This window comes from Suncus etruscus, chromosome X, assembly GCF_024139225.1.
Source record: "Suncus etruscus isolate mSunEtr1 chromosome X, mSunEtr1.pri.cur, whole genome shotgun sequence".
Taxonomy (NCBI): Eukaryota; Metazoa; Chordata; class Mammalia; order Eulipotyphla; family Soricidae; genus Suncus; species Suncus etruscus.
The window spans coordinates 60,236,147-60,308,235 of NC_064868.1; the positions used below are offsets into that span (position 1 = coordinate 60,236,147).

Below are 72,089 nucleotides of genomic sequence, written 5' to 3' on the forward strand. Positions count from 1 at the left end.
GGTAAGGGCGTTTGGGGGAAGGGATACCTTACACTAGAGTACATTCAATAAAGGCTATTATTGTATTAATTTATTATTTGCTGGTAATGGTTGACTGAAAATTAAAATGCGGAAGCAGTTGGTTGTGGGAATGAGTGAAGAAAGTAAACAGCCCAACCAGTCTGAGACTGGGTGGCACAAAGTGACGTTTTTATACATCTAAATTCCTAGTGCCATGTGACTCTGAGGGCCCCAAGTACTTGGTTTCACCCAGGCGGTGCAGCTTCCCCAACTGTCGCTCAGTTCTTTCCAGCTGCCTGTAGGTGGGGGCCGAGAGGCAGGGACCTAGAAGAAGCTGCTGAAAGGCTTGCAAAGGGCAGATTTGATTCCCCATCACTTCTACCCATCAAAGCTCAGTGTTTTGCCCTCCTCCACGTCTCTCACCGAGTTCTATAGTTCCCCCCCCGGCTAAAGCGGGGGATGTCCTTCAGTAATAAAGCCACAGCAGGACAGCAAGGGCTACCGCGGGAGTTGGGAGCAAGGAGCTGATCCCCTCCGCAGCGGGCACCATCGTCGCCGCGTCACGGGGACAGAGACGACCTAGGGAGGCAGTGAGACGCTAAGTAAGCCGCCTTCTGCCCCCAAGAATCACCCTCAGAAGTCCCTGAGCCCAAAGGCAGAGTGAGTGCTGACCCTGGTGAGGAAGGACTCCCGGCTTGGCAGGGGGTGGAGAGGGCCGGGATCTGGGGCTGAGAGCCTTGGGTGTGCACTCGGGGAGTTGGCGGATGCACAGAGGCGCTGACTTGAACGGAACTGGGGGTGGACTGGAAAGAGCCCCAAACACCCCAAGCTTCAAGCTTCGGCCCGCCGGGCTGAAGGGGTGGGGGAGTCCTGAAGCGCAGGCGCAGTTGGAGCCCCGAACCCGCTCCCTCCTCCTCTTCGTGCCTTTTTCTCCGCCCTGCTCTCCCCCGAACACTCGCTCACGGGTTTTCAAGGTGTTCTCCGCACAGCGGAAGATGGCGACAGACTGAGGGGTCACGGCCAGCTGGAGCCACTGGCTATGCCCCTCGGCCAGCGCCACTGTGATGCCAAGCCGCGGCGGAAGTGAGAGGCTGGATAACTAAGTGGCGGGCGACTGTGGCGCTGCCAGGAGCGAGGTGGCCCTCCTTAGCCGGAACTCCGAGAGCAGCAGGCGCAGAGCCGAAACGGAGCCCGCCCGAAACTGGCTCTGGCGACGGGGGAAAGCGCGTGAGCAGCCCGAAGGGCCCGGCGCCGAGTTGGCCGGCGGACGTAGGACAGTGCGAGCGAGGTCGAGAGCGGTGAGGTGCGGGCAGCGGACTGGCGGGAGCAGCTCCAAGAGGCGACGCCGGGCGAGGGAGCGGAGCCGAGCGCGGCGGCCGCCCCTCGCGGCAGCGCTGAGGGGCGCTTAGGGGCGCAGTGCAGCGCCGAGCCGAGATGGCCCGAACGGAGTGCTAGCCGGGCAGCCGCTGGCGCGGAGTAGTGGCGCGGAAGCCCAGCGAAGCCGAGGGGCCCGACACTATGAGGAGTGCCGCGCCGCCGCCGCAGCCGCCACCGCCCCAGTGCCCTGCACCGCTCCCCGCAGGGACGCTGGGCTGCGCCTAGAGGGCCAGTGGCCTCTCCCGGGTTGCAAGCGAGGGGCTTCGGGGCTCGGGGACGGCAAGAGAGGGCCAGCCACTCCAGACTGAGCGGGGTCCCCGGCCGACCGACTTCATTATGCACCCCCCAAGGTAGAGCCCAGAGGGCGCCAAGAGCGAGGAGCGACGGGCAGCCTGCTCGTCTGGCCTCTAGCCCTCCTGCTCGCTCCAGCCCGGACCCCCTGAAATATGTTCAGGGGCGCTTGGATGTGGCCCGGGAAAGACGCTGCTGCGCTGACTCTCTGCTGCTGCTGCTGCTGCTGGGCACCCAGGCCAAGCGACAAACCTTGCGCCGACTCCGAGAGGGCGCAGCGATGGCGACTGTCCCTAGCATCCTTGCTCTTCTTCACCGTGCTGCTAGCTGACCATCTGTGGCTGTGCGCTGGAGCCCGGCCTCGGGCCAGGGAACTAAGTGGCGCCCTGCGGCCTCCCTGGGGAGCCGGCCGGGACCGGCGGCCGGCGCCTCCCCGTGCGGTGCTGCCGCTGCCGCCGCCGCCGCCGCCGCTGCTGCCCAGCGAGTCCGGCGCGCGCCCAGGCACTTGCGGCCCTCGTTACAGCAACCTGACCAAAGCCGCCTCCACCGCTGGTCCTGGGCTGGACTGCGGCGGCGCTCCAGAACCCAAGGGACTGGACGCAGCTTGCACCAAATTGCAATCCTTGCAGAGACTTTTCGAACCCACCACACCAGTCCCCCCTTTGTGGCCCCCTGACTTCCCTCCCCGGATCCCGGCCACATTCCCCTCTGCCAAAAAAAACTTGCTCAAAGGCCACTTTCGGAACTTCACTCTTTCCTTTTGTGACACCTACACGGTCTGGGACTTACTGCTGGGCATGGACCGCCCGGACAGCCTGGACTGCAGCCTAGACACCATGCTGGGGGAGCTGCTGGCCTTGGTGGCCAGCCCAGGATCTGGAGCCTGGGAGGTGTGTAGCAACTGTATCGAGGCTTACCAGCGGCTTGACCGACATGCTCAGGAAAAATATGATGAGTTCGACCTCGTGCTGCATAAATACCTACAGGCAGAAGAGTACTCAATCCGGTCCTGCACTAAAGGCTGTAAGGTAGGGACTGGCTGCCAGCTGACTGACCATGACTAGGGCTGAACAGGCTACCTTGGGACTAGTGGAAGGAGACTTAGAGCACTCCTCATTCCCCTTCCAAACACCCCCACCATTGGCAGCTGAGTCCTCCCCTGCTGTTGCCTCAGAACTCTCCCTAAGAAGGTGCCTGAGGACCTCCAGACTGGGAAACCCTGTTCAACTTCTGTTCTGGGTTGGCACACCCATGTCTGTCCCAAGCAGTCTCCCTGGGTTCCCATCACCACTTGAGTTCAAAAGGGTCTCAGGATCCCACGCTGAGAGAACCTTGAAAAGAGGGAGTCAGCTTCCTCAGCCTTCATCATGTTCAGCCTGGGACCTGCTGGTACAGGAGAAATGCCCAATGTTGGGACAACTAATCCTTATCCTTAGGCCTCTGCCAGTAGGTAAAAGGAGGAGCACAATGGGTGGCAAGGAACACCACATTATTGACCTTATGTGAATGATCAGAGCCTAGCCCAGTGGAGTTCAAGAATGTTTTGCTCTCCCGAGTAGGAAACCCTCCAACCATATCTTAACCACACAAGGGGCTGGGAACAGAGCACAGTGGATTGTGGAGGTCAATGTACTACCCAAGTCCCATTGCATTCCCACTGCCCCAAGGAACAGTGGAGGGAAAGCCAGTTTTCTGGCTAACTGCTAGAGACAGGCAACAAGAGGCATGAGAAAACCATTGTAGAAATAGTTTGTCTAAGTAAAGGCTGAGTGCTGAACAACTTCTTGACCCTCACTAGGGTCATTCTGAGCAAGAAGTTTCTGAGAACTGTAAATATTTGAGATGTGCTACTTCCATTCTGATCCTTCAGCCAGGATTTTCTGCAAAGAAATGGGAGGGAATGGCAAGGTCAAAGGGTCAAGTGAAAAGGAGATCAAGTTGAGTGGTGGCTTCAGATATGGTCTGAATGCTAGAGACAATTGCCTCCTAGCCTAGCTCAACTACCTCCAAGACTTTGGAGATTGGCAGAAAGTGTTCCTCTCTAACTGATTTCACCTCTGGGGGGGTTGCAAGTTTATATGTTATGGTCTGGCTTCTTAGGGATTTGGGCAGGCGTTAAGGAGGAAATGGGCAGGTTCTTGCTCCTGTCTTCACTTTCTCAATCTCCTTTTTCCTGTTCTCGTAACCTAGCTGTCTCCCTCCTGCCTTCCTCAGCCTCAGCTGACTCACTGCCTCACTCACACTACCAAATGAGGTATTCCACTTCTTAAAGGTATACAGACACATACACACAACCATACCCCACATTTACCCATGGCAAAGCTACACAGAGATAGAGATGGCACTCACACATGAAGTGTCACAGCAACAAACACTGTCTCTTATATACTGCTATCCAAGAATTATTTTACTCATCACATGCCTGAATCTAAACATTTAAACACCCTGGTAGTGCTATTACCCCCAAACAGGATCTCTAGTATTTGATGTCTTGTTCTTAGGGCTTCTTCTGGGTAAAGAGACCTCTGAACCAAGCCAAGAATAAGCACACTTTCTCTTCTTCTGGAAACTCAGCCTGAAACCTCTTTTCCATATACATACAGACACATGGGCATACACATTTCTCCACTATATCAGGGACACACTGGCAGAAGTGCTGTCACACAAAGGAGGAAATATTTGTCACAAAGCAATAGAGACATCATCTGTGATAGCCACATTCATTTGGAAGCTCAGAAACTTAGTCCAATAGTAGATAAGTAAAGGTATCTAGCTCTTGTTACTCTCCATCCAATCCCTTAGTTCTGCCTTTCCAGTCATTAAGATGAACACAAGAACATAAGCAACTTCTCCATAGGCTTTTCTCCATCTTGGAGTTGACATCAAGCGCTGATCTTGTTCTGATTAAATATAGCCCCTAAGTGGACTGTTTTCACCAAGCAGTTTGATTTAAAACAGAGATAACAATGTCTCAGATTCAAAGGCCTTACCACTTCAAACCCTTGTTAAGCAACGTGACCTTGGGCACAGCACATTGCCTCACTAAATCTAGATCTATTTATTTTTTAATAAAAAAGTAGCCTTGGGGCCAGAGATATATTACAGTGGGTGGGGCACTTGCCTTGCAGGAGCCATTCCGATTCCATGCCTATGCTCCTCCAAGTACTGCCAGAAGTGATTCCTGAGTGCAGATCCAGGAGTAATCCCTGAGCATTGTCAAGTGTGACCACCCGAAAAAGCTATACAAAAAATAAATGATAGTCTTGACTTTCCTATTTTATTCCATCTTGATTTTCTATTCTGAGCCTTAAATGAAATTTAAGAAAGATGAGCTAGATTATATTTTATAATTCAAGTTTACATGAGTTTGGAGGCTTAAAAATACTATTACCATTGATTTACATGGGAATTATTTTTGATGATTTTGTTACCCCATACATATTAAATGATATGATATCCCAAACATGCTAAATGATATCAATTAGGAATATTGTGCTTTTAGATGGAAGGAGAACTGTAATGATATGACACCTGCATCAGAGTAATACATAAGATTTTCAACCTTCTAATGTGATAGATAACAACTGCAGTGTTATCCTCATCTTACAGATAAGGAAACTAAGGTATAAGGGGATGAAGGAGTTTGTTCTACTGCCACCCAGGTAATGAGCAGGTATGCCAGATTTCCAACCCACCTTGAAAGCATGTTAAGTCCATGCTATTACTTCCCATCAAGTTCCTTATGTCCAAATCTAGGGCCTTCCTCATTGTCTTCTTAACACTGTGAATCTCAGTTTGCCAATGAACTCTGTTTGCTCTCCTTGATTGTTAGGGCTAGAGAAAGGCAGTGCTAGCTCCACCCTGTCTTTCCCATTTAATTTCCAGTGTACTCTTCTCATCTGAGACCTATATTCACAGAGCTCACCATCACAACTATATAAAGGGCAATCCAGGAACAGACAGCCTTTCTCTTCCTTCCTTCAGCTTCCTCCTAACCCATCACCCACCACTATCCTAGATTTCTTTTACTTATCACTAAGCCTGTACCTAAGGATTTAAACCTTCTGGTAGTTTCTTCACCCTAAACAGGATATATTGAATGTGATGCGTCACCCTTAGAGCTTATCCTGAGTGGAGAGCTCTCCTCCCCAAGCCAGAATACTCTTACCTACTTCTAAAATTCAAGTCTGAAACCTTTGTTCCAACACAAGAGGACTCCATTACTAGATCCCTGTCCTGAGTGTCTCAATCAGATTCTTCCTGGGTGTTCCCAGCCCCATTTTCTCAATTTGCAATGTTTGCCTATTTCAGGGCATATAGGGCTCCACAAATCATACCTGTCTTCACTCTTGACTATGACACCTCCCAATTTAGTGCAGCTGTGACATATCCTTAATGTGCTACTGATTTTCTCTACACAGCAGGGCAGTGTTAACTTATGCAGGCAGATTCCCTTCCCCATCCTGGCTTCTACCACCTGTTGGGGTCATGCTGAATGTGGACACACACAAAGCCTTTACCTACCTCTCCTATTAACTTTCCAGGCGCTAGTTTGGACAACCTCCTCGTCTCCCCATCCCCCAGGCTTCTCTCCATTCTTCCCAGTCTGTCATTGCCCTAGTCTGGATCTAAGTGCCTCTTTCCCTAAACTTGTTCTTCCTGTTTCTAAATTCAGGGCATCTTTACTGAGAGGAGAAGTAAAGATGGAAGCAGAATCCTGGCCTCTTCTCTTTTATTTGTGATTCAAGAGAGAATGGAGGCCCAAGATCAGTTCTCAGCTTTTACCAGTCATAGGGCTACATCATAAAGGTCAGAGCTAAGGTTGGATCTGATAGTTCTTCTCCATTCTGGAATAACACCAATTCACCTGATAGATTCTGTCTCTAGACCAATGCACTAATCAGTCTGTGAGGAGGCTGAATCCTAAGTTTTCCTGGAAAATAAAAGGCTCAGGAGATTGTGCTTCCTGACTTCAGACTTCAGAAGTGTTGTTATGGTGCAAATGAAGAGACATATCCTGTTTATAACCAGAGTAATTTCAGAGTGAGAAAACTCTAGATTGAAACCTCCCAAGATTTTAATTGATTTTGTGCACTTGACCACTTGAAATCTCTAGCATGATTCAGTCAGATCCCTGGAGAGAAAACTTCAGAATAGAGGGAAATTGGACCAGGTCTAAGGTCTCTTTCAGCACAGCATTTAGTCCGGTAAACAGAGTTTGTTGCCTGTAAAGCAGCACTGGCTATAAAGGGCTGGGAAGGCATAACACATACAAAGGTCTAAAGATAGACATATGCACACATGAGAGAGGACTATCAAAGCTTGCATCTTCACTTCTCCCTATACCCATTAGGATTCTTCTCTTCCTACACTTTGGCTGGTAGCTTTTCTGCCTCATAGTCCAGTCTTCTCTCACCTGTCACAGCTTTCCTCCAAGGCAGGGTTCTTTGGACTACCACTGATGCTGAGAGCACAACATCCAGGATATTGGACAAAGAGCAGGAATTTCAAATTGGCCACTGCTCCCTGTTCTTATCCCGTACATACAAGGACCCATACCTTACGGTCAGCCTCCTGTATTTAGAATAGTGACTTTGAGGCCAAGAGGTATTAAGTGATTAAGTGATTAAGTCCTTGCATACAGCAGATCCTATTCCATTATCTGTAATTGCCTATAGCCCCCTTCAAACCAACAGGAGTGACCCTGAGCACATTGCTAAGAGTAAGCCCTGAGCACTCTGGGAGTGGCCCAAATACCAAATAGGAAAAATAAAAGAAAGGCTGCCTTGCTCTCTGGTTAGGTGGAAGAAGAGGCAATCAAGAATCAACCTCCTTGAAACTATAGCAAAGCTTCTCAAGAATAGAACCTTCAAATTCACAGAAGGTTACTGCCCAGGAATGTGGCCTTAGACTGCTGGAAAGGGCCAGGAACCATGACTATTTAGGAAGAGGCAGAGAAGAGACAATGTTTATAAGTTGAAAAGGATAGCGGATTAAATACTGGAATGAAAAAGTGATTTTATCCTGCCCATACCTCTCTAGGTATCCTCACTCAGTCCTTACCCATTTCCACCATCTCTTCTACCCAATAGCTTCATCCGCATCTCATTGACCAACTAGCTTACCCAATCTTCCACTAGTAGATAATTCTGGACCTTTCTCAAAGCACACTCTACAACTCTAGTCATTTACCCTGCACTTATATTCCTCTAACCCCCACTTCTCTCAACAATCAGCTCCTCCTGACTGTCCCCTAATCCTCATTCCCCGTTCTAATAGCAGCCAACCTTTACCCTTACCTCATTTAGCTTCTAACTCAATCCTATTTCACATCCTATATTTTATTCTGGCCTCCTTCCTCTTCCCCCATGTATTGAAACTTGTTTTGCACACCTCCAATTATTCTCAACCCTGACTGCCCTCACATACCACACATACCTTATCTTCCTTATCCGTATTCTTCTTCTTGTTCTTCTTTCACATTATTTGTATTCTTTTGGGGGACACCTGACTGTGCATAGGGGTACCTCCTGGTTCTACACTCAGGAATAACTCCTGGGAGCCTTAGGGGACCATATGGGATGATGAGGATTGAAACCAGGTTGGCCATGTGTAAGGCAAATACTCTACCTGCTGTGCACTCTTGGTTCCTCCTCTTTCATCTTTTTGTTCCCTCTTTTCCTGTGGCTTCTTTCCTCCTTGTCTCCTTCCCACTTCTCTCTATTGAGAGTGGACCTGGAATACTTATGTATGCATACATCTCTTAGTTTTTTTCATGGCTACTTCCTTCCCACAGGCTGGTACTTGAATACTATAGTCGCCATGGCAACGGAAACCTTCAGGAATTATACACTGGTGTATCCTGAAGGTGGGGGAAGGGCATGCCTTGTTAGGGAGAAGTGAGCCCAGCATTGTTCCACCCGGTTAATGATCTGACTGGGAGAGTTTTGATTCAATGAAGGAAGGGGTTAAAAAAGAAGGCAGAGGATGGGACTAGGATAAAAAAGAATTTCAGGGATCTTTGAACACATCACAAATATGAGAGGGTCCTTCTAAGCCTTGTGGGTGCATGCTAGTCTCTTCTCAGGTGTTGGTACCTCTTAGTAAAACATGGCCACCTTTCTGTGTGCAGTTAGGTATATAGGATGGCATCTTAGGCTCAAGGATAGTTTGCCCTAGAAAAATTTCTCCCTGACATAATATTGTAAATGTAGGATAAATCAAATTGGCACTTTAAAAAATAACACTTCTCCCTGGGCCCACATCTTTGATATTCCCACCCTCTAAGACTGTTTATTTTCTGTGTGCCTATGCCTGCCCCTTCCCATCTCTCATCCCTCTGCAGAATCTAGCTGCAGCTGTTTATAGGAAAACCAGGAATAACTCCTGGAAAGCTATAAAAAGTAGGCCTGGAGAAACAACTTTCTCTATATTGACCTGGGAGAACCTAGGTAAAGGATATAGTTATAAGTATATATACAGACTAGAGAGTAGGCGGGTGGGGGGACTATTGAAACAGTCCTTTCTTTTTTGGCATGAGAGCATTTAGAGGTTCACTTTAATTTATTCCTCCAGAAAGGTAAGTGATTAGAGAGGAGAGCAAGATCACCCATGAGGTGCTCCTGCATTAGGGAAGAAAGGAACTACTATGGATTAGCAAGATTGCCAAGGCCAGAACTCCTGCTTCAATTGATTTTTAATGAAGGAGCTGGAAGCTAAGCCACAAGCGTCTGTGCCAAAAGACTAGGCAGGCTGGCTACAGAGAATGGGGAGAAAAGGAAAGAAAACTGAAAGTTCTTGAGAGTTCAAGAGATGCCAATGGCATTATTTGAGTCCATGAACTGATTTAATCCTGGCAGTTATCCTCAACAGCAGGTCTTGTCATTATCCCAAATGAGAGAAATGAGGTTCATTTAGAAGTGACCTGCACAGGCTCTTTCTCTAAAAAGATGCACACCCAGTCTGTTGCTCTTTACTTAGTATGAATATGTATAAGGAAACTGTTAATAACTCTTTACAAGCTGTCAGAGACAATGCTTCACTGATGAGCAAGAATGTATGAAAGTCAGACTGACTGGAGGGGAGGTCCAACAGAGCTTATTATCAACTTGCAGGTACTCCATAGAATGGTTCTGAGCCAAAATGTGGACTCCCTAGTATTCTTTATTTAGTACCCCACTCACTTGCTCTTGACTTTCAGTGACAATGATGAACCAGCATCCTGCTGGGATAGAGACAAAGGATTTGGTTTGAGGAAGGGAGGTGTGAACTGCAGGCTCTAAAAAGGAGATCAAAGGAAATGGATTCTTCTTGCCTTGAGTATTGTAGTCTCAGATTCCATCTGGTGGAATTATCAACATGGGCAACAGGGGAGTTGGACCCATGCAGCATCTTCTCAGAGAGCGGAAAGGGGAAACAGTACGACTTTTTAAACCCGAAGCCGACTTAGGCTTTACACACTCAGTTCATGTACAAGGGTTTTGCTTTGGCCTGGAATGAATAGGATTACATTTGGTTGTAGAGGAATATGTCAGTTCACCAAATTATTCCCAGAGAGCATTCCCAGAGTATTGTTTTGGGTGTTACAAATGTTCCCTGTAATTTCACAATTTTCAGATAATAGCCTTATTTAATTTGCTCACCTGGTGGTTCTCAGGGCTTACTTCTGGCTCTACCCTTCAAAATCATTCTTGGAAAAATCATTCTTGGGTTATTTGGAATGCCAGGAATCAAACCCAGGTTGGCCATACATATGGAAAGCAAATGACCTACTCACCGTATTAACTCTCTGGCTCCAAATTTGTGATATTTTTAAAATAAATTTTTTACAAGGACCATATTGATGGTACAATGAGTAGGTACTTGCCTTGCATGAGGTCAATCTGGCTTGGATCCTTCATACTACATTTATGGTCCTCTGAGCTCCATCAAGAATGATCTCTGAGTGAAGAAGCAGGAATTTTTCCTGAGCATTGCTGCTGGGGTGGTACAAAGGAGACAAAAAATATACCAATGACAAATCTCCATGATTTTAATTGAGAAATTTGGGGGAATAAATGTATAGTGGGTACGTAGGTGGGTAGGATATGTGCCATGATTTTGCTAACTAGGATTTGAAAACTAGCATCCTATATGATCAAGTGAGCACTGCCCAGAATAAATCATGAGTGTAGGAATAACACCTCACCGTTGCCAACAAAATACTATAATTGAAAAGTATCTCAGAGACAAACAAATAAATGTACTGTTATGTTGCTCTCATCACTCTTTGTAGTAAGCTTCATATCATGGACCAGTCCTTTCAGCCCTCATCTCTGGCTATTATTACAATACTGTCTTTTATTTTTCTTAAAGTCCACAGATATATGAGACTATTGTGTGTTTATCTCTCTTCTTCTGACTTAATTCACTCAACATAATACTTTTTATATCCATCCATATCCATCCATGTATAGGAAAATTTCATGACTTCCTTTTTGTTAGAGTCCATAGGGCTTTTTATATATAGTATCACGTCATCTGCAAACAGTAAGAGCTTGACTTCTTCCTTCCTATCTGGATGCCCTTTATATACTATTCTTGCCTAATTGCTATTGAAAGTATTTCCAGCACTATGTTGAATAGCAGTGTTGAGTGGGGGCAGCCTTGTCTTGTATCATGTTTTAGAAGAAAGGCTTTTAGTTTATCACCATTGAGAATATTTGGCATTTAATTGTGGTAGATAGCCTTGAATATATTGAGAAAATTTCCTTCCATTCGTATCCTGTTGAGATTTATTATCATGAATGGGTGTTGGACCTTGTTGAATGTTTTCTCTGCATCTATTGAGACTATCATATGGTTTTTATTTTTACTTTTGTTGATATAATGTATTGTGTTGATTGGTTTACATATGTTAAACCATCCTTACATTCCTGGAATAAAACATACTTGGTCATGGTGTATAGTCTTCTTGATGAAGCATTGGATCATATTTGTTAAGATTTTGTTGCAGATCTTTGCATCTATGTTTATCAGGGATATTGCTCTGAATCTCTAGTACATGTAGTGATCTCCCCCTTTTCATATCTATTCTCTTTCTTTGTGAGTGTTGTTAGGGGTTCATGTATCTTCTTGACTTTTTTTTTTCAAAGAAACGTTTAACTTTATTGATTTTTCCCAATTGTTCTTTGGATTTCCACTTCATTAATTTCTGTTCTAAGCATTGTTATTTCCTTCTGTCTACCTATTTTGGTTGCTTTTGTTGATCATTTTCTAATTGTATAAGTTGGGTCAGTAAGTTATTTAAATAGGCCTTTTATTCCTTCCTGATGTGTGCTTCTAAAACTAGAAATTTTCATCTTATTTTCCACTTCTGTTGTGTTCCATAAATTCTGATAATTTGTATCTTTGTTTTCATTTGTTTTTAGGAATCTTTGATTTTCTCTTTGATTTCATCTCTGACCCACTGGTTGTTCAGTAGTGAGCTGTCCAATTTCCAGATGTTAAAGTTTTCCCTCTATGTTTATTTGTATTTCACTTCTAATTTCTGTGCATTATGACCTAAGAAGGTAGTTTGTACTATTTCTATCCCCTTGATTTTATGGAAGTGTATTTTATGAGCCAGTATGTTGTCTTTCCTGAAGAATGGCCCGTGTACACTGCATAAGAATGTATATCAAGTTTTCGGGAGTATAGCAATTTATCTACTAGGCCACTTTTTTCCATTTCCCCTTTCAGAGCTAGTATATTCTTGTTAGTTTTCTTCCTGGTTGACCTATCAAGGGGTAACAAGGTAGTATTTAGGTCTCCCACTATTATTTTGTTGCTACTGATGGCTTTGTTCATATTTGTCAAAACTGTTTTAAATATTTTGCTGATCCGGGGCCAGAACAGTGGCGCAAGTGGTAAGGCATCTGCTTTGCGTGAACTAGCCTAGGAGGGACTATAATTTGATTCCCCAGCGTCCCATATGGTCCCCCAAGCCAGGAGCGATTTCTGAGCGCATAGACAGGAGTAACCCCTGAGAGTCACCAGGTGTGACCCCAAAACCAAAAAAATTTTTTGCTGATCTCTTATTGGATGCATCTATATTAAATAGTGTGCTTTCTTCCTATTTTGCATATCCCTTGATTATTACAGTATGTCCACTCTTGCCCCTTATAACTTCTTTAAGCCTAAAATTTGTTTGTTTGTTTGTTTGTTTGTTTTTGGTTTTGGGGTCACATCCGGCAGCACTCAGGGGTTACACCTGGCTCTACACTCAGAAATAACTCCTAGCAGGCTCGGAGGTCCATATGGGATGCCAGAATTCGAACTACTGTCCTTCTGCATGCAAGGAAATGCCCTACCTCCATTCTATCCCTCCGGACCCTACCCCTGTCTCTTAACTAGTGCATTTAGTCCATGGATATTGGTTTAGAGAGAGATAATTGTCCTGGTATTAATGTCATCTTTATGTAGAAGTTTGGTGTGTTTGTTGGTCTATCTTGTCTTAAAATAGACCTTTCAGTTTGTCTTTTTAGGCTATTTTTCAGTTTGTAAAGTTTAGTTTGTCTGCGAATTTATGGATGTTCCCTTCATACCTGAATGTGAGTTGGGCTTGGTGAAGTATTCTAGGTGAAGCATACATTTCCTTGAGTGTTGTCATTATATCCCACCACTGCCTTCAGGCCTTGAGGGTCTTTTGTGACAGATCTGCTGTAAATCTTAGGGATGCTCCTTTGAATGTAATTTCCCTTCTTGATCTTGCTATTTTTAGTTTTCTATCCCTATCTATGGGATTCATTGTTTTGACTAAGATGTGATTTAGAGTGCTTTTCTTTGGATATCTTTTAGCTAGTACTCAGTGTATGCAGGATTTGGTTGTATGCACTCTTTAGCTCCAGAATTTTTATGCAATGATGTTCTCGACTATGTATTTTTTAATAATTTTTATTGTGACCAAAAATTAATAAAAAATCTTTCACAGCAATATTTGTGGTACATAGTGACAATTGATCAGGGCCATTCCCACCACATGGGTTGTCCTCCCTCCACCTCTTTTCCCACCACCCCTTTTCCCAGCATGTGTCCCATATCTCCCTTTTTTGCCCCCCAGAATGCTAGTGTAACTGTTTCCCTCTGTGTTTAGCTTGTTGTAGATGAGGTATCAATTCTGTTGTTGTTGACTTTGGATTTGGTGTTTAAGTCTGAGCATTTTTTATTTCCACTCAATATTCATATGGCTGTTTTGTCTTGGTACCATTGTTTTTTATCCCCTCCCCTCAATTCATCAGGCAGAACAAGATGATTCAAGTTGTTTGGTTCTGCTCTGAGAAGACAAAAAATAAAAAAATAAAAACATAACATAAAAAACCAACAAACAACAGTAAAAAAACAAAGACAGTAACTACCAAACAAATTAAAAAGCACCCAGCAACAAAAAACCAAATCACAAAATAATAATCACAAGAGTGAAAAAGAAAGAAAAGGAAGAAGGAAAATAGAGAAAAAGAAAAAAATAAAAACAAAAACAAAGGGAGGAGTTCTGGTGTTGCAAGGGTTTGTGCTTACTCCCCCTTCTTTTTTTGCATAGGCACAGTAAGAATGGGGGAAGTAAGAAAGGGAATTCTCTTGGCCTAAGTGATTCAGGGTTTTTCCACTCTTGAAACATACTGCCATGGCACAACTATTGGCTTTGTACATGCACATTACCACACACCAAGGTCTTTTTATGATGCCAGGAAACTTTCTGCTCAGTTATGGATGATAAAATCAAGTTTTGAAACTAGAGATCTTGGTATTTACACAGGTCATAGAACAAAGTCTAGGATAGAGTCTTTTTTTATGGTCCTAGAAGTTCTATTACATCATTGTTATTGTAATCAGTCTTCTGTAATATGTGGTCTTGGTTTTTGCTCAGATTCTTGTTTGAAGCCTAGGATAGAGTCTTCGTCATGGTTTCTGAAGTTCTGCTCAGTCTCAGCTGTCAAAGTCGGATCTCTGAAATTAGAGATCTTGATTTTTGTACAAGTTCTAGGCTACAGCCTAGGGTAGGGTCTTTCTTTTTGGTCCCGGATAAGTTCTGCCGAGACATGATTGTCAAAGTCAGTCTTCTGTAGTTAGTGCTCTTGGTTTTTGCACAGATCAAAGAACGACATGTCTTCTAATTTCATTTTACCTTTAGGTGATGAGATAGGACAACCTGCTCTTAGATCAAGTTGTTACTGTTTCCTCTTTGTCAGGATGTCATATCAAAACTGGCACAAGTTGGTGTCAGAACGGTATTAGGAATTTCCCAGGGGGAGTTTGGTTTCTGGTGTTGCAAGAAACTATATTGGTTCTACGTCTGGGATCTGGGGTTCAGAGTTGGACACTCACTGTCCAATCTCATAGAGTCTAAGTTGGGTCCACATGACACATGTTCAGGGTGGGAGGTGACCCTGTATTATAAAAAGTGTGAGTTCTTATCCCTAGAAGATAAGATCTTGTTTCTGTGCATAAGGTTACTATGCCTATACAACAAAAGTGTATGGTGTCATATAATATTGCTGGTGCATTTGGGGGTAAGAATGACAGGCTGCACAATCTCTGTGCCCTGGGTTGATCTGAGTTTTTATCCCAGGCTAGACTTTTTCTTCTCAGTTATCATACCAAGCAGAACCAAAACAGGTGAAGTTAAGAAAATATACATCTATGTAAAATAGAAGAAATATATAAAACTAACTTAGAAAGCGATTAAAGAAAAAAGTGATGGAGCAGGCTAACTTTATGTCTGGGAATAAACACCCCGAGAGGCATTATTATAGAGATATTAAACATACAAAGGCAATATAGAAATCCCTATTAAGTCCTTTGATATATTCTTGTGGGGGTGAAATTCAAGGCACTTTTTCATTACACACCATGGTCTTGTTGAGTTTGAGAAATGATTTGCAGCATAAAGGGATCAAGTAGTGTCCTTAAGCTGGGGGTCATTCTGAAGCTGAATTTGGTATCATGTAATAGTCCACATTTGGGGGTGTGTGAGAAGGGCTACATAGCATGAGTCAGCATATGTGTTGGTTGAAGTTTCTTGCCTGGGCACGAGATGTGGGATTGCGAGGGTGTCTTTTCCTTTTGGTAGCTGGGTGGTGGTTTGTTAGGGCAGGCGGTCAGTTTTGGTGCCTAATAAGTTAAGAACTGAGGGTAAAAAGGGTTAAATAAGGAAGGATAATGGATCAGGATTGGGGGATGAGAGGGTAGAAGGATTTCTGAAGGGCGAGGAGGGATATATACAGAGAGAGAGACTTTAGAGATCTATGCAAGTTGTTATGGGAGGCCTGACCCTTATAGTTTGGGTCTGAGTTAAGATATAGATTAGCAGAGAAAGAAAGGAAAAACAAGAGAGAAGATAGAAGAAAAAAGAAAGGTAAGGAAATACAGTACAAATAAGTTAAATAAAAAGAAAACGGGGCCGGTGTGTCAGTGTTGGAAGGTTTTCCAATAGCTAAGCATTTCTTTCATGACTGGGATGGGCCTTGCTAAGTGAAGGTTTCAGGGTTAGATTGTGGCTAGAACATATTAGTATAAGCTTAGTTTTCACATCTAGTGTACTAAACAATGTGGTAGTAAGGTCTCTAAGAGATGGATACCCTATCTAGTATCATCTGCTTCATCTTATGTATCAAGGTTTCTTTTCTAAAGAGAAACTGACAGTGTGGGCTTATTTAGTATAGATTCAGTTTATGAAGAAAAAGGAGGGGGAGGTGGAAGAAGATGAAACAAAAGAAGGAAAACATAAATATGAAGAAGAAAATAAAGAGAGCAAAAGAATAGAAGAACAAAGAATAAAAGAGAAGATGGTAATTTGCAGAAACTTATTCGATGAGTGGAACCTGCAACAAGTTTGTGGTGCATTGTTGACTGTCATTGGTCTCAGTGATCATATTGTTTACGTCCTAATAGAAGACATAAATAAAAGGACATAAGTAAATTGGATATTTTATCAAGGCATTACATAATGAGCACTTTATATGGAATTTAGTATGATTGAGCACTAAGGCATGGAGATAGGGAGTCCATCCTATGTTCCCAAGAACCACTGTGGACAAAGAAGATGAAAGGTTATTTTATACCTGAAAATTTAAGGTATTAAAACATGTAATCAACACGGGATTTACTGGCTTCCAATCATATTTTGCACCTGATTCTGTGGATTTTTAGAGGCTCTTATGATTTTTATAGGCTTTTTGTAATTAGAGGTTTATTGCCTACCTGTTCACTCTAAACCGCTGTTTCTGTTATTGCTGATTTTTTTATTGTATAATGGCTAGTTGCCCCTTTGTGTTGCCCCTCTTTCATTTGATTTGAATATTCTCCTTGCTTTACACTGACGCATATGGTGCTTGGAGTTTCTGCCCTATTAGACCATTTTATTTGTTCATGGAGTATTATAAGTATATATGGTGTATATTTCAAATACCTCAGATAAGTGCTATCATTCTGTATTTGTCCTTATTCTTCTGGTTCACTTCATTTAACATAATATTATCTAGCTCCATCCTTGTTGCTGCAAAATCCATGATTATATCATTTCTAAATGCTATGTAGTATTCCATTGTGTATAAATATCACAGCTTCATGATCCACTCATCTGTTTTGGGGCATCGAGGTTGATTCCTAATCTTGGCTGTTGTGCTGAGTACTGTGAAAAATAGTGGAGACCATGCATACATACTTTGGAATGAATGTCCTTCCTTCTTGAGGATAGATACCCAGGAGTGTGATTGCCGGTCAAATGGCAGCTTAATTCTGAGTTTACTGAGCATTCTTCATACTATTTTCCATAGGGGTTGGACGAGGCAGCATTCCCACCAGCTGTGGATGAGAGTTTATTTCTTAGCACATCCCCACCAACAGAGATTTGTTCCCTTATTTCTGATGTGTGCCATCCTCACTAATGTAAGGTGGAACCTCATAGTTGTCTTGATTTGAATTTCCCTAATGATAAGTGATAGTGAGCATGTTTTCATGTGTCTATTGGCCATCTTTCGGTCTTCCTCAGAGAAGTGTCTATTCATTTCTTCTCCCCATTTTTCTATGGATTTTAGGTTTTGGGGGATTCCCTTTCTGAGTGTTTTGTATATCCTAGATATTAACTATTTATTTAATATTTTCAGTGCAAAATTTTTTTCCCATTTTGTTAGTTGTCCTGGTTAAAACATTGTTAAAACCTTGTTTTAACCAGGGTTTCTTTCACCATACAGAATTTTTTTTTGTTTGATGTAGTCCCATTTATTAGTTTTGATGCTACAATTCTTGACATTGGCATTCTATCATCAAAGACTTTTTTATATATAAGTCTTGAAGAGTTCTGCCTATATTTTCCTCAATAAACTTTATAGATTCGGGTCTGATTTCAAGGTCTTTAATGCATTTTGAGTTGACTTTTGTATAAGGTGTGAAGTATGTGTCAATCTTTAATTTCTTACAGGTAGTTGTCCAGTAGTTCCAGCACCATTTGTTGAAGAGACTGTCTTTGGTCCATTTCAGATTCTTCGCTCCTTTGTCAAATATTAGATGATTATATATTTGGGGGTATGTCACTGGATATTCTACACTGAACCATTGGTCTGAAACTATATCTTTGTTTCAGTACCATGCTGTTTTGACCACTCTCACTTTATAGTAGAGCTTCAGGTTAGATAAAGAGATGTTCTCAGTTTCTTCTATTTCAGTATAAATTTAGCTAACGTAGGTCTTTTGTGGTTCCATGCAAACGTTATAAACGACTATTGATATTTTTTAATTTTTTCTTTATTTAAACATCTTGATTACATAAATGATTATGATTAGTTTTCAGTCATATAAAGACCCCCCCCTCACCAGTGCAACATTCACACCACCAATGTCCCAAATCTCTCTCCATCCCACCTCACCCCCACCTGAACTCCAGACAGGCTTTCCAGTTCCCTCATTCATTCATATGATTATGGTAGTTCTCCGTGTAGTTATTTCTATAGCGTATTCACCACTCTTTGTGGTGAGCTTCATGAAGTGAGCTGGTGTTCCAGCCCTCCTCTCATTGTCTCTGAGGATTGTTACAAAAATGACTTTTATTTTTCTTAAAACCCATAGATGAGTGAGACTATTCTGCGTCTCTCTCTCCCTCTGACATATTTCACTCAGCATGATAGATTCTATGTACATACATGTATAGGAAAATTTCATGACTTCATCTTTCCTGACGGCTGCATAATATTCCATTGTGTATATGTACCGTAGTTTCTTTAGCCATTGGTCTGTTGAAGGGTATCTTGGTTGTTTCCAGAGCCTGGCTATTGTGAATAGTGCTGCAATAAATATAGGTGTGAGGAAAGGGTTTTTTTTATTGTATTCTTGTGTTCTTAGGGTATATTCCTAGGAATGGAATAGCTGGGTCGAATGGGAGCTCAATTTCCAGATTTTGGAGGAATCTCCATATCGCTTTCAATAGAGGTTGGACTAGACGGCATTCCCACAAACAGTGGATAAGAGTTCCTTTCTCTCCACATCCCGCCAGCACTGATTGTTCTCATTCTTTGTGATGTGTGCCAATCTCTGCGTTGTGAGGTGGTATCTCGTTGTTTTGATTTGCATCTCCCTGATGATTAGTGATGAGGAGAATTTTTTCATGTGCCTTTTGGCCATTTGTATTTCTCTTTTATCAAAGCGTCTGTTCATTTTTTCTCCCCATTTTTTATGGGATTAGATGTTTTTTTTCTTGTAAAGTTCTGTCAGTGCCCTGTATATTTTGGATATTAACCCCTTATCTGATGGGTGTTGGGTGAATAGTTTCTTCCACTCGTGGGTGACTCTTTTATCCTGGGCACTATTTCTTTTGAGGTGCAGAAGCTTCTCAGTTTAATGTATTCCCATCTGTTGATCTCTGCTTCCACTTGTTTGGAAAGTGCAGTTTCCTCCTTGAAGATGGCTTTAGTCACAATGTCATGGAGTGTTTTACCGATGTGTTGTTCTATATACCTTATGGTATCAGGTCTGATATAAAGGTCTTTAATTCATTTGGACTTTACCTTCATACATGATGTTAACTGGGGGTCTATGTTTGCTTTTTTGCAAGTGGCTAACCAGTTCTGCCAGCACCACTTCTTGAAGATTTTTCCCTGCTCCACTTAGGATTTTTTGCTCCTTTGTCAAAAATTAGGTAATTGTATGTCTGGGGAACGTTCTCTGAGAACTCAAGCCTATTCCACTGATCAGAGGGTTGTCTTTATTCCAATACCATGCTGTTTTGATAACGATTGCTTTGTAGTGCAGTTTAAAGTTGGGGCAAGTAATGCCTCCCATTTTCCTTTTCCCTAGGACTGCTTTAGCTATTTGAGAGTGTTTATTGTTCCAGATGAACTTCATAAGTGTTTGATCCACTTCTTTGAAGAATGTCATGGTTATTTTTAAGGGAATCGCATTAAATCTGTATAATGCTTTGGGGAGTATTGCCATTTTAATGATGTTAATCCTGTCAATTCATGAGCAGGGTATGTGTTTCCATTTCCGTGTGTCCTCTCTTATTTCTTGGAGCAGGGCTTTATAATTTTCTTTGTATAGGTCCTTCACGACTTTGGTCAAGTTGACTCCAAGATATTTGAGTTTGTGTGGCACTATTGTGAATGGGATTGCTTTCCTGACTTCCATGTCTTCCCTATCATTATTGGTGTATAAAAAGGCCATTGATTTCTGTAGGTTGATTTTGTAGCCTGCCACCTTGCTATATGAATCTATTGTTTCTAGAAGCTTTTTGGTAGAATCTTTAGGGTTTTCTAAGTAGAGTATCATGTCGTCTGCAAACAATGAGAGCTTGACTTCTTCCTTTCCTATCTGGATTCCCTTGATATCTTTTTCTTGCCTGATCGCTATAGCAAGAACTTCCAGTACTATGTTGAAGAGGAGTGGAGAGAGCGGACAGCCTTGTCTTGTACCAGAATTTAGAGGAAAGGCTTAAATTTTTCTCCATTGAGGATAATATTTGCCATTGGCTTGTGGTAGATGGCTTCCACTACATTGAGAAAGGTTCCTTCCATTCCCATCTTGCTGAGAGTTTTGATCAAGAATGGATGTTGGACCTTATCAAATGTTTTCTCTGCATCTTTTGATACGATCATGTGATTTTTATATTTCTTGCTGTTGATTTTGTGTATGATGTTGATAGATTTACAGATGTTAAACCATTCTTGCATTCCTGGGATGAAACCTACTTGGTTGTAGTGTATGATCTTCTTGATGATGCACTGGATCCTATTTGCCAGGATTTTGTTGAAGATCTTTGCATCAGCATTCATCAGGGGTATTGGTCTGTAATTTTCTTTTTTGGCAGCATCTCTGTCTGGTTTTGGTATCAAGGTGATGTTGGCTTCATAAAAGCTGTTTGGGAATGTTCCCGTTTTATCAATTTCATAGAAGAGCCTGGCTAGCATTGGTAGTAGCTTCTCTTGAAAGATTTGAAAAAATTCATTATGAAATCCATCTCGGCCTGCGCTTTTCATTTTGGGCAGATATTTGATTACAGTTTCAATTTCCTCAGTAGTGATGGGGGTGTTTAGATATGCTACATCCTCCTTACTTAAATGTGGAAAGTTATAAGTGTCCAAGAATTTTTCCATTTCTTCTAGGTTCTCATGTTTAATAGCATAAAGATTCTCAAAATAGTCTCTGATTACCCTTTGGGTCTCTGCAATATCTGTCGTGATCTCCACCTTTTCATTTTTTTTTTTAATTTTTTTTTATTTAAACACCTTGATTACATACATGATTGTGTTTGGGTTTCAGTCATAAAAGGAACACCACCCATCACCAGTGCAACATTCCCATCACCCAAGTCCCAAATCACCCTCCTCCCCACCCAACCCCCGCCTGTACCCTAAACAGGCTCTACATTTCCCTCATACATTCTCAATATTAGGACAGTTCAAAATGTAGTTATTTCTCTAACTAAACTCATCACTCTTTGTGGTGAGCTTCCTGAGGTGAGCTGGAACTTCCAGCTCTTTTCTCTTTTGTGTCTGAAAATTATTATTACAAGGGTGTCTTTCATTTTTCTTAAAACCCATAGATGAGTGAGACCATTCTGCGTTTTTCTCTCTCTCTCTGACTTATTTCACTCAGCATAATAGATTCCATGTACATCCATGTATAGGAAAATTTCATGACTTCATCTCTCCTGACAGCTGCATAATATTCCATTGTGTATATGTACCACAGTTTCTTTAGCCATTCATCTGTTGAAGGGCATCTTGGTTGTTTCCAGAGTCTTGCTATGGTAAATAGAGCTGCAATGAATATAGGTGTAAGGAAGGGGTTTTTGTATTGTATTTTTGTGTTCCTAGGGTATATTCCTAGGAGTGGTATAGCTGGATCGTATGGGAGCTCGATTTCCAGTTTTTGGAGGAATCTCCATATCGCTTTCCATAAAGGTTGAACTAGACAGCATTCCCACCAGCAGTGGATAAGAGTTCCTTTCTCTCCACATCCCCGCCAACACTGTTTATTCTCATTCTTTGTGATGTGTGCCATTCTCTGGGGTGTGAGGTGGTATCTCATCGTTGTTTTGATTTGCATCTCCCTGATGATTAGTGATGTGGAACATTTTTTCATGTGTCTTTTGGCCATGCGTATTTCTTCTTTGTCAAAGTGTCTGTTCATTTCTTCTCCCCATTTTTTGATGGGGTTAGATGTTTTTTTCTTGTAAAGTTCTGTCAGTGCCTTGTATATTTTGGAGATTAGCCCCTTATCTGATGGGTATTGGGTGAATAGTTTCTCCCACTCAGTGGGTGGCTCTTGTATCCTGGGCACTATTTCCTTTGAGGTGCAGAAGCTTCTCAGCTTAATATATTCCCATCTGTTAATCTCTGCTTTCACTTGCTTGGAGAGTGCAGTTTCCTCCTTGAAGATGCCTGTAATGTCCTGTAGTGTTTTGCCTATGTGCTGTTCTATATATCTTATGGTTTTGGGGCTGATATCGAGGTCTTTAATCCATTTGGATTTTACCTTTGTACATGATGTTAGCTGGGGGTCTAAGTTTAATTTTTTGCAAGTGGCTATCCAATTGTGCCAACACCACTTGTTGAAGAGGCTTTCCCTGCTCCATTTAGGATTTCCTGCTCCTTTATCAAAAATTAGATGGTTGTATCTCTGGGGAACATTTTCTGAGTATTCAAGCCTATTCCACTGATCTGAGGACCTATCCTTATTCCAATACCATGCTGTTTTGATAACTGTTGCTTTGTAGTACAGTTTAAAGTTGGGAAAAGTAATTCCTCCCATATTCTTTTTCCCAATGATTGCTTTAGCTATTCGAGGGTGTTTATTGTTCCAAATGAATTTCAAAAGTGTCTGATCCACTTCTTTGAAGAATGTCATGGGTATCTTTAGAGGGATGGCATTAAATCTGTATAATGCCTTGGGGAGTATTGACATTTTGATGATGTTAATCCTGCCAATCCATGAGCAGGGTATGTGTTTCCATTTCCGTGTGTCCTCTCTTATTTCTTGGAGCAGAGTTTTATAGTTTTCTTTGTATAGGTCCTTCACATATTTAGTCAAGTTGATTCCAAGATATTTGAGTTTGTGTGGTACTATTGTGAATGGGGTTGTTTTCTTAATGTCCATTTCTTCTTTATTACTGTTGGTGTATAGAAAGGCCATTGATTTTTGTGTGTTAATTTTGTAGCCTGCCACCTTGCTATATGAGTCTATTGTTTCTAGAAGCTTTTTGATAGAGTCTTTAGGGTTTTCTAAGTAGAGTATCATGTCATCTGCAAACAGTGAGAGCTTGACTTCTTCCTTTCCTATCTGGATTCCCTTGATATCCTTTTCTTGCCTAATCGCTATAGCAAGTACTTCCAGTGCTATGTTGAATAGGAGTGGTGAGAGAGGACAGCCTTGTCTTGTGCCAGAATTTAGAGGGAAGGCTTTCAGTTTTTCTCCATTGAGGATAATATTTGCCACTGGCTTGTGGTAGATGGCCTTCACTATATTGAGAAAGGTTCCCTCCATTCCCATCTTGCTGAGAGTTTTGATCAAGAATGGGTGTTGGACCTTATCAAATGCTTTCTCTGCATCTATTGATATGATCATGTGGTTTTTATTTTTCTTGTTATTGATGTTGTGTATTATGTTGATAGATTTACGGATGTTAAACCAGCCTTGCATTCCTGGGATGAAACCTACTTGATCGTAGTGGATGATCTTCTTAATGAGGCATTGAATCCTATTTGCCAGGATTTTGTTGAGGATCTTTGCATCTGCATTCATCAGTGATATTGGTCTGTAATTTTCTTTTTTGGTAGCGTCTCTGTCTGGTTTAGGTATCAAGGTGATGTTGGCTTCATAAAAGCTATTTGGAAGTGTTTCTGTTTGTTCAATTTCATGAAAGAGTCTTGCCAAGATTGGCAGTAGTTCCTCTTGGAAAGTTTGATAGAATTCATTAGTGAATCCATCTGGACCTGGGCTTTTGTTTTTCGGCAGACATTTGATTACTGTTTTAATTTCATCAATGGTGATGGGGGTGTTTAGATATGCTACATCCTCTTCCTTCAACCGTGGAAGATTATAAGAGTCCAAGAATTTATCCATTTCTTCCAGGTTCTCATTTTTAGTGGCATAGAGTTTTTCAAAGTAGTTTCTGATTACCCTTTGAATCTCTGTCATATCAGTAGTGATCTCTCCTTTTTCATTCCTGATACGAGTTATCAAGTTTCTCTCTCTCTCTTTCTTTGTTAGGTTTGCCAGTGGTCTATCAATCTTGTTTATTTTTTCAAAGAACCAACTTCTGCTTTCGTTGATCTTTCGGATTGTTTTTTGAGTTTCCACTTCGTTGATTTCTGCTCTCAGCTTTGTTATTTCCTTCTGTCTTCCTGTTCTTGGGTCCTTTTGTTGAGCATTTTCTAGTTCTATTAGCTGTGTCATTAAGCTACTCAGGTAAGCTCCTTCTTCCTTCCTGATGTGTGCTTGCAAAGCTATAAATTTTCCTCTCAGTACTGCTTTTGCTGTGTCCCATAAGTTCTGAGAGTTTGTGTCTTTATTGTCATTTGTTTCCAGGAACCTTTTTATTTCCTCCTTGATTTCATCTCGGACCCACTGGTTATTGAGCATGAGGCTGTTTAACTTCCAGGTGTTAAAGTGTTTCTTCTGAGTCCCTTTGGAGTTCACAAATAATTTCAGAGCCTTGTGGTCAGCGAAGGTAGTCTGCAAAATTTCTATCCTCTTGATCTTATGGAGGTATGTTTTATGTGCCAGCATGTAGTCTATTCTGGAGAATGTACCATGTACATTGGAGAAGAATGTGTATCCAGGTTTCTGGGGATGGAGTGTCCTATATATATCCACTAGGCCTCTTTCTTCCATTTCTCTCCTCAGGTCTAGTATATTCTTGTTGGGTTTCAGTGTGGTTGACCTGTCCAGTGTTGACAAAGCCGTGTTTAGGTCCCCCACAATTATTGTGTTGTTGTTGATATTATTTTTCAGATTTGTCAGCAGTTGTATTAAATATTTTGCTGGCCCCTCATTCGGTGCATATATGTTTAGGAGAGTGAATTCTTCCTGCTCTACGTACCCCTTGATTAATATAAAATGTCCGTCTTTGTCCCTTACAACCTTCCTGAGTATAAAGTTTGCATTATCTGATATTAGTATGGCCACTCCAGCTTTTTTATGGGTGTTGTTTGCTTGGATAACTTTTCTCCAGCCTTTTATTTTGAGTCTATGTTTGTTCTGACTATTCAGGTGCGTTTCTTGTAGGCAGCAGAAGGTTGGATTGAGTTTTTTGATCCATTTAGCCACTCTGTGTCTCTTAACTGGTGCATTTAGTCCATTGACGTTGAGAGAAAGAATTGTCCTGGGATTTATCGCCATCTTTATTTCAAAATTTGGTGTGTCTTTTGGGTAGTCTTGTCTTAGATTAGGTCTTTCAGTTTTTCTCTTAAGACTGGTTTTGTGTCTGTGAAGTTTCTGAGCTGTTTTTTGTCTGTGAAACCATGTATTCTTCCATCAAACCGGAAAGTGAGTTTTGCTGGGTATAGTATTCTGGGTCAAGCATTCATTTCATTCAGTCTTGTCACAATATCCCACCACTGCTTTCTGGCATTGAGCGTTTCTGGTGACAGGTCTGCTGTAAATCTCAGGGAAGCTTGCTTGAACATGATTTCCCCTTTTGATCTTGCTGTTTTCAGAATTCTGTCTCTATCTGTGGGATTTGTCATTGTGACTAGGATGTGTCTTGGGGTGGTTTTTCTGGGGTCTCTTTTGGTTGGTACTCTTCGGGCATGCAGGATTTGATCACATATATTCTTTAGCTCTGGAAGTTTCTCTTTAATGATGTTCTTGACCATTGATTCTTCCTGGAAATTTTCTTCCTGGGTCTCTGGGACTCCAATGATTCTTAAGTTGTTTCTGTTGATCTTATCATAGACTTCTATTTTCGTCTGTTCCCATTCTTTGACTAATTTTTCCATTGTCTGCTCATTTGCTTTAAGTTTTTTGTCCAATCTCTCCTGCTGTATGGAATTGTTATGTATCTCATCTTCCACAGCACCAAGTCTATTCTCAGCTTCTGATACCCTGTCCCAGAGCTTGTCCATTTTGTCATTCACTTCGTTTACTGAGTTTTTCAGGCCTGTTAGTTGACATGTTATTTCAGTTTGGAGTTTTGTCATTTCTGCCTTCATATTTTCTTGGTTCTTATTAGTGTTCTGTTCAACTCGATCCATGGTTTCTTGGAGTCTGTTGAGCACCTTCCATATTGCTAGTCTAAAGTCCTTATCTGAGAGGTTGATTAGTTGTTCAGTCATTATCTGGTCCTCAGAATTGTCATCTTCATTCTCTATGTCTGATGCTGGCCTGCGCTGTTTCCCCATTGTCACATTTGTATTGTGGGTTTTTCTACGTGTTGTAGTGGTATTCATTGTCTATATGATGTAGGCAGCACACTCCTCTGGCTCCTCCCTTTCTGGATGGGCTGACTTGCCTCTAAGGGAGGGGAGTCCTCCGTGGATGAAGCCTCACACTGGGTCAAATCTTAGGCCCGAGCATGTAACAGAGAAGACAGTCCAGAGAGAAATGTTTGCTTCTGTGATATAGCGCCGTTCTTAGTGTGATTTTTCCTTCTTGTTGCAATGGAGTTCTTTCCTTAGAAAGAGTGCACGGCCGCGTAGCGAAGCGGAGCGGCCGTGCTCCTCTGAGCCTCTTTTTGCCCCACTCGCAAGAGTTTCACGCAAGAGGACAGTAGACAGACATAGACAGGTCACACTCACAGTCTTTCACAGCTGAGCCCCACTGGGCCGGTGTACTTTCGCGGATTTTCCCCGCCTGGTGTCACACACAGGGAGCCAGCTTTTGCAAAGGATAGCCGGTTTTTATGCTCTGAAGTCCCTCCCTGAAAATGGCGTCTGGGCGAGCGAGGTTTCTGGAGGCTCTTTTTGCCCCACTCGCAAGAGTTTCACGCAAGAGGACAGTAGACAGACATAGACAGGTCACACTCACAGTCTTTCACAGCTGAGCCCCACTGGGCCGGTGTACTTTCGCGGATTTTCCCCGCCTGGTGTCACACACAGAGAGCCAGCTTTTGCAAAGGATAGCCGGTTTTTATGCTCTGAAGTCCCTCCCTCAGAAGCTAAAATTCTTAATGATTAGGTTCCATCATTCCCTTGACCAGTAAAAGAAGTTGACATCTTGACATTTCTGACTAGTATAGCTAACTCGCAGAAGTGCTACTTTCCTGTTCTTGTATGTTAGGAGAGATAAAAAATCAATTACTTGGGCCGGAGAGATAGCTTGGAGGTCACCTTTTCATTTCTAATATGGGTTATCATATTTCTCTCTCTCTTTGTGAGTTTTGCCAATTGTCTATCAATCTTGTTTATTTTTCCAAAGAACCAACTTCTGCTTTCGTTGATTTTTCAGGTTGTTTTTTGGTATTCCACTTCATTGATTTCTGTGTTCAGCTTTTTATTTCCCTCTGTCTCCCTATTTTTGGTCCCTTTTGTTGGTCATTTTCTAATTTTATGAGCTGCTTCATTAAGTTATTCAGGTATTCCAGTACTCCAATTCTCTCCTCAGCTGCTGATAACCTGTTGGAGAGGTTATCCATTGAGGTTTTCGGTTGAGCAACCGTGTTTTTCAGATCTGTTATTTCAGTTTGGAGTTTTCTGATTTCTGTCTTTGTGTTCTGTTCAGATCTATCTATGTTTTTTTTTTTTGAGTTCTATGAACATCTTCCATATTACTATTCTAAACTCCTTATCTGAGAGGTTAATCAGTTTGGAATTTATTAGGTCAACTGAGTTTCATCTTCACTCTCTGTGGATGTTTGCCTGCGAGTGTGGTTTTTCCTGCGTGTTGTGGTGGGGTTCATTGGTTAGAAAGAGTGTGTGGGAAGTGAACCAAAGTGGCCACGCTCTTCTGCTGCCTCTAGTTGACAGTCTTCAGAGTGAACAAAGGCACAGCAGGGCAGAGCCTCCACAGGCCAGAGACCTCAGCTCATTGGACAGCGACCTCTGCAGCCAGAATGTACTCACTGGGCAGCTTCAAAATGCAGTTTTTTGGGGGTGTGTTCCCTAGGCCTCTGAGGACATCTTCAGGGATTCAGAAACACAGGGAGATAGGCACAGAGGAAGTTTCCCTTGAAGTCCTCAAAGTGAACACGACTATTGATTCTTCATGGGGATTTCCTTTCTGGGTTTCTGCGACTTCATTGATTCTTATGTTGTTTCTGTTGAGTTTATCAAAGACTTCTATTTTCATTTGTTCACAATCCTTGAGTATTTTTCCATTGTCTGATCATTTCCTTTAAAGCTCTTTTCCAATATCATTTTTTTATGAAGTTTTTTTGTGGCTCATCATTCTCAGCTGCTATTACTCTACTGGAGAGGCTTTCCAGTGAGGTTTTCATTTTACCTACCACATTTTTTAGTCCTGTTATTTTAGTTCAGAATTTTCTTATTTCTATTTTCATATCCTTTTGATTTTTATTTGTGGTTTGTTCAGCTCGATACATGCTTTCTTGAGTTCTATAAACATACTCCATATTTCATCTCTAAACTCCTTATCTGAGAGTCTAAACAAGTGGTTGGCACCTTAGGGGTCATCAGCACTGCCATCCTCATTTTCTATGTATAGTCTTGGCCTGCATTGTCTCCCCATTGTCATGCTGGTATTGTGATGTTTTCTGCGAGTTGTGCCGAGGAGCACCGACTAGGAGATGTGCACACCATGCAGTGAAGTGGAGTGGCCAGGCTCCTCTGGCTCTACCCTTCTTGGGCCTGGTCAGCTCTCCTAAGTTGGTTTTGCTTCTGTAGGCTCTTCTATGCAAGTTTGGTCTCAGCACCTGCAGCCACAGATTTTGAACTGCAGCATTAAAAAGCTTGAGGAGGGAATCAGGCTCTTCCCTTCGTGACTGTTATTTCATTTTGTGAATAGATATATATTTGTTCTTTGTTTTTATTGTAGTAATATAAAGTTCTATCAATTTCACCATTTAAACTGCTTCTAAGTGGTACAAGTCGTTCAAATTATGTACATTGTAATGTACAAATATTGCCATTATCTATTTCTAAAATATTTTCATTTTCTTATCAGAAACTCTATACCCATTTAAAATGACCTTTCTTCTCTCTCACAGACCCTGGTGACTTCTTGTCAGGTGCACTAGTGATGTTTTTTGATAAGAAACACAGGTGTAATCCCAATTGGTTTGCCATATATAGTTGCATATTAGCCTAAATCATATAAGTTTATGTAATTACAGTCTGAGTTTATCCAATAATAAAATCACCTTAAAGTGCAGTTTTTGAATATATCCCCAGAATTACATATTACATGGTCATATCCTACTTTCTTTCTATGAATTAATTAATTTATATTTTGTTTTAGGGTTATGCCTGGTGGCACAGAGGAATATTGCTGAATAAGTGTTCAGGGCTTCTCAATGTAATCCTTGGGGGACCATATTGTAGTGCTAGAGACCAATGTGGAACTCTTGCATGCAAAACATGTATTACAGCTATTTGAGATATCTCTGTGAACCCTCAATCGTGTAATATATGATTGGATTGTTTCTACTTTGGGAATTGCAGATAAGTCTCCAGTGAATATTAATGTACAAGCTTTTGTGTGAATATGCATTTTTATTTTCTTCAAACTTTTATAATAAAAATTGTTATGAAACTTCGCATACAAATATATGATGCTCTGAATTAAGTCCTTTTGTGTATAAAATTCAATGTGGATTTGCTGGATCACAGTTAACTATTTTTTTAAAGAAATGACAAGACTGTTATAGCACCATTTTTCTCCCTCATAAACAATGCACAAAAGCTTGCATGTCTTTATTGTCTTACCAATGCTAGTTGTTTTTCATTTTCTAATAATATCCATCCTGTTAGATTGCTGTATTTTGTATGGTTGGTACTCTACTGCTTTTCCCCTGCTCGTTTAAACTTTTTGCCCATCATTTTGAATATAATTCTGTATGATTATATATTCATAAACATATTTCTTGATTAATATACTATATTCAGTAAAATTAATATAGTACAATTTATTTAACTAATCCTTATTTTAGGTCTATTTTTACTTCCAACTTTTACTATTATGAATAATACTGTGATGAATAGCTCTTCATAAAACTTTATTCGTTCTGTGATTCTCTTTATCCAATAAATGCTATTCAAATCATTTTTTTCTTATTTCTCTACTTTGTTGTGGTTCTTTTTTTATGGTTTTCTCGGTCATGCCCAGCAGTGCTCAGGGGTTACTCCTTGCTCTGCACTGAGGGTTCATTGTTGGCAGTGCTCAAAGACCATATAGGATGCTGAGGATCAAAGCCAGATTGGCTTCATACAAGGCAAACACCCTACCTGCTGTATTATTCTCCAGACTCATTTTGTTGAGGTTCTTAAACTTCAAAATAATACATGATTATTGAGGCACATCTTACAATATGGGATTCTATCAAGAAAATATTATTCTCACTTTGTTATTTACACTCTCCTGAAGTCACTAATTTAAACAATATGGTCTCTCTAGGGTTGTATAAACATTTGCACAGAAAATTGCACTTTTTATTTTCTTAATTTTGCATACCATTAGTAGAATTAACTTATACTGCATAATGAAATTTTGGGAATACTTTTTCAGAATCAAAGAGTATTATTAACCTGTTGATATCTCCTGACATGCAGACTTCCTTTTTAACAAATTTCTTTTCAGAGTATTAATCTAGTTTATACCCTTATCAAATAGGTGTATGACAAATTTGCCATCATTTTCACTATAGAGTATCATATGTTGAAGCTTTATTCATTTTGAATTGAAAAATATTATAGACTGGTCTTTAGTTTTCAATACTAAGGCCATACATTTGTTTATTTTATATGTAGGCCAGTTGCATTTCCTCTTTTGTAAATTGTATATTCATCACTTGCATTTTTCCTATTGATTTGTATGTACTATTTTATAGATAGTAATGAGTTAACTTTTTTTACACAATTAAGGCAGGTTGTTTTATCAATTTTTGTTTGAACGAGCTTAAAGGACAAAGTGGGAAATAAAGAAATAATCTCAGGCATGTGTTATATATTTTATCACATTTCCTTCTTTCTAAAAATAGTCTGTTATTGAGGTTACATGATTACAAAGATAGTGCAAATGCTTATGCTTTGGGTGTACAAACTTGCTGCACCTCTATTGACAATAGCTGCTGAAAACTTAGTAGCTTCAGACCTGTTGTCAAAGTTTCATTCCTTTGATTATCTTAACAATTGAATGTTTATTACTTTTTAAATTTTTTTTATTGATGTAGATTCTTTGCTTTACAGTAGTTAATGATAGTTTCCCAATGCATTTGTCTTGTAAAGTGGATATATGTTTATCTCCTTTTACTAATGTGAACACAGGTTGAGAGAGATTAAGGAGTTCGAGGTCAACCAGCTAGTAAAAGTTGTGGTTGAAAGGTAAATCCAATTATTTGCTAGGAGGCAGCAGTAGTACCCCAAATGATTATGTTATTAGTAAACTTTTGTGCCAGTACTATAGACATTATAGATAAGAATAAGATGCTTTTATTATCTACATTTTGTAGATGAAGAAAATGTACATCACAGAATAGAATTAACTTATTCAAAGAATTGCTTTAAGAATAAAGCTCTGAATTTGACTATAGAATTGAGTTTTTAAGGATGTTTGACCCAGAGACCGGAGTGGTGATGCAAGTGACAGGGCACTTGCCTTGCACGTGCTAACTTAGGATGGACCACAGTTTGATCCCCTGGCATTCCATATGGTCCCCCAAGCCAGGAGTGATATCTGAGCCTATAGCCAGGAGTGATCCTTGATTGTCACCAGGTGTAGCCCCAAAAACCAAAACAAAAAAAGTGTTTGATCCATGTATTGCTCCCTTACTAGAAACTATCTTTTTGATTGCAATTGAAATCCAGAGAGAAAAAAGTAACTTGCTCACAGTCATATGACAAATTAGCAACTGAATTATAGGGGTAATAGAGCTTTGGCTCTGAATTGCTGGTGAACTCAGCTTCAAATTCAACTTTAAAATCTATTTTCTCCATAGCTGTGGAGACTGAAAATATTTTATATTTTTCTAGCGACCTTACATCTCATTGCAAATTAAGGAATAAGGCCATTGTGAGACTTATGGCATACAACATACTAATTTCTTAAGAGCATAGTGCCTATGAGATGGAAACTACTAAAGAAATACTAGCTTCCATTTTATTGCCTTTCAGTGATTTATTTAAATGCCCTCTTGTTATTTCACCTCTCAAGGTAGTTGTAAAGTTTTAGTGTGTTAACAAATAGCTGGTGCTTAGAACAGAACCTGATACACATTATGCACACAATGACAGCTGTTCATTGTTCTCGCCTTAATTAAATTCATTTACTTCAAATATCTGCATGTCATCCTTGCACAGGGGTCATGCTAATCTTCTCTGTATCGTTCCAGTTTTAGTGTATCTGCTGCCGAAGCAAGCACTACTTCAAATATCTGTAAATACAGATTGAAATCAACATGAGTGGACTGCTTAGGACAGAGGTTACCAAACTTATTTAGCCTACAGTCCTATTTTCAGAACAAGGATAAAAAAAGAAAAACAACCCTCAGAGTCACATCAAAATTTTTCTTTAAGTAAACTAACAGAAAGTAACTCCCAACTCAGTAGCTTCAATAAGACTAGAAAGCAGTATCTTTCACAACAGGAAACAAAAGTTTAAGAGAAGAAAGGTAATTTGCAAGTCAGAAAGTAAAGTGTCTGTCTGGCCTGAGTTGAAAAGGAGAAGTCAGAAGGCAACTGGAGAGATTATAACTGGAGGTCATAAGGAGGTGATGAGGGAAGGGAGAAAGAGCAGAAAGAAGAATCCAAAGCCTTTTTTTATCTGGGCACCAGAGAATAGTCACCTATTCTCAAATCTCTGTCCACCTTATCCTCTCATCTGTCACCATGGCAGGCCTGTGGGGAAGTACATAAAACAGAGACAAGGAATTGGTGTCTTGCAGAAAGCAAGCCATTATGGCCGGAGCCGTGGCACAAGTGGTAAGGCATCTGTCTTGCCTGCGCTAGCCTAGAACGGACCACAGTTCGATCCTCAGGCATCCCACATGATACCCAAGCCAGGAGTGATTTTTGAATGAATAGCCAGGAGTATCCCCTGAGCGTCACTGGGTGTGGTTCAAAAACCAAGAAAAAGAAAAAGGAAAGCAAGCAATTAATCTTATTTATGTGTGAGAAATAGGTATGCTTGGAAGGGTGAGTATGTTTCTATGTCATGCATGTCTGTGTGCAGCTCAAAGGAAAGTTATTTCTATCATGATGGCACCAAACCTGTAGCTGCCTGCATACCACTGGGAACAGAAGCCTCAAGCTTAATTCCTCTTTTGGCTGTAAAACGACTCTTTATTAGTTTCTGTTTGTCTGTGAAGTGTAATGGGCTCAATCTCATGGCCCAAATAGTATGGATTATATACTAGGGTGGACCACAGTTCGATCCCTAGGCATCCCATATAGTCCCTCAAGCCAGTAGCAATTTCTGAGCACATAGCCAGGAGTAACCCCTGAGAGTCACCAGGTGTGGCCCAAAACCAAAACAAACATCCAAACAAAAAAAACAAAAACACCTCTCATCCCCTAATTTTTAAAATGCTTATTTGTTGCATTAAGCCCTTTGGATGGGCTTGGATGGAGGTGGATAGTGATGGAGGCCTTTCTCCTCCAGCTCAGAACCATGTGTATCCACCTCCTGTTAAGTTGGCGGTTCTGAGGTGATCGTGGCGGGTAGAAAACTCACATGCAGGCAGGCTTCAGGAAATATTAGCTTTATTTGCCCTGGCCAACATGTGTGGCCTATAATAACCATTTATGCTGGATTGTTATTCAGCCCTGCATTGTAACTTGTCCCTCAGAGATCTCCTCCTGCTTCCTCCTCCATCCTGCATCCATGCAAATTCCTCCTTTACCCTTTCAGCCAAAGCTTTTTTGTTACCTACCAAAGACTCCTCCCAGAAATGGGATGTCTATTAACAGGTAAGATTACAGAGGAGGAATGGGTGTGGAGTAACAATCTCCCCCTTCCTGGATATAAAAGAAGGGTATTAAGTTTTTTGTTCTTGACTCCGCTTTTAGCCAAAGGCGGGTAATATTTCCATAGCTACAAAGTATAAAGTAAAAGTTAATATATTAGCCTTTTCCAAAAACATAACTTTTCTGCAAAATATACCATACATTTGTAAATTAAAATTTTCTCAATGCTTTCTACCAGGCACTATCCTGGAACTACCTAATTCCTATACTTCTTAATGCTATTTAAAATCAAGCATTTTATCCTGAAACATTCATGTTCCTATGTTCTTACCCTAAACACATAAACACAAGAACATCTATACAGAACATACATTTTAAAAACAGGCTAATAAGTCAAAATAACAGTAAAACATTATGCAATTAAGAAAATTAGCTATGGAAAACAATAAAGCACATTTAAATCAGCAAGAAAATTACTTAAATCAAGAGATACACCTGAAGCAAAGTTATATGCAGGCGGTTTTTAAATCAAATTTTTAGTTGGACTACGCTGTTTTTCTCCCCTTTTTAATTGTCCAAAAGTGAATACAGTATGGACTTTTATTCCATCACCAACACCAATTGTCCGACGCTGGGCTTATCCCACACTGCTCACCACGTGTTCTTACTTTCATGGAGTTATAGGCCCTTGCAGGCAGGGTTCGCTCAAGCTGTTTTACTTTCCTGATCTGGAGGGCGGGTCCTAGTAGGAGCTGTTTGTTGAGTTAAATAATAAAAAGCCCCTTTGGATGGAGCGGATGGTGATGGGATGGATGGGCCTTTCTCTGCTGTCTCAGGCCAAGCGGCTTCAATCCCCTCCAGCTGGCAGGTATCTGGGTTCAGGAGAACGGTGGGTAGAAAACTCACATGCAGTCAGGCTTCCAGAGAGATTATCTTTATTCAGTCCTGGCCTACATGTGTGGTCTATCATAACCATTTACGCTGGATCCTTATCCCTGCATTCTAACTTGTTTTTCAGCCATCTCTCCTCCTGCACCTTTTACATCCTCCATCCAGGCAATTTCTCCTTTGGCTCCTGAGGTCAAACCTTTTGTAACCTCCCCAAGACCCCTCCCAGACATGGGAGGGTCTTTCTTGTAGGTAAGCTTACACAAAGAATAGGTGTAGGGTAACACTTATCTCTCCTCTTTCTCCTGTAATTTTCATCTGTATAGCATTTCCATCCTCCACTTGGACTTTCAATGTTAGCACTTTCCAGGGATCCATTATTAACCTTTTCTCTCTGTGTCCATAGTTCCTTAGGCAATATAACCAACCTATTTTCTTGATTTCCAATCTTGCTGGATCAGTCACCCTGACTAGATTATGCTATAATAGTAAACAAAAGCCAAATATCAGAGACTTAACACAACAAGCTGTTATTTCTTCCTCACAATATATATCTAAAACAAGTTGTCAGGGAGTATGATTTCATGACAGTCACTAAGAAACTCAAGGTAATACACATTTCATTTCAACAGAGTCAGCCACAGAGGGAAGAGGATGTTGAAAGTGGTTGTTACAAACCTCTTACTGCTTCTCCCCCAAAATAAACCATGTCACGTCAACTCAATATTTTAAGGGATCTTGCCACTTTTCTTGTACAAGAGGTTTAAGGCAATTCTCCTTGCTATTGTCAATCTAGCAAGTAATCCTGATAGTCATCCAATACTCATTTTCTTTCCTCATTTTACCCACATTCATAAGTAGTCCTATTGATTATACTACCTTGATACACTTTCAAATCACCCCATCCTTTCCAATTAATAACTCTGCTATTATTCCTTAAGACTTAAAATCCTCATCATCTTGCACTCAAATAGTTGCAACAATCTTATCTGATAGACTTGCCTCCGATTTTGATATCTAAGTTCTCCTATCCACAGTTGTTTTGTTTTGTTTTGGTTTTGGTTTTTGGGCCACATGGGTGATGCTCAGGGGTTACTGCTGGCTATGTGCTGAAAACTCGCTCCTGGATATGGGATGCCAGGGATCGAACCAGGTCCATACTGGGTCAGCTGCCTACACTGACTATCACTCTGGCCCCATGCCATCCACTCTTTTATAAATTAGTTATAGAAGTAGTAAATAAACATTTAAAAAGTGATTATTTAAATAATAGGTCACTTTCTAATATCCATACAATGAAGCCCAGGTCCTCCTAAGTATTGAAATCATATAATAATACAATGTTATTCTTCTGCATCTTTATCTCCATTGTGTGCCTTAGATATGCTAAAATATATACAAGATCTAAACTAGCACCATTTCAGACCTCAAAGACTTTATACTAGGTGATGCTTTTGCTTGAAGTGAAATGCACTTACTCATGCTTTAATCCAGTTAATGAACTTCTATTCATATTTCCAAGCCACAATTCAAACCACCCACATACAGATTTTTTTTTACTATTCCTCAGCTCTCAAAATATGTTTGATAATGCTCTCTTTAGGGCACCATATACCAAATATAGACTACTTATCACAGTGATTTATACTGATTTGTTAACTGGGTTCTCTCCTGTTTCTTGAAGATTAATGTTTTGTCTTAACTCTCACTTATAGCTCCCATCACAGTGCCAAGTCCTGTAGTGTTCAAAAATTATGATCATGAACAAATAATAGGGAAGGCCTGATTCTATATATCTATAAGAATATGAAGGATTGCCATGCTGAACAGGAAACTGACTTTTGTATGATGCCAGAAGAACTAGTAGGAGTCATGAATAAAGCAAAATAGAAGAATCATCTCAGACCAAAAGAAGGAAGAACTTCTTTAACTTCCTTTTTTGAGGGGTCAGTCCATATCCAGTGGTACTTAGGATTTACTTCTGGCTCTGTGCTCAAAAATCTCTCCTGGCAGGCTTGGGGGACCATATGGGATACCGAATATCATTTCCCAGTTGGCTGCATGCAAGGCAAAAACACCCTACCCTCTGTGTTATTGCTCTGGCCTCTCTCTTTGACTAAAATGAAAGCTGTCCTAGAAGATAGTGGTGCCCTGTGACAAGAGGTTTAAAACCATCTGGATAGCTCATAACATATGTAAGAGGGGAAATTCCAACAGCAGATAGGATGATAGAATGCTCAGAAATTTGACTCCTTGGGTTACTTCTTTGATTTGAATCAACTAGGACCCTTAAAAGCTACTTCTCAATTGAGGTCCACTGCTTATCCACTAATTAGGCAAGACTCACAAAGTCACTAGACTGATCAGATGGCCTAAGAGGTACAAGCGAGGGTCTTCTTGAACTCCTTAGGTTCTAGGTTTGTAAGCACCTGTCCAGCCATCCTCCTGCTGTTTTCCAAAGACAAACAACTTAAGCTTATGATTTTTCATTATCAGAAGAAACAAAAATATTGTTAATTATATTTATGACCACTGAAAGCTATATAAATCAGTCAGATTTGTTGTGTAATGTTTCTAATGCTAGTTTTACTTTGCCAATCTCAAAGACGTACTGCTGTCCTACCAGTTAGAACTGTGTTCTCCTTGCCAAAAGTTGTGAAGACTTATTTTGACTATATCATCTTCAGATGTAATTCTTTGAAGTTCCAGAATCTGGAATAGGGTCCCAGTGGCCCCTTTTAGTTTCTCCTAGAGAAGATCATCATACAATTCGATGTGCTTTTGGGTACAGTAAAAAGAAGCAACAGAAGATCTCCCTTCTAATCCATAATTTTTATGCACTTGTCTTGACTAAGGTCCTTTGCTGGACCTTGGTCTCATCCAAGTCAAAATATGGGCTGTATATTGGTTACTGGTGTGCTGTAGTTAGTAGGTTTCTTTTCCAAAGTCCATTCCACAATTGCTTATGTGTGTCTACTCGTTCAAGAGCAGCAGCTTCTGTACATTAAGAAGACTGGAAACCATGAAAAGAAAGTTTATATGGAAGAATTGAATGGGAAAATAGACTCTAGGGAGGGAAGCAAGTTGGAATTTAGAAAGAAACCTCTAAATTCCTGATTGGCAAGAACCTAAGCTCTCTTTTCTAGAGGAGGTTTTATCTCTGAGACTAAGAACATCAGGGTACCTCCTCTTTTAAAACCCTGCATCACTAAATCTTGGGGTTTGTGAGGATTTGTTTGTACTTGTGCACAGTATTTCAAGGGCATAAAGAAGTCAGGTGCATCTTTTCAGAAGAGTATATGGATAAGATGACCTTTTTAATGTTTCAAATCAAAGAACAGAGGGAAAGGTTCTCTATGCTCTCCCACTCCTCACTAAACTGGCACTTGTAGAGCTTAGAAGATGTGAGTAACTCCCTTATTTTGCCTGTTCACTGTTTAAGACCATCTTAGCAGCTCAGCAGGAAGGAGAGGTAGTATGACAGATTTCCAACTTCCTTTTTTTGTTTAATTTGTGTTCACTCTAGTTACTACCTGCTTCCTTCCCTTTATTTCCATAGCAACTGGACTATAGCAGCCAGAAATTGATTGAACCCAATAATGCTCTGAATGAGGTGAAAAAGTTCTATTGATAAAGGAAGGCACTCTCAGGTCTGGACTACGCAACCCATTTCTCCTTCACAGCTACCTCAAGGATCCAGCACGATTTGTCATAGGACAGAATATAGTGGGATTTCAGGCTTAGCTGTCAGTGCTGATTTTGGAAGACAATGATGCCCCCAGCAGGCCTGGTTCTCCTCAAATCTTCTCTCTGCACATACACTTTTGTCTCCTGCATCCTGACTTTGTGGTTTGCTAGTAGAAATGTCCTGTTGTAAGAACCTTGTAATCGAAGTTGAGAACTAGATTTTCATGCTATCATTATTTTATATGGCATTTCTTTTTTCTGAGTCTTTGTTTCTTTCTCTTTAAAATGGTAAAGTGTGACTAACATCTATGCATATCAAAATTATCAATTACTTTTGAAAATCTATGGATGGGTGGACCTCTACACACAAGGATTCTGATTTATTTGATCTGTGCCAACCAGAAGCATAATGTTAAAGACTCTTATTCTAATATAATTAGTTTTAGGAAAGAGCAACATGTTTCCAAGGACTTCCAATACTAGTTTGATGCATGTTTAGTTCTAAGACATTTGTCCCTTTTTCTGCATACTCCTAACTTCAGCAAGCCTTATAGGTCTCGTAACCCTGGCAGTCCTGAGAGTAATGAGAATGTAGGCACAGTTTTTGCCACCTATGACTCAGTTTTAACACGATACACAAAGACAATCTACATAGGTCCAGGTAGGGAGGGTGTCTGCAGCCTCTGGCAGGCTTGTTCTTAGTGGCAACACTGAGAGTAAGAATTTTTTTTTAATTTTTTTTTTATTTAAACACCGTGATTACATACATGATTGTGTTTGGGTTTCAGTCATAAAAGGAACACCACCCATCACCAGTGCAACATTCCCATCACCCAAGTCCCAAATCTCCCTCCTCCCCCCCCAACCCCCGCCTGTACCCTAAACAGGCTCTACATTTCCCTCATACATTCTCAATATTAGGACAGTTCAAAATGTAGTTATTTCTCTAACTAAACTCATCACTCTTTGTGGTGAGCTTCCTGAGGTGAGCTGGAACTTCCAGCTCTTTTCTCTTTTGTGTCTGAAAATTATTATTACAAGGGTGTCTTTCATTTTTCTTAAAACCCATAGATGAGTGACACCATTCTGCGTTTTTCTCTCTCTCTCTGACTTATTTCACTCAGCATAATAGATTCCATGTACATCCATGTATAGGAAAATTTCATGACTTCATCTCTCCTGACAGCTGCATAATATTCCATTGTGTATATGTACCACAGTTTCTTTAGCCATTCGTCTGTTGAAGGGCATCTTGGTTGTTTCCAGAGTCTTGCTATGGTAAATAGAGCTGCAATGAATATAGGTGTAAGGAAGGGGTTTTTGTATTGTATTTTTGTGTTCCTAGGGTATATTCCTAGGAGTGGTATAGCTGGATCGTATGGGAGCTCGATTTCCAGTTTTTGGAGGAATCTCCATATCGCTTTCCATAAAGGTTGAACTAGACAGCATTCCCACCAGCAGTGGATAAGAGTTCCTTTCTCTCCACATCCCCGCCAACACTGTTGATTCTCATTCTTTGTGATGTGTGCCATTCTCTGGGGTGTGAGGTGGTATCTCATCGTTGTTTTGATTTGCATCTCCCTGATGATTAGTGATGTGGAACATTTTTTCATGTGTCTTTTGGCCATGCGTATTTCTTCTTTGTCAAAGTGTCTGTTCATTTCTTCTCCCCATTTTTTGATGGGGTTAGATGTTTTTTTCTTGTAAAGTTCTGTCAGTGCCTTGTATATTTTGGAGATTAGCCCCTTATCTGATGGGTATTGGGTGAATAGTTTCTCCCACTCAGTGGGTGGCTCTTGTATCCTGGGCACTATTTCCTTTGAGGTGCAGAAGCTTCTCAGCTTAATATATTCCCATCTGTTAATCTCTGCTTTCACTTGCTTGGAGAGTGCAGTTTCCTCCTTGAAGATGCCTGTAATGTCCTGTAGTGTTTTGCCTATGTGCTGTTCTATATATCTTATGGTTTTGGGGCTGATATCGAGGTCTTTAATCCATTTGGATTTTACCATTGTACATTATGTTAGCTGGGGGTCTAAGTTTAATTTTTTGCAAGTGGCTATCCAATTGTGCCAACACCACTTGTTGAAGAGGCTTTCCCTGCTCCATTTAGGATTTCCTGCTCCTTTATCAAAAATTAGATTGTTGTATCTCTGGGGAACATTTTCTGAGTATTCAAGCCTATTCCACTGATCTGAGGACCTATCCTTATTCCAATACCATGCTGTTTTGATAATTGTTGCTTTGTAGTACAGTTTAAAGTTGGGAAAAGTAATTCCTCCCATATTCTTTTTCCCAATGATTGCTTTAGCTATTCGAGGGTGTTTATTGTTCCAAATGAATTTCAAAAGTGTCTGATCCACTTCTTTGAAGAATGTCATGGGTATCTTTAGAGGGATGGCATTAAATCTGTATAATGCCTTGGGGAGTATTGACATTTTGATGATGTTAATCCTGCCAATCCATGAGCAGGGTATGTGTTTCCATTTCCGTGTGTCCTCTCTTATTTCTTGGAGCAGAGTTTTATAGTTTTCTTTGTATAGGTCCTTCACATATTTAGTCAAGTTGATTCCAAGATATTTGAGTTTGTGTGGTACTATTGTGAATGGGGTTGTTTTCTTAATGTCCATTTCATCCTTATTACTATTGGTATATAGAAAGGCCATTGATTTTTGTGTGTTAATTTTGTAGCCTGCCACCTTGCTATATGAGTCTATTGTTTCTAGAAGCTTTTTGATAGAGTCTTTAGGGTTTTCTAAGTAGAGTATCATGTCATCTGCAAACAGTGAGAGCTTGACTTCTTCCTTTCCTATCTGGATTCCCTTGATATCCTTTTCTTGCCTAATCGCTATAGCAAGTACTTCCAGTGCTATGTTGAATAGGAGTGGTGAGAGAGGACAGCCTTGTCTTGTGCCAGAATTTAGAGGAAAGGCTTTCAGTTTTTCTCCATTGAGGATAATATTTGCCACTGGCTTGTGGTAGATGGCCTTCACTATATTGAGAAAGGTTCCCACCATTCCCATCTTGCTGAGAGTTTTGATCAAGAATGGGTGTTGGAACTTATCAAATGCTTTCTCTGCATCTATTGATATGATCATGTGGTTTTTATTTTTCTTGTTATTGATGTTGTGTATTATGTTGATAGATTTACGGATGTTAAACCAGCCTTGCATTCCTGGGATGAAACCTACTTGATCGTAGTGGATGGTCTTCTTAACGAGGCATTGAATCCTATTTGCCAGGATTTTGTTGAGGATCTTTGCATCTGCATTCATCAGTGATATTGGTCTGTAATTTTCTTTTTTGGTAGCGTCTCTGTCTGGTTTAGGTATCAAGGTGATGTTGGCTTCATAAAAGCTATTTGGAAGTGTTTCTGTTTGTTCAATTTCATGAAAGAGTCTTGCCAAGATTGGCAGTAGTTCCTCTTGGAAAGTTTGAAAGAATTCATTAGTGAATCCATCTGGACCTGGGCTTTTGTTTTTCGGCAGACATTTGATTACTGTTTTAATTTCATCAATGGTGATGGGGGTGTTTAGATATGCTACATCCTCTTCCTTCAACCGTGGAAGATTATAAGAGTCCAAGAATTTATCCATTTCTTCCAGGTTCTCATTTTTAGTGGCGTAGAGTTTTTCAAAGTAGTTTCTGATTACCCTTTGAATCTCTGTCATATCAGTAGTGATCTCTCCTTTTTCATTCCTGATACGAGTTATCAAGTTTCTCTCTCTCTCTTTCTTTGTTAGGTTTGCCAGTGGTCTATCAATCTTGTTTATTTTTTTCAAAGAACCAACTTCTGCTTTCGTTGATCTTTCGGATTGTTTTTTGAGTTTCCACTTCGTTGATTTCTGCTCTCAGCTTTGTTATTTCCTTCTGTCTTCCTATTCTTGGGTCCTTTTGTTGAGCATTTTCTAGTTCTATTAGCTGTGTCATTAAGCTACTCAGGTAAGCTCCTTCTTCCTTCCTGATGTGTGCTTGCAAAGCTATAAATTTTCCTCTCAGTACTGCTTTTGCTGTGTCCCATAAGTTCTGAGAGTTTGTGTCTTTATTGTCATTTGTTTCCAGGAACCTTTTTATTTCCTCCTTGATTTCATCTCGGACCCACTGGTTATTGAGCATGAGGCTGTTTAACTTCCAGGTGTTAAAGTGTTTCTTCTGAGTCCCTTTGGAGTTCACAAATAATTTCAGAGCCTTGTGGTCAGCGAAGGTAGTCTGCAAAATTTCTATCCTCTTGATCTTATGGAGGTATGTTTTATGTGCCAGCATGTAGTCTATCCTGGAGAATGTCCCATGTACATTGGAGAAGAATGTGTATCCAGGTTTCTGGGGATGGAGTGTCCTATATATATCCACTAGGCCTCTTTCTTCCATTTCTCTCCTCAGGTCTAGTATATTCTTGTTGGGTTTCAGTCTGGTTGACCTGTCAAGTGTTGACAAAGCCGTGTTAAGGTCCCCCACAATTATTGTGTTGTTGTTGATATTATTTTTCAGATTTGTCAACAGTTGTATTAAATATTTTGCTGGCCCCTCATTCGGTGCATATATGTTTAGGAGAGTGAATTCTTCCTGCTCTACGTACCCCTTGATTAATATAAAATGTCCGTCTTTGTCCCTTACAACCTTCCTGAGTATAAAGTTTGCATTATCTGATATTAGTATGGCCACTCCAGCTTTTTTATGGGTGTTGTTTGCTTGGATAACTTTTCTCCAGCCTTTTATTTTGAGTCTATGTTTGTTCTGACTATTCAGGTGCGTTTCTTGTAGGCAGCAGAAGGTTGGATTGAGTTTTTTGATCCATTTAGCCACTCTGTGTCTCTTAACTGGTGCATTTAGTCCATTGACGTTGAGAGAAAGAATTGTCCTGGGATTTAACGCCATCTTTATTTCAAAATTTGGTGTGTCTTTTGGGTAGTCTTGTCTTAGATTAGGTCTTTCAGTTTTTCTCTTAAGACTGGTTTTGTGTCTGTGAAGTTTCTGAGCTGTTTTTTGTCTGTGAAACCATGTATTCTTCCATCAAACCGGAAAGTGAGTTTTGCTGGGTATAGTATTCTGGGTCAAGCATTCATTTCATTCAGTCTTGTCACAATATCCCACCACTGCTTTCTGGCATTGAGCGTTTCTGGTGACAGGTCTGCTGTAAATCTCAGGGAAGCTTGCTTGAACATGATTTCCCCTTTTGATCTTGCTGTTTTCAGAATTCTGTCTCTATCTGTGGGATTTGTCATTGTGACTAGGATGTGTCTTGGGGTGGTTTTTCTGGGGTCTCTTTTGGTTGGTACTCTTCGGGCATGCAGGATTTGATCACATATATTCTTTAGCTCTGGAAGTTTCTCTTTAATGATGTTCTTGACCATTGATTCTTCCTGGAAATTTTCTTCCTGGGTCTCTGGGACTCCAATGATTCTTAAGTTGTTTCTGTTGATCTTATCATAGACTTCTATTTTCGTCTGTTCCCATTCTTTGACTAATTTTTCCATTGTCTGCTCATTTGCTTTAAGTTTTTTGTCCAATCTCTCCTGCTGTATGGAATTGTTATGTATCTCATCTTCCACAGCACCAAGTCTATTCTCAGCTTCTGATACCCTGTCTCAGAGCTTATCCATTTTGTCATTCACTTTGTTTACTGACTTTTTCAGTCCTGTTAGTTGACATGTTATTTCAGTTTGGAGTTTTGTCATTTCTGCCTTCATATTTTCTTGGTTCTTATTAGTGTTCTGTTCAACTCGATCCATGGTTTCTTGGAGTCTGTTGAGCACCTTCCATATTGCTAGTCTAAAGTCCTTATCTGAGAGGTTGATTAGTTGTTCAGTCATTATCTGGTCCTCAGAATTGTCATCTTCATTCTCTATGTCTGATGCTGGCCTGCGTTGTTTCCCCATTGTCACACTTGTATTGTGGGTTTTTCTACGTGTTGTAGTGGTATTCATTGTCTATATGATGTAGGCAGCACGCTCCTCTGGCTCCTCCCTTTCTGGATGGGCTGACTTGCCTCTATGGGAGGGGAGTCCTCCGTGGATGAAGCCTCACACTGGGTCAAATCTTAGGCCCGAGCATGCAACAGAGAAGACAGTCCAGAGAGAAATGTTTGCTTCTGTGATATAGCGCCGTTCTTAGTGTGATTTTTCCTTCTTGTTGCAATGGAGTTCTTTCCTTAGAAAGAGTGCACGGCCGCGTAGCGAAGCAGAGCGGCCGTGCTCCTCTGAGCCTCTTTTTGCCCCACTCGCAAGAGTTTCACGCAAGAGGACAGTAGACAGACATAGACAGGTCACACTCACAGTCTTTCACAGCTGAGCCCCACTGGGCCGGTGTACTTTTGCGGATTTTCCCCGCCTGGTGTCACACACAGGGAGCCAGCTTTTGCAAAGGTTAGTCGGTTTTTATGCTCTGAAGTCCCTCGAAATTCCTACTTTCTGATATCGAATGAAGCCGAGTTAATCTCCGAGTCATCCCGGGATCACTTCGGAGGGCGCTGAGCGCCGCAGGGAGTCAGGAGAGGAGGAGTCGGGCTCGGTCTGTTGAGCCGGTCCGGGACGGGGACGGGGACGGGGAGGCGGCGAGGAGGGAAAGGAGTCGCGACCAGGAGCTGCCGGGAGCGGCCAGAAGCAGCGAGGAGCAGCAAAGGCAGCAGAGCGAGAGTAAGAATTTTTACCAAAGATAAACTACAGGCCAACACTGATGCTGGTGACTTAGCAATGGCCTCACTGACCATTTGTGGGCCCAAGGAATTGCATTGCCTCTTAGTCCATTGTCACTCTTCCTCTGTTTCTCTTATTAGCTCTTTGCGTATTCTGGCTGACCATCCACAGGCCTGGTGTCCTCTTCAGGCAATCTGCTCACTCATTATAATGGTGATTCAGACTAGATGGATAGAGCTAGAGAGGATCATCTTGATTCTAGGGTCAAATCACCCTTAACCTTTCCCGCTTAACATACGCAGAAGAGGGGTTGTGCCAGTCCACCACCGTCTATTATTAGGTAAGTTCCTAAGGAAGAGAGCCCTGTTTCCAGTGGGGCCTACTCCCTTAGGAATAGAAATACCAAAGTGGAAGAAACCAAGGAGTATCCCTTAGGGGCCACTGAACCCTTCCAGTGGAAGAGGGTGACATGTCATTTGGGGGTAAGTTTTGAGAATCTCTTTTCCTGGCTGAGGAGATTGGAATAGAGGCTATGGGAAAAGCCTCATCTTATCAGTCTAAGCCTGTAGCATAAAAGCCCTTGAATTGGGCTGGGTGGTGGTGGATGGTGATGGATGGTGGAGGGGCCTTTCTCCTCCAGCCCGGGTCACATATCTCCAACTCCCTCCAGCCATAAGGTCTGAGGTTTCAGGGTAGCGGTGAGGAAATTGACAGACAGGTTTCAGGAGATATCTTTATTCAGCTCTGCCAAGATTTGTGTGGCCTATCACAACCTTTTATGCTGGATCCCTATTCAGCCCTGCATTGTACCTTGTCTCTCAGCCATCTCTCCTCCTGCTGCTCTCTCTCCATCCATCCTCCAAATTCTCTCCCAAATTCTCTCATACCTTCAGGCCAAACCTTTTGTTACCTACCAAAGACCCCTCCCAGAAATGGGCAGGTCTTATTAGCAGGTAAGGTTACAGGAAGAATGGGAATTGTGCTAACATGAGCCTACCATATACAGAGAATAATATATAAGTGCCCTGAGCTCTTAGGATTCCATTTTCTTCCCTTTCTTCTTATAAAAAAAGTTGTTTTGGTGTCCATACACTGCAGTATTGGGAAAGGCAATACTATGAGATGCTGAGTGTCAGAACATGAAGTGTGAGGTATTAAACACAGGACCTTTCATATGCAGGATGTATGCTGTACTATGTGAGCTGCATCCCTGACCTTCCTTTCTTGGTTCTTTTTTTTTTCTGACTCCTCCTCTGTTCTGTTTAGTTTAACCTTACCCTTGATTATTTTTTTTATAAACCTACTACCTTCAAATATGTTTATTCCCCTACTCACTTCTTACCATCACCTCCTTCTTACTCCTTTTCTTTGTTTGGGGGGCCACATGTGGTGATGCTCAGGGTTAATTCCTATCTCTGTGCTCAGTGATAATTCTTGGCTGCCTTGTGGGGAAATATATGGTGCCCAGTAATAAAATTAGATGAGGTGCATGCAAGGCAAGCAGCCAGCCCCTCTCACTTCCTTTCTTACCCATTCTTTTCACATATCCTGATACATATCTTAGCCTTCTCTCTTCCACAATTTCAGCCCTTCGATTTTAACCCATCATTTTCTCTCACTTACTGCCCTCTTTATCTACCTTTTACTTTCCATCTCTATATCCCAACTGTTATTTACCCTTGCTATCACCAATATTTCTTACTCAGTAAATTCTTTTTTTTTGGGGGGGGGGTCACACCCGGCTGTGCTCAGGGGTTACTCCTGGCTCTATGCTCAGAAATCACTCCTGGCAGGCTCGGGGGACCATATGGGATGCCGGGATTCGAACCATTGTCTTTCAGCATGCAAGGCAAACGTCTTACATCCATGCTATCTCTCTGGCCCCCTCAGTAAATTCTTTACTATTTCTTATCCTCTCCTACATACCTCTTAAACCATCTAACCTCTCTGCTACCCCTCTAGCACCCTCTAAGCTATCCATTACCTGCATGACTTTCTACTGCCTTTTCACTCCCTTCTTGTTCACTTTATTACAGTCATTTTACTTGTAGGAATTTATATGTATATAATTTAACCACAGCATATAGGAGACGTGTATATAAAAATACACACTAAAGAATCATTTATAATTGTAAAATCTTAGAACTGATTTTAATGTTCCTATACAGAATGCTAATCCTCTTTCCACTGCATTCATGTAAAGTTCTACTAACTGGGTAGCCCCTGCATTCAGTTACCTGTCTTTTTGTGCTTAGGTGCTTTTCTCAGCCGAGAATGTGTTGTTGTCTTAACTCTGTACATTATAGGTAACATGCCTGACTATACTAATAAATTAATCCTAGTACCTTTTTGAAGCCATTAAAATTTCTCTGTTTCCCTCTGGTGCTGAGTAGTTCTACCTTGCAGGTATTAGAGATGTGATGCTACTATGTTAAATTAGATGTGTCTACTCCCTGAAACTAAATTTATATCATAGTAAAGACATGTCCTCATTTACTTACCCTATTAATTAAATCAGAAGGTATGTATTTTACATATATATATATATATATATACACACACACATACATAATGCTGAGTACTCAGTGGTCAAAAAGACAAGCCATTGTCTGCTTTTATGTATCTTACACTTCAGTGAAGTTGACAAAAAATGATGCAAATTTATAAAGAAACAAAAAAGAAAACAAGACCAGGGAGATATTTCAAAAGACGTAAGCACAGTTTTGAATGCGAAAGACTCTGAGTTCAATCCCTAGCATATTATCACTCACAAACATGGTAAAATATAATCGTGGTAGACCATGAGCACCACTAAGCCTGAGAAACACCACATTACCAGTCTGAGTATTGAACTATCATGACAGCACTGCCAGGCCAATTATCAACAGAAGTAGAGTTTCACATCCCCAGCTCCCCACGGAACAACACTGAGGAGGCACTTATTTTTAAAAAAGAGAGAATAATGTGGGAATATCCTCTAGCCACAGTGGTCAAGGAGACCTTCTCTAAGGAGATAATATTTAAACTATAAAAATAATGATCTAGCCATGCCAAAACTGTAACTGGGATGTGAAATTGTACTAGCTAAGGGAACAGTATGTATTAAAACTCCAAGGCGAGAAGAATTAGAGCATGTTCAACAAAGAGAGAAAACCTTTGTGGCTTGCTCTTCAAGCTCGTGTTTTCCCTTAAACATGTATCTTGCTTACTTATCACTATATTTCCTTGCTGCCTAGGTTCTCCAATACATTTCCCCTCTTTCTCTCACCTCCCACCTTTCTAAATAAATTTCAATAAAATTATGTTGCTTCACTATAAAAAGAAATAAAACCTCTGTGTTTTTTGCACACTTGTGAAGAGGACTAGAAAATGAAGTTTTATAGACAGACAGGCCATGTTATGTAAGGGCTGCAGTCTGGTTGTATGTTTGCATTCTGTTCTAAATGTCTTAATGGGTTTGAAGAAGAGAGTATCATAATCCAAAAGCATTATGAGATGGTTTATATTCTCTGTAAATAGTGGACTGGAGCAAGCAAGAATTGAGTGGAGGTAGAGAGGACTAAGAGGAAGCATTCTTTCAGGTGACCTTATGTGAAAATGCACAAAGATGTGGAAATGGATCATGCCTTGGTGATGAACTGTATTTGGAGATACACTAAAAATGAATAAAGATGGACAGGTCTTGAATGCTGAGACTTGAATGACTTGAATACTGAGAGCACTTAACTGAAATGACAAAAGCTTCTGGGATGAAGACAGATTTTAAGTTAGATTTAGAACTTCATTTTAAGACTTAAAGGACATTATATTTAAGATGCCAGTAAGTTAACAAAGTCCCAAAGATGCTTTCATTCTCAGTACACACACACACACACACACACACACACACACACACACACACCCCTTCAATCTCTACTATACTTTGCAAAAGAACAGTGCAGAATTGACTTTTCAAAGGCTGTCTTTATGTAATTTGCTGTAAATGATAAAAGTCAGTGTAAGAAGCAGTGACCATGTTGCACAGAGTATGACTTTGGCAGTGAAATGAACCTAGTCCTTTATTAAAATGCAGGTTCCATACAGCAGACTTTATGGGAGGAGGTAATAGGACAGAGGGATGGTGATGAGGGAGAATACTGGCTAATTGTTGGAAAAAATGCAGATAATCTTGTGAAAGGTGTAGTTTTCAAATATTTTTAGCATAAAATTAAACTTTTACTAGTATTGTAAATTGAGGTTGGAGAGATAGCATGGAGGTAGGGTGTTTGTCTTGCATGCAAAAGGAAGTGGTTCGAATCTTGGCATCCCATATGGTCCCCAAGCCTGTCAGGAGCGATTTCTGAGTGTAGAGCCATGAGTAGCCCCTGAGTGCAGCCGGGTGTGACCCAAAAACAAAACAAAACAAAACAAAAATAGTATTGTAAATCAAGGTGTCTAAAATAAAATATTTTAAAGTACAGGTTCTTCAGCCTAACAGTCCTTTAAAATGGAATTACTTGGGGTAGCCAATCAGAATATTTATTAAGAGCCCAGGGGCATGCTGAAATCTAGAACCACTGCTGTGAGAGCTATTTTGCGACTAGATGTGGACAGGGCTGTAACCCAATGAAGAGGAATTTTTTGAGCATCCTGTTCAAATGCAGTAATGACTCATAGATTTGGGGTGGTGTCTGGTATACTGCATTTCTTAAAAACTCCTAAGTGATGGTATTGCTGCTATTCTTCAAGAGCAAGGAACTAGAACAGTGATACTTAACATATAATTTTGCCTCACTGAGGACATTTAGCAATGGCTGGAGACATTCATTGGTTATTACAATTTAGGGGAGTGGGGTTGTTGACAACTATTAGATAGCAATGATATTATCCTATAATTCACAGGACAGCCTTCCATATAATCAGTGATGTCACTGTTAAAAAATTCTGGGCTTAATAATTCCCAAAGTGTATAAGATAGGTAATCTTTCTTAGTTTGAACCCAGTGCCTGGTAGGAATAGATTAGATGATAGGAAGTATATTTAAGACATGAAGCTGTCAGGCAAATATTTCAAATGAAATATCTGAGCTCAACATCAGGGCTAAAACTATCAGGGCATGGGTTATGTAGAATTTAAAAGGCTTATGTGGATCCTGCTAAGACAGATTTCTGTTTTTATAGGCAAACACTCCTAAAAATATAAATAGCTATATGCTTAGTGAAAAAAAATAGCAAAGTGAAGTATAGTTATCAGATATATTGTTCACTCATATATAGATTATGGATAATTGAAATGCACTGGCATATAGCACACAAAATGACACTAACTCCTTGATTTACTGAAAATTGTTATGGTGAGTCAAGGGAAAGTGGTGTGGGTGAGAGGAATGAGTAGAGGGGTCACTTTTGTGGTGGCATAGCACTGAAACTTTGGTAGTGGAAGTGGTGTTTCCCCAGAACTTCTATGATGTTGTGACTAAAATTAAATCAATACAAAGAAAGAAAAACACTCCTCATGTTGTATTATGCTTAGAGAATAAAGAGAATTTTTATGATTTTATTTAGGATTTGATTCAAAAAATTTTAATGAGGAAAAGCAGCAATTCTCTTAAAGTATTTTAATAAATATTTACAAAATTGAGTGGAAATGAAATTTACCCTCATTAAATGGCCTCAAAATTTAGGGTATTTCTTTGGACCAGTGGGAAAATAATGTGGTTCAATGTAATAATTGATGAGCAGCTCTGATATAAGAGCAGTTTTATGATTTTTGCCAATAAACACATCCCAAATATTGGATGATTACAGATGGAAGGTCTGAGAAGTATTGGTTCTAAGATAGAAAATTTCAGGTGGCCTTGACCCAAACTGTTCTCCAGACTCCTGGGGTTAGATGATAAGCCCCTTCCCATTCCCAGACTGTAAGTGCATCCCTCCTCATCCCTTTCTTCTGAGGTGGGAAGGGGCTGGAGCCCGGGCTGACACTCTTTCCTCTTCCCACAGGCTGTCTACAAGGCCTGGCTGTGCTCAGAATACTTCAGCGTGACCCAGCAGGATTGTGAACGCTGGGTGCCCTGCAAGCAATACTGCCTGGAGGTGCAGACCCGGTGCCCCTTTATACTACCAGACAATGGGGAAATGGTATACGGAGGGCTCCCTGGTTTTATCTGTACAGGTAAAGGCAGGGCTCTGGGGAGGAGGGAGGGTGCCATGGGACCAGGGCAGGCACAAAGTTGGTTGTAGAAACAGAGAAGACAAAGGGAATATGGTTTAGATTACAAGTTAGCTAGAGGAGTGGGCAGTATGGTTCCAAGGTTGTCAGAAGGCTGAATGGGAAAGAAAGACACACCTCTAATCAGAAATATGTTCAGTGAGGAAGTTTTCCCAAGTAATTGACTATGTTCCCTGGTAGAGACATGTCCAAAACGAAAAGAGGCAGAAGGATAAAGTGAAAGCATTTTTAGACAGAGCTCCAGCTTTTTAACCTAGTCATCATTTACCTGAGCACTCCCACCACACCTTCCTTATTTATTGGCAGGTTTGCTGGATACTTCGCCAAAGCGGCCAGAAACCAAGTGCTGTGATGTGCAGTGGGTCTCCTGTGAGTCAAAGAAGAAGAAATTCAAGGAGTCTGAGGCCCCCCAAACCCACCACCAGCAATTCCACCACTCCTATTTCCACCACTACCATGAACAATACCACCACTACCACACCCACCATGAACCTCCAGGCTACAGCAGCCACAAAGCCCCTCTGTTGCAGGTCTCTGGGGGATCTCACCTCAGCCCCAGCAGGATCCGGATCTATGTCCTTGTTCTCATGCTCCTCCATACCATGATGACTTTCTCCAGCAACCAGGGTGGTGGAGAACTGGGGCTGGAGGCACTGCCTGCCCTAGATGAGGGCCTGACTCAAGAAGAGTGACAGCAGAGAGGGAGGACAGACCTCCACCACATGGTGACATAAGCTCCAGCTCCCTAGGTGGAGAGGGAGAGGACTTCTCCCATGGGAAGTATTGGTTTAGGTGGGGGACAAGAAAATGGGGACTAAACATCACACCATTGTACCTCCCTGCCAAAGCAACTCCAGCAGAATGGCCAGAAGGCCCAGGGAACTGACCAACTCATCTGTGAGAAAAAAAATAGCAAGAGCAGCAGGTGCCCCCTGCCCCATGTCTGGTTCTATGTACCTAAGCAAAACAGGGAGGATTGGGGCTAGAAAATCCCACCTCTGCTGAGAGCCCTCACCCCAGTACAGCAGGCTGTTCACTCAGCATTGGCCCTACAGGGAATGTTGGGGGAAACAGAGAGGATAAGCTCTTTTCCTGTTCCACATTCCTTTTGTTGCCATGATCCTTAATTCTCTCCTGCCCAAACCCCTATGGCAGCGGCAGACAGTGAAGTGGCCCTTTTCCCACTCCAGCTCACATTGCCCTGTGTGGAGACAGCAAGGGAAGTGCTAAGCTACAAGATGAAGTAGAGTCCCAGCTAGCCCTGGTTGAATTGTGTCCCAACACCCTAGGTAATGAGGGTTAAGAACAGTATGCATAATGAACAGTTGGAGAGAGATGAAAGAGGGACCAGAGTACTGCACAGTGTACTCAGAGACAGATAAATTGGCTATGAGCTATTGCTACCTGACTTGTGGGACAGGCACATGAATGACTTCCCAAGCCTAAGAAGATTACTTACAGAGCCCTCAAGGGAAAAAACTCAGAAGCAGGACTTACTGGACTTCCGAAATAAAGGCTGAGGCAAAAGTTCAAACTGCCAGTGTCTGAAGGGCCATATTTTACAGAAGGTGCACATACTCCCAAGGGCCACTCTTGCCCTGGAAATCTTGGCCTTGGGTCCAATAACATTTTCATTTTTAATCTCCATGGGGAGGAGGGACTTAAGCTCTAGTGGGTCAGGCCTGGCTTGAGTCCTCATTCTCCCCCATAAATGTCGTCACCCAGGCCTCCATGAAGCAGAATCTGATAGCATGGACCTAGGGCTCTCGAGAGATGATCCTCCCCAATTTCCAATTTGTACTTGTCCCCAACCTACCAAAGAGTATCCATCCCTTTCTATTCCAATTATGGAAAAATCCAGATTCCTCCTCACCCTGTATCAGGTCCTATGGTCAACTACCCCGTCCCTGACTGGAAAAACTCCAGAGATTAACAAGAGAATGAAAGAATAAAAAGTATTCTGCCATTCTCTTGGCTGAGAGACTTGAAATGCTCAATCAGGCCAAAGAACTAAAGGGCAAGAGACATTGTAAGCCTCTTAGGAACCTTTAGCTGTCTATCAGCCTCCTGGGAAGAAAAGCCTCATTTCCTGGGACACTTAAATCCAAAAGGAGCAAAAAAGAAAGGGAAACAGAGCTGTGGTCCTAGGACAGACAGAAAGGCTCTCAGTGGCAAAAGATCTATGGTGTAGGATGTGAAATACCTAAGTTAAGCAGAATGGTAGGCATGGACCTGTGTTAGAAAAACATCAAGAAGGGATAAGAGAGAACAGGTAGAATTGTTTCACTTAACAATGAACATAATGACTCCGTTATAATGAGCATGTCTCTCAATTTGGTCCCAGACTAGGATTTATGAGACTGGTGAATCTTTTCTGCCAGTTTTTCTCATTTCTCAAAGTGTATCCTCTTTTCCCCCACCCTTGTGACCTGCTCTCACACTCCCCTGTTTTGTCCTCAGCACTTTGAGCCTAGCGACACTCCCCATCCCTAGAGTGCTCTTTTCAACTGGGGAGGGGAAGAGGTGCTGGCTTCTTTCCAGAGTTGCTTATGTAGATGTGAGATCCTAGGTACTGCCTTCAAACTCCTGCATCCTCATGAGAGGAAAAGTGACTGAAAAGTAAAGGGGAACCTTATGTTCCCAGAGAATGAACACTTGGAGACTCCCATCCACTCTTCCTCTTCACCAAGTGCCCAGGAGACCCCTGGTTCAGACCAGCCCAGGGCCTTGCCCAGTGGCAGGGGAAAGGGGCACCTCACACCACCTCAAAGTCATTTGACTCCCTGTACACCCTACCACCCAGACTTTCCACCACTCCTCCAGCTGTCCCTGCTCTGTTACAAAAGCAGAGCTTGATAGCTTTCTTATGCCATTTTCTACACTGTGCTTCATAAGTAGAACTTTCTTGCACTAGTTCCTATGCCTGAGTCTCCAAGCTGGAATCCTAGTAGTTTCTTGTCCTTTCTCCCTCACCTGGCTATGATTCAATTGTCTTTGCCCTTCCTCTCCACGCCTCTATGTTTTGGTGAGAGTCTCTGTATGTGTACTGCTTTCTGTTTTGTTGCAATGTGGGGCAGAGGCTTCTCTGCTCTTGTTTAATCCCATAATGAAATAAATGGTAAGACTTGATGATAACCATCCTTTCATGGTTTTGTTTTTGTGGAATCGGTAGAAATGTGTAGGGAAATAGTGGGACCAGGGTTTGTTACTGGCTCCAATCATTTGGATGGAAGAAGAAAATTGTAATAGGACATTGTAAACAAGTAAACACAAACTGTTTTTGAAGGGAAGAGAAAAATGAATGTTACTCAAATGAAGTCCAGAATAATAGTAGAGCAGGTAGAGTAAACACTCTGCAGTGGTCCTTCAGGCCACATATTGTATTTGTATCTGTTTTGTTTCTTCATTGCAAAATAAGATATATGCAGTGTGCATAAGAATTCATTCATAAGTTTTGTTTTTACTATAGTCAGATGCTCCAATGGTCTGAGGGACAGTGAACTAGCCCCCTGTTTAAAAAGTTTGAGGACCCCTGCTCTAGAGCAAACACCTTGAACAAAATCAATCTAGGTTTGATCCCTGGCACCTAATATGGTACCCTAAACACTGCTAGGAAGAATTCCTGAGTAAAGGGCCAGGAGTAATTCCCGAGCATCTTGAGGTGTGGCTATGCCAATACCCTCCAAAAAAGTGAGTCAAGTGGACCATATTAAGTGCAGACTTTAAGTGGTGAGAATGAAGGGTGGTCTCAACTTGCATTGTTCTGTGGGAATATGGGTCCAATGCTCCTTTGTCTCATTCTTAAATTAATTCAGGATTTATAGAAAATTTCTTAATGTTGTCTCAAACTTAAATAAAAAGACAATTTGACAAAAAAATGCCTGTACTATGACATTATACTTGTAAATTATCACCCTGAACTAGAACTGGGTTCTTAAAGAAGGTAAAGTAATATGCATGATAACCTGTCAGTAACAGTATTGCAAACTACAGTGTTTGGAATGAAAAAAGGAAGAGAAAAAACTCTTTTCCATGAGGCAGACATTGAGGAGATCTGGGGATAGGTTGGGAAGGACACTGGGGACATTGGTGGCAAAAATATTCACTGGTAAAGTGATTGTGTTGGACAATGTAGGACAGAAAAACAATCATGAACAACTTTGTAGCTATCTTGTGGTGATTCAGTCAAAATTTATTTTAAATATGGGGAGATTGCAGGCCCTATGTGGCCTGGGGATTACCAGTTCTCCAAATTGGTTGCAGCCTTTTGCTTTCTCATACTCTATTTTCTCTCTTATTCTGCTTCCCACTATCAAGTAAAGAACACTCTGAAAGAAATGTGAAAAAAGAAATGGGCAAAGGGAGATAATGAATAAGGAGAAAGTCAAGTTTTCTCACTGAGTTGCTGAATTCCTTTACCAAGGGAACCTATGCTCCCTAAGTCTAAGAGCAAAATAGGGCAGGTTGTCAGGTGTCCAATATTCAATATCTACCAATACCTTCTCTTATTTTATGAGATTTTTTCAATTACCTTGATTTCTTTTAAATATTAATGTCTTCATATATCAAAAGGGTTTTGTGAGTGTTAGATGATCTGCCTATTCTCTATAAAACAATTTGTACTAGCACTTCCTACAACAGTTGGAATAAATGAGCCACTCAATTTTCATTATTCTATTTTTTACTTTTTTATTTTTATATATTTTATTTAAACACCTTGATTACATACATGATTGTGTTTGGGTTTCAGTTATGTAAAGAACACCACCCATCACCAGTGCAACATTCCCATCGCCAATGTCCCAAATCTCCCTCCTCCCCACCCAATCCCCGCCTGTACTTATTTTTCTATTTTTTAATAACTTATAGTTTTTACTCATTGTTGAGTACATAAGTTTACTTTTGGTAAGATTTTTGTTTTGTTTTTAAGATTTTTATTCAATAAAGATCTATTATTTACAAAGTTATTGATAGTTGGGTTTTAGTCATATAGTATTTCAATATGAATCCTACCACCAATGTCAGCTCCCATCAACCATTTTCTCATTCTCCATCATTCCCTATTACACTCCCACCCCACAACCATTCACTACCTGCCACCTTGACAGGCACATTACAAAGTTCAGTTTAGACCTCCTGCTTTCAGTGTAATTGACTGTGCTTTGTATATATACATCACCCACATCACCTCAGAACTGAGTCTCTATCCTATTTCCATTACTTCACTTTCTCATCTTCCTTTCCACGTTGTTTTTATTTTTTCTTCTCTCTAAACTCTGTGGTTAAGAGTGATCTAGATACTTTTAATAAGCATCTCAGCCATTACTTATTCAGTATTTTGTTTCCTTCTTCATCAAACACTTATTAAATCATGTCAATATTCCTTCTATAATGTGTTAAAATTTCCCCCTCCTTTCTATTCCCACCTAGTCCAGTAGGACCCTCCATACCTCTTGCCTGGATTTCCACAATATCTCATAATTTAATCTCTTGTTCAATACACTCTCCTCTTATCACAGATACTGGCACTTTATAGACCATCCATAGATATTTTAATTTAATTTATTTAAGAAGTTTTATCACATAGTTGATATAGTTTATCATAATACATTTGTTTTCAAAAAGTTGTATTATTTTTAATGATTTAATTAATAGTAAAGAATAATAAAAAGAGAAAGAAAGAAAGAAGAAAAAGAAAGAAAATAAAGGTTAGAAGTACAGTGAAAGCAAATTTGTGAAAATTATTTCTTCAATGAGGTCTTTAAATCATTGTAAGAAAGTTTTGTAAGCTCTTGTTGCTAGTTAACCATTCTGTTACTTCATTTGTTTCTGAACATTAGGTGGCTTCAGGTACACATTGATATCTATATTTTGTTTCAATTGGGATTATAGTATTAAACAAAAATGAGGTTATTCCCTCATGGCCCAGGAATTCCAAACATTATTGCTGATAATGTGGCTTCTGTGGGGCATGTTTTCAACTGCCAAGTTTTCTGGAAGTATGAGAAGGTGGGATTCCCACATTCACTCCAAAAAGGTCCTTGGAGATACAAATCAAATACTGAAATACCTGGAGTTTTGGTCAGACTCGTGTTTCTATAGAGAACTGCAGAGGAGTGGTGAAGCAGGACCATTGGTGAAATGGTGATTGTGGGTAATGGGTGTAGGAGGGCAGGGGCTTAGCCAACCCTCCATACTTTTCGTTAAATTCTGACATAAAGTATACATCCAGTCTTCCTAAGGCAAATATATTACACCCATGATTAAAAAAAAACATCAGATGAGTACACATTGCCTTAGAACTTACTGTAAATTCTTGCATAATTTTTAAGTATCTTGTATTCTGACTCCATCTTTCAGTTTGATCTACCACCACAGGCTGCCATGCCAGAAACATATCACTACTGACTGTATATCAAATGACCAAATGACTTCCAAACTATCTTTCCTCACATTGTTTTTAATGCCTGAATCTGCCTGTTACTACTTTTCAAAAAACAGTTCAAATACCACTTCTATGTAGAATACCACTGCATTCCTTCTTCCTAATCTGTAAATGATCTTTCGTTCTTCTGAATTTCTCTATTATATTGTACCATAATGATTGTTTATCCTCCTATATTCAATTTAGGTAATCAGTTCTTCAAAACAGACATATTGAACGATTACTATGTATCAAGCATTATGATAGGTGTTGAGAATATAATAAAGACACAGAAATGTAGTCCCACCACATATAATGAGTGTGTTGAGTAACTGTAAGTTTTTCTTTAAAAGTTTTTGTTTCATCACTTGTCAATGATATGGGAAATAGATGAGAGGGCACAGAAAGTTATATGTAATAAGAAATCAATACTAGGAAATAAAAGCCACTTAGACTACGCCCAAAGACGTTACCCAGTAAGCCACACATTCCTCTTTCAAGGTAATTCCTTGAAGTCACTACTCGGATCTAACTGTTAGACACTAACCTTGTGCTGGTACTCTCCTTTCAGGTCAGTCGAAACTCAAGTATTCTGTTCCTTACAGCCTCAGCATGTGTGGCAAGTTTGGCATACAGCTCTCACAAAACAGCAAAATTACCTGGGATGTCCACTCTAGAACTACAGCTGTGCTTTGGATTTAATCAGCCTGGATTGTTACCCTGGTTTTAGTATTTTTGCACAAATTCCACTTGTGATATTAATGTACAGCCAAGCTTGTCAGTCACAGGAAGACTCTGAGGACTTCAAGGGTAACGTCTCCTGCACCTGTCTGCCTGTGTTTCTGAATCCCTGAAGGTCTCCTCAGAGGCCTAGGGAGCACACCCCCAAAAAATTGCATTATGAAGCTGCCCAGTGAGTAAATTCTGGCTGTGGGGGTCGCCGTCCAATAAGCTGAGCTCTCTGGCCTGTGGAGGCCCCGCCCTGCTGTGTCTTTGTTCACTCTGAGGACTTCAAAGGAAACTTCTCCTGTGCCTGTCTGCCTGTGTTTCTGAATCCCTGAAGGTCTCCTCAGAGGCCTAGGGAGTGCAACCCCAAAAAAATCTCAACTAGAGGCAACAGAAGACCATGGCTGCTTTGTTTCGAGGCTGCACACTCTTTCTAACCAATGAACCCCACCACAACAAGCAGGAAAAACCACACTACAAGCGTGACAATAGGGAAACCTCGCAGGCAAATACCATGCACAGAGAATGAAAACGAAAGCTTGGATGACCTAATAAATTCCAACCACCTGATTAACCTCTCAGATAAGGAACTTAAAATAGAAATATGGAAGATGTATGGAGAACTCAAAGAAAGCATAGATTGATCTGAACAGAACACAAATACAGAAATCAGAAAACTCCAAACTGAAATAACAGTTCTGAAAAACATGGTAGCTTAACTGAAAACCTCAATGGATGGCCTTGCCAGCAGGGTATCAGCAGCTGAGGAGAGAATCGGAGTACTGGATGATGTGATGCAGAAAAACTCAACACAACAGAAGAAATTGGAAAAGAACCTGAAGACAAACGAACAGGCAATGGAAAAAGCGAACAGATGAAAATAGAAGTCTTTGATAAACTCAACAGAAACAACATAAAAATCATTGGAGTCCCAGAGACACAGGAAGGAGATCTCCAGGAAGAATCAACTGTCAAAGACATCATCAAAGAGATACTCCCAGAGTTAAAGACTACATGCAACCAAATCCTGTATGACCTAAGAATACCAGCTAAAAGAGAAACAAAGAAAAACACCCCAAGACACATCTGCGTTACAATGACAAATCCCACAGATAGAGATAGAATACTGAAAGCAACAAGATCAAAAAGGGAAATTACATTCAAAGGAGCATCCCTAAGACTTACAGCAGACATGTCACAAGAAACTCTCAAGGCCAGAAAACAGTGGTGGGGATATTGTGACAAGACTGAATGAAATGAATGCCACACCAAGAATACTACACCCAGCCCGACTCACGTTCAGGTTTGAAGGAAGAACACATAGCTTCATGGATAAACAACAGCTCAGAAACTTCACAGATGATAAACCAGCCTTAAAGGAAAAACTGACAGGTCTACTCTAAGACAAGAGAGACCAACAAACACAGCAAACTTATCTACAAAGATGACATTAAATCCTATGACAATCATCTCCCTCAATGTCAATGGACTAAATTCACCAATTAAAAGACACAAAGTGGCAAAATGGGTCAAAAAGATGAATCCAACCTTCTGCTACCTGCAAGAAACACATCTGAATAGTCAGAACAAACATAGACTCAACATCAAAGGCTGGAGGAAAATCATCCAAGCAAACAACACCCTCGAAAAAGCTGGGGTGGCCATATTAATACCTAATGACACCAACTTTATACTCAGAAAAGTGGTAAGGGACAAAGATGGACACTATGTACTAAACAAGGGATATGGGCAACAGGAAGAAATCAGACTATTAAACATATATGCACCCAATGAGAGACCAGCAAATTATCTAATACAATTACTGACAAATCTGAAAGAAGAAATCAATAATAACACAATAATTGTGGGAAACCTCAACACGGCCCTATTAACACTTGATAGGTCAACCAGACTGAAACTCAACAAAAACATGTTAGTCCTGAAAAGAGTAATGGAAGAAAGAGGACTAGTAGATATATATAGGACACTCCAACCCCAAAAAAACTGGATACACATTCTTCTCCAATGTACATGGGTCATTCTCCAGGATCGACTACATGCTGACACATAAAACATACCTCCATAAAATCAAGAGAATAGAAATCTTGGGGGGTACCTTTGCTGACCACAAGGCTCTGAAATTAGATGTGAACTACAAAGCCACACAGAAGAAAAACTTTAACAATTGGAAATTAAACAGCCTGCTACGAAAAAGCAGTGGGTCCAAGATGAAATCAAAGAGTAAATAAAAACTTTCCTGGAAACAAATGATAATAAAGACACAAACTGCCAGAATGTATGGGACACAGCAAAAGCGGTCCTGAGAGAAAAATTTATAGCTCTACAAGCAAACATCAGGAAGGAAGAAGTGGCATACCTGAATAACTTAATAACGCAGCTCAAAAAATTAGAAAATGACCAACAAAAGGAACCAAAAATAGGGAGACAGAAGGAAATAACAAAGCTGAAAGTAGAACTCAATGAAGTGGAAAACCAATAAACAATCCGAAAGATCAACGAAATCAGAAATTGGTTCTTTGAAAAAATAAACAAGATTGATAGACCATTGGCAAAACTCACAAAGAAAGAGAGAGAGAAATGTGATATAACCCGTATTAGAAATGAAAACGGGGAGATCATGAAGAGACTACTTTAAGAAACTTTATGCTACTAAACATGATAACCTAGAAGAAATGGAAAAATTCTTGGACACTTATAACCTTCCACATATAAGTAAGGAGGATGTAGCATATCTAAACACCCTCATCACTACTGAGGAAATTAAAAATGTAATCAAACATCTGTGCAAAAAGAAAAGCCCAGGCCCAGATGGATTTCGTAATGAATTTTTTCAAATCTTTTAAGAGGATCTAATACCAATCCTAGCCAGGCTCTTACATGAAATTGAGAAAACAGGAACACTGCCAAACAGCTTTTATGAAGCCAATATTACCTTGATACCAAAACCAGACAGATATGCTGCCAAAAAAAAATTACAGACCAATACCCCTGATGAATGCTGATGCAAAGATCTTCAACAAAATCCTGGCAAATAGGGTCCAGTGCATCATGAAGAAGATCATACACTACGACCAAGTAGGTTTCATCCCAGGAATGCAAGGATGGTTTAAGATCCGCAAATCTATCAACATAATACACAACATCAACAACAACAAAAATAAAAATCACATGATCATATCAATAGATGCAGAGAATGCATTTAATAAGGTCCAAAACCCATTCTTGATTAAAACTCTCAGCAAGATGGGAATGGAAGGAACCTATCTCAATCTAGTTGAAACCATCTACCACAAGCCAATAGCAAATATTATCTTCGATGGAGAAAAATGAAAAGCCCTTCCTCTAAATTCTGGTACAAGACAAGGCTGTCCACTCTCACCACTACTCTTCAACATAGTACTGGAAGTTCTTGCTATAGCGATCAGGCAAGAAAAAGACATCAAGGGAATTCAGATAGGAAAGGAAATAGTCAAGCTCTCATTGTTTGCAGACGACATGATACTCTACTTAGAAAACCCTAAACACTGTACCAAAAAGCTTTTAGAAACAATAGACTCATATAGTCAGGTGGCAGGCTACAAAATTAACATACAGAAATCAATGGCCTTTTTATACACCAATAATGATAGGGAAGAGAAAGAAGTCAAGAAGGCAATCCCATTCACAATGGTGCCACACAAACTCAAATATCTTGGAGTCAACTTGACCAAAGACATGAAGGACCTATACAAAGAAAACGATAAAGGCCTGCTCCAAGAAATAATAGAGGACACACGAAAATGGAAACACATACCCTGCTCATGGATTGGCAGGGTTAACATCATTAAAATGGCAATACTCCCCAAAGCATTATACAGATTTAATGCGATCCGTTAAAAATACCCATGACATTGTTCAAAGAAGTGGATCAAACACTTATGAAGTTTATCTGGAACAATAAACACCCTCAAATAGCTAAAGCACTCCTAGGGAAAAGGAAAATGGGAAGCATTATTTTCCCCAACTTTAAACTGTACTACAAAGCAATAGTTATCAAAACAGCATGGTATTGGAATAAAGACAACCCTCAGATCAGTGGAATAGGCTTGACTTATCAGAGAGCATTCCCCAGACATACAAACACCTAATTTTTGACAAAGAAGCAAGAAATCCTAAGTGGAGCAGGGAAAACCTCTTCAACAATTGGTGCTGGCAGAACTGGTTAGCCACTTGCAAAAAAGCAAACATAGACCCCCAGTTAACATCATGTATGAAGGTAAAATCCAAATGGATTAAAGATCTTGATATCAGACCTGATACCATATGTATATAGAACAACACGTCAGTAAAACACTCCATGACATTGAGACTAAGGGCATCTTCAAGGAGGAAACTGCACTTTCCAAACAAGTGGAAGCAGAGATCAACAGATGGGAATACATTAAACTGAGAAGCTTCTGCACCTCAAAAGAAATGGTACTCAGGATACAAGAGCCACCCACTGAGTGGGAGAAACTATTCACCCAATAACCATCAGATAAGGGGCTAATATCCAAAATATGCAAGGCACTGACAGAACTTTACAAGAAAAAACATCTAATCCCATGAAAAAATGGGGAGAAGAAATGAACAGACACTTTGATAAAAAAGAAATACAAATGGCCAAAGGCACATGAAAAAAAATGCTCCTCGTCACTAAGCATCAGGGAGATGCAAATCAAAACAACGATGAGATACCACCTAACACCACAGAGATTGGCGCACATCACAAAGAATGAGAACAATCAATGCTGGCGGGGATGTGGAGAGAAAAGAACTCTTATCCACTGCTGGTGGGAATGCCGTCTAGTCCAACCTCTATGGAAAGCGATATGGAGATTCCTCCAAAATCTGGAAATTTAGCTCCCAGTCGACCCAGCTATTCCACTCCTAGGGATATACCCTAAGAACACAAGAACACAACACAAAAACCCCTTCCTCACACCTATATTTATTGCAGCACTATTCACAATAGCCAGGTTTGAAAACAACCAAGATGCCCTTCAACAGACTAATGGCTAAAGAAACAGTGGTACATATACACAATGGAATATTATGCAGCCGTCAGGAGAGATGAAGTTATGAAATTTTCCTATACATGGATGTACATGCTGAGTAAAATAAGTCAGAGGGAGAGAGCAAGATGCAGAATAGTCTCACTCATCTATGGGTTTTAAGAAATATAAAAGTCATTTTTGCAACAATCCTCAGAGACAGTGAGAGGAGGGCTGAAACTTCCAGCTCACTTCATGAAGCTCACCACAAAGAGTGGTGAGTGCAGTTATAGAAATAACTGCACAGAGAATTACCATAATCATGTGAATGAATGAGGGAACTGGAAAGCCTTTCTAGAGTACAGGTGGGGTTGGGGTGGGATGGAGGGAGATTTGGGACATTGGTGGTGGGAATGTTGCACTGGTGAAGGGAGGATTCTTTACATGACTGATACCTAATCACAATCATATATGTAATCAAGATGTTTAAATAAAGAAAAAAGTTTCAAAAAGAAAAAAAAAAGGTTTGAATGAATCCACTATTGATTCCATATGGGCCTAGGCTTTTAGGAAGCCTTTTGGGATGGGAGTTGGAGCCACATCCGATGATGCTCAGGGGTTACTCCTGGCTATGTGCTCAGAAATCGCTCCTGGCTTGGGGACCATATGGGATGCCGGGGGATCAAACCATAGTCCATCCTAGGTTAGCACATGCAAGACAAACACTTTACCACTTGTGCCACCACTTCAGTCCCATGCTTTTAGGAAGCCTTTTGATTTATATTTCAGTTTTCTTTTCCATGATCACTATGCTCAGGTATTATAAATTAGCATAGTTCAGCCTTGGAAAATTGTAGGAGTCCAGAAATTTGTCAATGTCTTCCAACTTTCCTTGTTTTGTTGTTTAAAGAATCTCAAAGTAGTAGCTGATTACCATTTGTATTTCTGTAGTATCTGTAGTAATATCCACTACTCATTTCTGATTCTGTTTATTAACATTTTTATCTCCCTTTTTGTGAGGCTTTATAATGGTTTTTCAATCCTGGTTATTTTTTCAAAAAATAACTTTTGCTTTAGTTGAACTTTTTGATAGTTTTCTGGGTATCGAGTTATTAATTCTCTAAGTTTTATTTACTTCTGCCTGGCAACGTTTAGTTTCTTTTACTGATAATTTTCCAATTCCTTAAGCTGTTCCATTATATTATTTATGGATGCCATTGCTTCCTGTCTGATGAATGCCTACAAATCTACAATATTTCCTCTGAATATCACTTTTGCTGTGTGTCACAAGTTATGATCATTTATGTCATCATTCTCGGTTGTTTCCAGGAATCGTTTATTTCTTCCTTGATTTTATCTCTGACTCATTGCTTTTTCAGCAATGATTAATTTCCAGGTTTTAAAGTTGTTTCTCCATGTCTGTTTGTAATTTGCTTCTATTTTCATTTCATCGTGAACTGAGAAGATAGTTGATAAAATTTCTTTTTTCTTGATTTTATGGAAGTATGTTTTGTGTCCTAGACTTTGGTCTGTCTTGAACAAAGTTCCATGTATATTGAAGAAGAATGTTTAGTCCTGTTTTTAGAAAGAGAAAGCCCTGCATATGTCTACTAAGCCATTATCTTCATTTCTTTCGTCAAAGCCAGTACATCCTTGTTAGATTTTAGCCTTTTTGATTTATAAAGAGGTGAGAGAGCAGTGTAGAAATCTTCCAAAACTATTGTATTTTCATTGATGTCTTTCTTCAGGTTCATTAATAGTTGTTTTAAGCCTTTTGCTGGCCTCTCATTTGGTACATATATGTTTAGGATTGTGATTTATTCCTTATACACATGTCCATTTGTTATTAATAAACAACCCTCTCTGATTATAATAACCTTTTTAAGCCTGCAGTCTATGCCATCAATTATTAGTTTTGCCACTCCAGGCTTTTGTTGAGGGTTTTCAGCCACACCTGTTGGATCTCAAGATTACTCCAGGCTCTGCTCTCAGAAATCACTCCACATTCTCAGGGAACATATAGGATGCCAGGAATCAAACCCAGGTCCGTCCTGGTTTGGCCATGTACAAGACAAAAACCCTACCTATATACTTTCTTTCCAGTCCTGACTCCAGACTCTTTAAGGGTGTTGTTTGCCTGAACAATTGCTCTCAAATCGTCAAAACTCAAATTGTTTTTGTGTTTTTTCTTTGAATATTTAAATATGTTTCTTGAAGGCAGCAAAATATTAGATTCAAATTTCTAGTCCATTTTTGCCACTTTGTGTCTCTTAAATGGTGTATTTGGTCTATTGACATTGAGAGAGATTATTGCCATGTGGATTTGTGCCATCTTTTTTATAAAAGTTTGATATATTTGTGAGACCTGTCTGTTTTAAAGTAGGTCATTCATTTGTTCTTTTTAGGTTGGCTTTGATTCTGTAAAGTTTCTGAGCTGCTATTTTATACGTGAAACACTGTATTCTTTTTTCAAACCTAAAATAAAGTCTGGCTGGGTGAAGCATTCTTGATGAAATGTTTTTAAATGCTTTCATTTAAATTTTTTAATATATCCCACCACTGCCTTCAGGCCTGGAGGGTTGCTTGTGATAAATCTCCTATAAATCTTAAGGATGCTTTCTTGTATGTAATATTCCTTTTTGATCTTGCCAATTTCAGCATTTTATCTTACTTTCTGAGTTTTTCATCATTTTGACTAGTATGTTAGTTCAGGTACCTTTATTTGTGTCTCTTTTAGCTGGTACTCTTTGGGCATCTAGGATGCAGGTGCAAGCAACCTTCAGCTCAGTAACTTCTCAGCAATGATATCTTTGAATGTTGCTTCTTCATTGGGGATTTCTTCTAGACTCTCTGATACCCCATTGATTCTTATGTTGTACTTGTTGAATTTATTCCATAGTTCTATTCTTGTCTGTTTGTTACTTTTGTGGATTGTTTGCACCTTCTGGTCATTTGTTTTAAATTTCATTTTTATTTCTTTTTTTGTATGGAGATATTATACAGCTCACCTTCCATTTCACCAATTCTGTCCTTTGCAGCTTTTACTCTGCTGGTGAGGCTTTCCAGTGAGTTTTTTATTTTGCCTACCAGTTTTTTCCAAACCTATTGTTTCAGTTTGAAGTTTTCTTATTTCTATTCTTATATCCTCTTAAGTCTTGTTAGTTGTTCAATTTGTTCCATGGATTCCTTGACTTCTTTGAACATTCTCAACATTTCTTCTCTAAAGTCTTTATCAGAGAGGTCTAACAGTCATTGTATTTTCCTTCTTTATTTACCATGTGTTATGAAGTTCTGTGTTACCTTCTCATTATGACCTTTCCAGTGTTCGATGATATTTGTATGTGTTGTGGGGGGCTCCTTGCATAGGAGCAATGTGGGCCTATGCAGCTCACAAACCCAGCAACAATGCAGGCTCACTATTTTTACTGTCCTGGTTGGCTATCTCATAGCCAAGCTGCTTCAGAGACCTCCTAGTTGGCTTAACTTTAGCTTTCTTATTCAATGCTAATGTCTGTGTCCTTTGGACAGATGGGTCTGGGTTACTTGACAGCTCAGAGTCCTGATGCTCATAATCTGATTTAGGAATGAATGAGGGTAGTACTCCCAGAGAGTATCCTAGGAACAGCAGCACTGTTTCCTGGACCCTCCCCAATGTTAGAAGTATAATAGAGAGCTACTTCTTTGGCTAAATAGATGACCTCCATTTGCAGCCTGGCTCCTGATCCTTTCCTCTGTGCTGCTGTCTTAAACAGGAGTATAGCCATGCTGATGAGTCCTTGCCACTTTTCACCATTCTCAGCCCTATTGCCACTTTTCACAAATCCCATTCTGCTGCAGGATCAATTAAGGGCAATATTCTGTCTCTGGAAAGATCTTGGCCACAGTCATTGCTTCCAGTTCAACCTCTCTTCTCTAAGGCTTATCTGCCACCATTTCTTTTTCTAGTGATATCTCTCAGTGCTTTACATTAGATCACATGATCTGCCTTTACTCCTTCTCCATGTATCTGTTCCTGTTGTTGAGCTTAGAGGGTTGGAAAGTTTTAAGCTCATATCACTCAGGCATGTGTTGCTGTAGTCATCTTCAGGCTCCTCTGTACTGCTCCCCTAATGCTGCTGCTGTCTCTCCACCATTTTTCTCTGACTATCTCTTAAAAACTTTAAAACTGTCCTTATTCATGTAAAATTTCTCTTTTACTATTGGCAACTGGTCTGTCTTTGCCAAATACCCATTTATCAAGGACTTCACATAACATGAGAGATAGACTTTTAAGTCAATGTCATTAACTTCATGAAATTCTGAATCTTTTTCAAGACCGTCATGCTTCAAAAATAATTTATATTTTGTTATTCTGACAACTAACAGGTTTAAAAACCTTAATGTCATGAGTCATAATGTCATAAACTATTTTAGAGTGTGAAGTAGCTAGTGGGGCTTATATAGGACTGTAAATAGTGAATATTTTGTAACATTACAACTTTTTCTTCTAGCGAACTTTATGAAATTCATTCTCCTTTGGGAAAAGATCTGCTTATTTCTAAAACTCAATAGGCATAAGTAGACATTGTAAAGATTGAGTAAATTAGTTTCAATGAAATAATTTATATAAAATATATGTGAAAGCATCAAGTACATTACCAAGCACAAAGGAGCAACCCCATAAATATAATCTTCCTTTCCCACTAAATAGCTTTAGGTACTTTTTATGATACATTGAGACACAAAGAAGGAAAATGGGAGAATATCAGGGCAACTGTACTTTTGCCCAGACCAAAGTTCTTATCATCATCCTTATGGCCACAACCATAAGACTGACTCAGTCACAGAGATCTTATTAAACACTGAACACCTTATAATAACTGCTTAGGGATGGTGGTCTGGGACTCAAAAATTAATTTAGACATGAAATCTATCTTCAAAAAACTCCTGATTTGGAGAAAGAAAACACATAAACAGAAATCATACTATGTACATTTATATCTGAAACTATCTGACACCTATATTTACTGCCTACACCAGGCCACCTTCAGTTATTGACAGGACCACTGAAATGGCCTACTAATGGAATTCTCTGCTTCTAATCTTGTCCTCACCCTTCTATAGTTTACCCGTGTCATTATTTAAATATGTAAATCAGATATCATCTCTCCAGTTAAACTTCTCTAATAGCTTTCCATCTAAATTAGAATAAAACCCAAACTACTCCACCTTGGCTCAGAGGTTCTTTCTTTATTATTTTCAGCTTGCCTCCCTCTCCTAGTATATATTTTATCATCCTTCAGCCATATTTCTTAGTTTTCATCTTATATGTTATGCTATTTTTCTGTTTTAAGACCTGTGAACATGTGAACATCCCTCAACCTGAAATATTTTTGCCCTAGATTTTTTGTAACTGTGATACAGTCCCATTATCATATATAACTTCCCTTGTCATTTTCTCAGGAAGGTCTTTCCTAACTACTCTAAACAAGGTAAATCACTTATTTTCCCTAAACCACTGTCATATTTTATATATCTTTTAGTAATAACAACTATTTGAAGTAATCTTTCTTATATATTAGCTTTATAGGTGATGGCTTGTTTAGAGTGGATGGGTTAGTGTATAGTGGTATTAGTGACTACAGGTGAAACATAATACCATAATTCATTCACCTTGAAGTCTGGTCTAGGACTCATATAGAGGACCAATTGTGGTCATGGAAAACTTGAGTTTAAGAAGAATATAATTATACCTAGAGAAATATTCATCTAGGACTGTGTGTTAGAATTATTGTTGTGTAAAAAAGAGGAAAGGGTCTAGTTAATTTAACAGTCCATTTGCTTACCTCCAGGTTCTCCTTTACAACAAACATTCTACTCCACCCTAACCACCTCTCCTTTTCAAGGACCAAAAGCTCTTATTACCATTCCCCACTAAAGACTGTTGGATGGAGCTGTAGTTCTTTCTACCCAGGGCTTATGTCAACCAGCAAGCAGAGGAGCAGCCAACAGTGTGGTGCTGAATCAGATCTGGTTTGCGAGTTGGATCTTAGAAGTAAGCTTGTTTCTCTTAATTTTCTACTTACATACATCCAGTTTATATCAACATCAGCCCTGTCTGCCACTTCCTGCTAGCTTAGGCCTCTGACATTGCCTGTTTTTTGACCCACCAGAAAAAGGAAAGACAGATGCATCCTGATACAGGACTGTGCCTGATGCAGGGCTGTGCCCTCTCTTTACAGAACTTTTCTTGTCTCAAGCCTTCAGGAATCCCAGAAGAATAAAATGTTCTTGATAACCACCACTCTGAACTGCCTGGCTACTAGCAGTTTATCCAATACCAAAATCAAAGGGATGCCAGGTTACAAAGTGGATCAAGAAAAGCCTTTTCAACAAAGGGTGCTGGAAAAACTGGTCAACTACATGCAAAAAATGAACTCATACCTCTCCTTAAAACCATGCACAAAGGTAAAATCAAAATTAATTAAACACCCTAATATCAGACCTGAAATCTTAAGATGTAAATGCTCTATATGTTGTACACACCACCCTAGTGAGAAAAGATCTGGAGTGGTGATTGCCACAGGAAATAATCCAAATCAAGTTGATGTGTGTCTGGGAAAATTTCCATCTCGTGGAGCAAGAGGAAGATGTTGGCTGAAACTCCTGTATTTATTGGAAAATTAAGATACCCACATGGGCAGGAAAAGCAAAAGCAAAGGACATATCTAGAAACTCTTCCAACATAGGTGGGTCTTTGGCACGTAAAGAGGAAGCCATCCTTGTTTAGGGTGAAGACCGGTTAATATAAAAATAAAATACGTAAAGGAAAACAAAGGCAGAATACTCCACGACATTGAAGCTAAAGGCCTCTTCAAAGATGAAACACCGCTGACCAAGCAAGAAGAAGCAAAGTTAAACAAATGGGACTACATTAAACTAAGAAGCTTCTGTACTGCAAAGCATATAGTGACTAGGATACTAATGATACACATGGAATGAGAGAAACTATTCACTCAATACCAACGAATAAGGGATTAATATATAAAATATAGAAGACACTTATTGAACTTTACAAGAAAAAAGTGGAAAAGAAATGAACAGACATTTTCTCAAAGAAGGAATGCATAGGGCCAAAAGACATATGAAAAATACTCCACATTACTAATCAATGGGTAGATGAAAATCAAAACACAATAGGATATCATCTCACACTTTAGAGACTCACACACAAAGTAAAAACAGTGTTGAAATAATGTAGGGAGATAGGGACTCTCATATACTGGTGGTGGGAATGAAGACTGGTCAACCTTTTTGGAAAACAATATGAACATTTCTCAAAAAGCTATAAATTGAGCTTCCATATGATGCAGTAATATCACTTCTAGAGATATAAACCTAGGAACAGAAAGACAATATCAAAAATTCCCTTTGCATTTCTATGTTCAGCACAGCACTATTTAGAGTAGCAAGAAACTACAAACTGCCCAGGTGCCCAAAACTAGATCAATGGTGAATGAAACTGTGGTACATCTACACAGTATGCAGCCATTAGGAAAAATGAAGTTATGAAACTTCCGTATATGTAGATGGACATGGAGATTATTATGCTGATTGAAATAAGTCAGAGTAAAAGGGATAGGCATAGAATAATCTCACTTATTTGTGGGATATAAAAATACCACTATATAATTTGGTAATAATATCCAGAAACAATAGAGATAAGGGTCTGGAGGTCTAGCTCAAGGTAGGAACTTGTCACAAAGAATGGTGAGTGCAGGTGGAGTAGAGAACAGTTTACTATGACAATGATAGTTATAACTGATCATTCTGGACAAAATCTCAGCTGAATGGGGGAAAAGTGTATAATAAAGGCACCCCTTCATTAAGAATAGTGGAAAACCACAGTGCAGAAAAGGAAAAAGAGAATGAGGGAAGCAAATTGACTGCCTTAGAGACAATTGGGAGTGGGCTATGGGAGGGATACAGAAGACATTGGTAAGGGGGGTTTCACTGGAATGTGGTGTATATTCTATAATTGAACCCTATCAATGAATTGTTTTGTAACCATGCTGTTTAACTAAAGTGACTGATTAAGGGGCTGTAGGACTACATGGGCAACCTTTTGATGAGCGTTAGCCTATTTAGTAGTCAATTAGTGTACCTTAATAGCTCTGCTTTACTTCAAGGCCCCTGGCTCAAGAAGACAGTCTTCTCAGACATCACTTTTTACTGGTTTGGGTCTTACGGAGAGGATGGAAGAGATTTCCCCACACAGGGCAGGGACTCTTCTGGAGCACTGATCAGTAATGACATCCTGAAG

At 40.3% G+C, this 72,089-nt stretch overlaps 1 protein-coding gene and 1 non-coding gene across 2 annotated transcripts; one reads left to right on the top strand and one right to left on the bottom strand.

Moving 5' to 3' along the window:
• Positions 1-971: 971 nt before the first annotated feature.
• On the top strand, positions 972-54,739 carry NALF2 (NALCN channel auxiliary factor 2). Its single transcript, XM_049767281.1, has 3 exons — positions 972-2,696; positions 51,376-51,547; positions 51,911-54,739. Exons 1-3 carry the CDS (start codon positions 1,824-1,826, stop codon positions 52,294-52,296), a joined length of 1,431 nt encoding a protein of 476 aa, XP_049623238.1. The 5' UTR covers positions 972-1,823; the 3' UTR covers positions 52,297-54,739.
• LOC126000299 (U6 spliceosomal RNA) lies at positions 32,541-32,643 on the bottom strand. The gene has a single exon (XR_007492650.1). It is a non-coding gene; the product is annotated as a U6 spliceosomal RNA (small nuclear RNA).
• Positions 54,740-72,089: the final 17,350 nt, after the last annotated feature.

Bases quoted from the DNA above. Each gene is read 5' to 3' on its own strand.
- NALF2 (XM_049767281.1), top strand. From the start codon at position 1,824: ATGTTCAGGGGCGCTTGGATGTGGCCCGGGAAAGACGCTGCTGCGCTG. The intron at 2,697-51,375 runs GTAGGGACTGGC...CTCTTCCCACAG, and splicing joins CCTGCACTAAAGGCTGTAAG to GCTGTCTACAAGGCCTGGCT. The intron at 51,548-51,910 runs GTAAAGGCAGGG...ATTTATTGGCAG, and splicing joins CCCTGGTTTTATCTGTACAG to GTTTGCTGGATACTTCGCCA.